Source organism: Teleopsis dalmanni, chromosome 1, assembly GCF_002237135.1.
Source record: "Teleopsis dalmanni isolate 2A chromosome 1, ASM223713v2, whole genome shotgun sequence".
Taxonomy (NCBI): domain Eukaryota; kingdom Metazoa; phylum Arthropoda; class Insecta; order Diptera; family Diopsidae; genus Teleopsis; species Teleopsis dalmanni.
The window spans coordinates 99,366,279-99,427,449 of NC_051846.1; the positions used below are offsets into that span (position 1 = coordinate 99,366,279).

General features: G+C 34.7%; 1 protein-coding gene across 1 annotated transcript; it reads left to right on the forward strand.

The window, feature by feature from the left end:
• Positions 1–35,538: 35,538 nt before the first annotated feature.
• LOC119662121 lies at positions 35,539–54,178 on the forward strand. Its single transcript, XM_038071679.1, has 4 exons — positions 35,539–35,872; positions 35,916–36,476; positions 36,523–40,262; positions 53,894–54,178. The coding sequence occupies exons 1-4, from the start codon at positions 35,539–35,541 to the stop codon at positions 54,176–54,178; spliced, it is 4,920 nt and encodes a 1,639-aa protein (XP_037927607.1).
• Positions 54,179–61,171: the final 6,993 nt, after the last annotated feature.

Here is a 61,171-nt window from a genome sequence, read left to right on the forward strand (position 1 = left end):
TATATATATATATATATAAGTGACATTAAGCTCTCTCCCAACATCATTAAAATTAAATTGAACAAAAAAAGAACTTGCTGCGCTAAGCAGGTAAAACCTTTTTTTAGTTAGTCATAATTAAGCTTGCATCATACAAGGTACAAAATAAAATTTTTGTACAAAAATCAAAAAAATCGTTTTTTATTAAAAATTGTCACTGGCGCAGTCGGTAGGATCAGTGAAAATTATCCTTTAAGAACCTATAAACAATTAAATATAAAAAAATTGTCTTCTTGTAAAATAAGAAAAAACAAACAAACGAAATTTTGCAAATGTTCGTGATATTTTAAGTGCCGTAGACACAAAAAAAAAAAAACACAAAAACAAAAAAAATTAATTTAAAATTTTAATTAAAATTTAATTTAATTTAATTTAAAAAAAAGAAAAATTTAAATATTGTAATTTGAATTATAATTGAATTCAATTTAATTCTCCAAACAAACAAAACTGTAACTTATAAAAAAGTTTCTTTTTTAAATAAAAAACAAACTGAAATTTTGCAATTGTTCGTGATATTTTAAGTGCTGTGGACACAAAACAAATACAAAAACAAAAATTATCAAAAAAAAATTTAATGCAACAGTTAAACCTTTAAACGAAATAACAGGAATTTAACTTTAACTGTAGAAGCTGATTAAGAACCTAGTAAAGAGAAAAAAATTATATTCAGAGAAGTAGAATATTAAACCTTTTTTTTTAAAAAAAAAATAATAATAAATAAAACGAACTTTGCGTTTCTAATTGTGAAGCTTTAAAATTTTAAATTTAAACTTGAAATTTATTAAAATAAAACAAAACAGCAGTAAAGACTTGGAATAACAATTTTTAAAACGAACTTTGCGTTTCTAATTCTGAAGCTTTAAAGTTTTAAATTTAAACTTAAAATTTATTAAAATAAAACAAACCAGCAGTAAAGACTTAGAATAACAATTTTTTTTTCTACATGTTTAAAAGTAATTAAGAAAAATTACACAAATCAAGAACAATTAATTAGTTATTATCTTTAATCAATTCTGTTTTTAATATTAATAACTGTTTTAAAAATATGGTTTATTATTATATAAATTGATGAATCCGACAAAACGATTATAAAAAAAAAAAATCAAATCAAAAAATTTTTAATCTCAAAAATTAGTCAAAGTTAGTCAACGTGTCATATATCAGCAGCAACAGTAAAAGAATAAAAAATTATTCTTATAAATAAGAATTCTTATAAATAAAGGAAATACAAAAAAAAATAAGATAAATCAAAAGTACAAAATATTCCTAATTTTTGTGCAATTACGGCAGAGTTTGCTACCAAAACTTTCCACAAAACGTATACAACAATTTTTAGAGGATCTAACATTGTCACCATCTAAAATCAGTTGTCCAAAATGACCAAAGAAAAAACGAGTATTAACACCATGATTGAAGGAAGAGAAAGAAGAGATAGAACGGTGGCAGGAGTAAAACTGATCGCTCCATTTGATGGCGACAATAAATACCTGGCACTGTATATCGATAGTATCAACGCAATCATACCAGAGTCTTCATCTCTTACGGGCGAAGAGAAACCATTCTACTTCCAGTGTGTCATTAGCACTCTTCGTGGAGAAGCCCTGAACTTAGTAAGAAGAGAACAACCAACTTGTTGGGAGGAGTTGAAGGCACATCGGATTGATGAGTTTACGGATTCCAGTCCACTCACAACGCAACTGGTATTAGTAAGTAATATCAAATTTAAAGGTAAAGTTAGAGAATTTTGCGAAGAAATTAATTCCGAAATATGTAAAGTTAGGGATAATATTAAATTAAAAGAAACCAACATAACAAATATTAACTTCTTGCTCAATGAACTAAAAATGTTAAGTGTAAAAACACTGAAAAAGGGACTACCCTACCACTTAACGGCTCTAATTAATGCGAACATGGCTGCAGACGTTAACTCTGCTATAAAAATTTTAAAGGAGAATGATGAATATAACAATATTGTAGTTGGGAAAAATATTCATTATAACCAACAATCAGGTTCTCAACTCAATAACGTTAGAAACTCGCATCAAAATGCATGCAATATTGATCATTATGGTAATAGTTCCTATAATATACCATATAAGAACCCTAATAAATATCACGGTTCGCGAAACCAAAACTTTAATAGAGCTTCGGAGGTTGATAACGAAAATTTTCGGTTAGAAGCCCCGGACTCTTACCAAAAATAGAACTAAAATTGCAAAATCAAACCTTTGAATTTCTTATTGATACAGGTTCATCAGTAAGCCTTGTTCAACCCAATATCTTAAAATCTCCAATATTAAAAGTAAAACCAATAACAGTAGCAACAATAACAGGGCAAATTACATTAACCAATATGCAAGAGGTTTATAATGATAAAGGAAAAAATTATTTGAAATTTTATGTGTGTGACCTCTCTAAAAATTATGATGGTCTTCTAGGTTTCGATGTACTTCAACAGCTTCAAGCGAAAATTGACGTTGTTCATAAAAATGTTATATTAAACAATATTACTTATAAATTTAAAAATAATTTCGATAATGAAATTAAAGAACTTCACTTCAATAGCAATGCTTATGAACCGAAATTTAGACTAAATCATTTAAATGATGAAGAATTAAGCGAAATAAATAAGATATTAAATAAGTTTGAAAATTTATGGTATAAAGTAGGCGATAAATTAACATTTACTAATAAAATCAAACATCGAATCAACACAACTCATAATGATCCTATATATGTTAAGTCCTACAGATACCCTGAAGTCCACAAATCAGAAGTCGATACACAAATAAAAGAAATGTTAGATCAGGGGATTATTTGTCACAGTAAATCGCCTTATTCTGCACCAATTTGGGTGGTGCCTAAGAAGTTAGATGCTTCAAAAATTCAGAAATGGCGAATCGTTATCGATTACCGTAAATTGAATGATATAACTATTAGTGATAAATATCCGATACCCCTAATGGATGAAATACTTAACAAACTTGGCAGGTGTTTATATTTTAGTACAATTGATCTTACAAAAGGATTCCATCAGATAGAAATGGATCCAAAGGATAGAATGAAAACAGCCTTTTCAACTAGAAATGGTCATTTTAAATTTTTGCGTATGCCATTTGGGCTAAAAAACGTTTCAAAGATTGATGAATACAATCTTGGATGGATTAATTGGGAAGGAATGTTTAGTATATTTAGATGACATAATTGTTTTCAGTACTTCACTCCAGGAGCACATTAAAGCTCTCGATAGAGTCTTTAGCAGATTAAGTGAAGCTAATTTAAAAATGCAATTGGATAAAAGCGAGTTTCTTAAGAAAGAAGCCGAATTTTTAGGGCATATTGTAACCCCAGAGGGAATCAGGCCAAATCCAAATAAAATCGAAGCTATTTTAAAATATCCACTACCGAAAAATGAAAAAGAAATAAAACAATTCTTGGGACTAGCTGGGTTCTATAGAAAATTTATAAATGATTTTTCTAAGATAACAAAACCCCTAACTCATTGCTTAAAAAAAGGCAACAAAGTCAATATAACTGATAGGGAATATAACAAAGCGTTTAATACAATCAAAATCTTAATAACAAAAGACCCTGTTTTGGTCTACCCAGATTATAAAAAAGATTTTACACTTACAACAGATGCTTCAAATACTGCACTGGGTGCAGTTTTAAGTCAACAAGTTCGCCCAGTTTGCTTTGCTAGTCGCACCCTGAATGAGCATGAATCACACTATTCTACCACAGAAAAAGAACTGCTCGCTGTTGTTTGGGCCACAAAGTACTTTCGTCCATACCTCTATGGCAGGAAGTTTGTTGTAAATAGTGATCATCGCCCACTTCAGTGGCTTCACAACTTAAAAGAACCCAACTCTAAACTGCAAAGGTGGAAATGGAAACTAAATGAATATGATTTCACTGTGAAGTATATTCCAGGGAGAGAAAATCATGTGGCAGATTCTCTGTCACGTATTCAAATTGAAGAATGTAATTTTGATGAAATTCCATCTGATATTGCCACCATTCATTCTACATCAGATAGTCAAAACTTTATCCCAATTGCGGAAAGACCACTCAATGTCTTTAAAAGACAGTTGAGATTAATAAGATCTAATGAAAATAGTACACATGTAGAGCATATATTCAAAAATTGTGTTACCACAATTAAATATATAGAATTAAATACTGAACAAACAAATGACATTATAAAGTCATTTTTACTAACTAATACCATGGCTATTTTTATGCCAAATAATGAAGACTTTTTAAGATTTCAAAATATTTTCAAAACCTTGGTTTGCAATAGACGTCATAAGATTCTGAGAGCAAGTAAGGAACTGGAAAATATTCCTAATTACACCGACTTTAAAACTAAAATTCTTGAAATCCACTTAGAAAGACTTCATCAAGGAATTGAAAAAATTATATATCAATTCAAGAAAAGATATTATTTTCCTAACTATTTTAAAGAAATTACTAAAATCATCAATGAATGTGATTTGTGCAATCGATGCAAATATGACCACGTTGCAAACAAAATGCCATTTAAAATCACTCCTCCAGTTTACGAAATTAGAGAAAAATATGTGATAGATTTCTGGGAATGGGAAAAAAAACATTTTCTAACATGTATGGATTTGTACTCAAAATTCAGTACAATTGAAGAAGTACAAGCATTAAATTGGCTAGAAACAAAGAGAGCTCTTATTAAAATATTTAACACAATGGGACCTCCTAAAGTATTGAAAATTGACCAACATCAATGCATTAATAACGTCAATATAAAAGAATGGTGTAATGAATTAAATATTAAAATAGAAGTTTGTACTGGAAAAACCGGTATAGCAGACATTGAACGTTTCCATAAAACCTTGAATGAAAAACTTAGAATAATTAACACCTCAGATGACAGGGAACTAAAATATATTCAATTCGAACAATCCGTTTTCACATATAATCACACCATAATACATTTTACTACTGGTCAAACTCCATATAACATATTTTTTAACCGATTACCTCCAGAATGTGACCCACAACTCATTAAAGAAAATAGAATTAACAATTTAAATAAAACACGAAAAGAAAATTCGATAAATATTGGTTTAATCAACGCTGAAAATGTGAGAAAACGTCTTGATAAAACAAAAAATCCATTTAAGCAAGTAGCATTAGTTCAAGCTGATAGTGACAATGAACACTTTTTAGTTAAATTCAAAAACAAGAATATAAGAAAATATAAAAGTCAATTTAAACGAAAAAAAAAATTTTAAAATAGTCACAAATGAAATTGTATTTTTTTTTATTATTTTATATATTGTATTGTATAAATTTATATCGATTAAAACGAATACTGTTATTATAATCATCTCTTATAAAATATATTTGTAAACTATTAAAATGGATTAAAAAAAAATTAATATAGATTATATTAATATAATTAACGTATATTTAAAAAAAAAAAAGAAGAAAATTTGAAGAAATTAATGTCATAAATGAAATTGTATTTTTTTTTATTATTTTTATACATTGTATTGTATAAATTTATATCAATTAAAACAGATATTATTATTACAACTATACTTTATAAAATATAATATAAAATATTATAAAATATATAAAATATTATGTGTATTTAACGCAATAGGAATATTGCTTATTTTTAAGGTGGGAGGAGTGACATTAAGCTCTCTCCCAACATCATTAAATTGAACAAAAAAAGAACTTGCTGCGCTAAGCAGGTAAAACCTTTTTTTAGTTAGTCGTAATTAAACTTGCATCATACAAGGTACAAAATAAAATTTTTATACAAAAATCAAAAAAATCGTTTTTTATTAAAAATTGTCACTTATATATATATATAAAGATTTGCCGTAATAGGAATTATCAAACATTCGACTCCTTCTAACATCGTCTTAAAGACTAACTCGACCAAGATTTTGTGTAGCGTATTGTTTTTGTATCTAGCAGTTCATTGTGGTGAACTCTGTGCTATTTTATGAATTAAACTTTCGAATGGTGAAGTTTTGTAAGTGTTTCAACACGCACATGTTTTTTTTTTTTTTTGTTATTCTATTAATATTATAACTATCTTAGATATCTAGTAATACTTTTAACAAATGAAAATTTGGAAGTTTCAGTTATCTTAAATCATCATTTAAGATAACATGTTAATGATAATGATATATTTCATAAAATTTCAAAATATTTCATAAATAATTAGATAAATAAATACATAAGTCAATAAATAAGTAAATAAAATAAATAAGTAAATAAAATAAATAAATAAATAGACAAATAATTACATAAGCAAATAAATAAGTAAATAAATTAAATAAATAAATAAATAATAAAAGTAAAAAGAGAATAAATAATAAATAAGTAAATAAAATAAATAAATAAATAATATATAAGTAAATAAAAAAGTTAAATAATAAATAATAATAATAAATTAATAAACATAAATTAGAGTAAGCTTAATTTAATACTTTATACTTAAGTATGTATGTTGGGAGTGTACGTTTAAGACGTTTTTTGTATCCTAGTTCCAGGGCAGGGAGTCTTCTCATTTCTAGGTTTGAATGCTGAAGCAATTTAGATAAGTGGTTAGCACTGCTTTTTTGAATTGTTTCGTGTACAGTAGGGATATTCAGGTCTTTGTGAATATCGTCGTTTCTGATGTACCATCTAGCATCTACTATCGTACGCAGGATTTTTGATTGGAGCCTTTGAATAGTATTTATATAAGTCTTGCAGGTGGTTCCCCATATTTCAATTCCATATTTCCAAATCGGAACAATAATACTTTTGTAAATTAGTAGTTTGTTATCTATTGACAGACTGGAAGTTTTACCAAGAAGCCAATATAGATCTGCAAATCTTTGATGAGCTTCCTTTTTCTTCTGAATTATGTGCTCCTTCCAAGTCAGCTTTTGGTCTAATAGCATACCCAAGTAATTGGCTTTCTTGCAGATTGGTATATCAATGTTAACAATTTTTAGTTTCTGTTCTTCAAATTTTCTGTTAGTGAAAATGACTTGGACAGTTTTTTCGGCGTTTATCTTTATCCCCTAGGTGTCAGACCAATGCATCACTTCGTTTAGATGATTTTGAAGATTTACAGTTGCTTTAGTGATATCATGGTTCGTTGATAAAAGTCCAGTATCGTCAGCAAACGTTACAGTTAGTATTTCTCCAGTTTTAGGCTTAGGAATGTCTGCAGTGAATAATAGATATAGGATCGGACCTAATACACTCCCTTGAGGGACACCGGCTTCTATTTTTGTCATGTGGGATGTGTCGTTTTGGTATTGTACAAAGAAGTATCTATCTTTAAGGTAGCTCTTCAGTAGTAAATAAAAATCGGCCGGCAATATTCTTGATAGTTTGTAAAGCAATCCTTCGTGCCAGACGCTATCGAATGCTTTAGCTACGTCTAAAAACACACCCACAGTGATGTTCTTAGAGTCTATATTCATTGCAATTTTACTAGCCACCCTATGAATTTGCTGAATACTTAGTAGAATGCTTTTTACGAAATCCAAATTGGTAGGTTCTGCAAATTAACCTCCAACACTCGAACTGCCTCGGCAGCCTTAATCCTCCGCCTGGCTGATAAAGGAGAGGACATCATTCTAATCCAGGAACCTTGGGTTGTTAATAATCGGGTTTGTGGTCTGTATGCAAACGGATACCGTATTGTATTCGTAGAAGGTCAAGGTAAACCCAGATCTTGTATTCTAGTAAAAAACAACATTAATGCCTTTTTACTTCCTAGATTTAGCAATAACGACAACATAGCCTTGGCCATCGAACACGAGGCAAAGGCTCTTTGGATTGTCTCAGCTTACATGGCACATGATCATGATGCCACTCCACCTCATGATTCTCTAAGGCTTCTGACATCAGAGGCGAATAGTAAAAGGATCCCGGTTATTATTGGAGCCGATGCCAATGCACATCACGAAATGTGGGGCAGCACCGACACCAACGAGCGAGGTGAGTGTCTTTTTGATTTCATTCTTGCAGGCAACTTTATGATCGCTAATAAAGGTAATGAACCAACATTCATGACTTCTAATCGAATGGAAGTACTCGACATTACCCTCATTAGCGAACACTTTTCTAATTTTCTCAAAAACTGGTCTGTATCACAGGACTGCTCCTTTTCGGACCACAGATACATAATGTTTGACCTGGACCTGTTGGTGAACTTTGAAAAAATTAGATCACCCAAGCCTGTCAATAGGAAACGCACCGAATGGTCCACTTTTCGATCAACTCTTGAGTCTAGCTTACAGCCGGACCCCCCCACTATTTTGAACTGCTCCGATATCGAACGGACAGTCGACCTTCTCACGGCAGCAATCAAAGGCGCTACAGATGCGGCTTGTAAGCCCTCAATATTTCGTGGAAAACCTAAACCACCATGGTGGAATCTAGATATTATAGATCTCCGAAAATGTTGTAGAAAACTTTTCAATGATGCTAAAGCAACCGGTAATTGGGCACTATATAAGGAAAAGCTTAGGGAATTTAAATATGCCATTCGGCGGGCCAAAAGAGCAGCTTGGAAAAATTTCTGTGGTAACATAGAAACTTCTTCTGAGTCTAGTCGACTGCGTAAAATTCTTAATTCCTCCCATAAGACCCTAGATTGTATCCGGGCCCCCAACGGTCAATGGACTAACTCTAGCAAGGAAACTTTAGATATTCTGCTAGACACTCATTTCCCAGGGAGTGTAGCCTCTGATGCGTATGCATCAGCACAGTTCGAGTCACCTACGCTGGCTACCTCCAATCCTTTTCAAGTGACCTACACGCAAATAAGGTGGGCCATCAAAACTTTTCAACCATATAAGTCTCCAGGTCTGGACGGCATCATTCCTGCCGACATCCAACAAGGTGAATTTGTCATTCTTCCCTGGCTTCTTAGTATATATAACAGCTGCCTTAAACTTATGTATATTCCCAGTCGTTGGAGAATCGCTCGAGTAGTATTCCTTCCCAAAGTAGGGAGAACGACACACTCCAGCGCCAAAGACTATAGGCCCATTAGTCTGTCCTCCTTCCTTCTAAAAGTACTGGAAAGGGTTCTTGATCTTCATATCAGAAACACTATAAACCCCGGACTTCTTTCTTCATCACAGCATGCATACACTAAAGGCAAGTCTGTCGACACGGCGCTTCATGCTCTCATTTCACAAGTTGATTATTCCATCTCTCTCAGGGAATATACACTTGCAACTTTTCTAGACATTGAAGGCGCTTTCAATAATGTGTGCCCAAATGGTATCGTTAAATCTCTTTCAAATCTAAACCTTGATGAAAGTCTGGTGAAGTTTGTAGAGGTCCTTCTCAAAACAAGAATTATCACCTCCGATATCGGTAGTTTTAAATCATGTAGAACAGTTTGTCGGGGAACACCACAGGGTGGGGTACTTTCCCCACTGTTGTGGAACATAGCGGTTAACACCTTGCTGAAACTTTTGGAACGATCAGGATGTAGCGTAATAGCTTATGCCGATGACATTGCTATCGCTTCATCGGGTAAATTTCCCCAGGTTTTATCGAACGTTATTAATTCCGCGCTCGTCACGATAACCGAATGGTGTAGAGAATTTGATCTTGATATTAACCCTGGTAAGACGGAGGTCATTCTCTTCACTAGAAAATACAAAATTCCTTCCTTCTCCCTTCCCAAGATAAAAAACATTACACTGAGCTTAAGCTCGAGCGTCAAATATCTGGGCCTCATAATGGATTCTAAACTCAACTGGAAGGCAAACTTGGTTGAGAGAGTCCGCAAAGCTACGTGTGCCACTTATTGTTGTAGAAGAGCTATAGGTCGTAGCTGGGGTCTTCAACCTCGTATTTTAAATTGGCTCTATACGGCAGTTATTGAACCTACTCTGCTTTATGGGGTTGCTTTCTGGTGGCAAGCCACTGAAAAGGCATGTCACTCTAAACTTATTGACAAAACTAGGAGAATATCCGCTCTTCAAATCACCGGTGCTTTGCGCTCCACTCCCACTAAGGCCCTTTTCACTCTGCTTCACTGGTTGCCATCGCGGCTTCTTGTGAAACAGCAAGCTAAGATTGTAGCAACGAGACTAAATGCTCTTTCACGCTGGTCTAGAATTGATACAGGACATGCGATCATACTGAATCAGGATCTTCCAGCCCCCTTATCAATCGACTACAAGTGTTCCTACTCAGACCTTAACCAGGGGTTTAAAGTTCTTATTCCTAGCAGAGAAGACTGGACCCTTGGAAGAGTATCTACCTCTAATACAATAGATATCTACACAGATGGCTCCAAAATAGACAATCGAGTCGGCTGTGGCATTTTCTCGGAAAGATTAGGTCTTAGTGTCTCGCTTCGACTTCCTAACTACTGTAGTGTTTTCCAAGCAGAAGTAATGGCTATCCATTATGTTGTAAAATGGATCCTTGACAATTGTACCTCTGTAGAAAGCTATTCGATTTTCTCGGACAGTCAGGCTGCCGTTAAATCACTGGTAAGCACCTCAGCCTCATCAATTATTACGCAAAATTGCCGTGTTTCTCTCAATGACCTAGCTATGTGTGCTAACGTTCAACTTATCTGGGTTCCTGGTCATAGGGATATTGCGGGTAACTGCAGGGCGGACGAGCTTGCCAAGATGGGGGCTCTTCTCCCTGATATTCATCTATTAGAAATTGGTGTTCCACTTGCAACAGTTAAACTGGCAATTAAACAAAAATATCTAAGCATTGCTCAGCAACAATGGGTAAGTGAGCCCAGTTGTCACATTTCTAGGACGATCTGGTCTAACTTGGATAAAAAGCGTACAAATCAGCTGCTCCAACTAAAGAGAGATCTGCTCAGTGCTACGGTATCGGTGCTGACTGGTCATTGTTTAATAGGGAGGCATGCTATGAGACTGGGTCTTCCTTATAATGACCTTTGTCGAGGTTGTGGCTCTGAGGACGAGGAGGAAACTGTGTTTCATCTCATGTGTCAGTGCCCATCTTTAGCCAGAAGAAGATCAAAAATCTTGGGGGCCCCTTTTCTGACTGATCTAAGTGATCTGTCATCCTACAATGTGAGGGACCTAGCTAGATTCATAGAACTGTCGGGCTGGTTTTCTTTCACCTAATGGGGGAGTCGTTGCCTCTCTGTTGGGCGTTGGTCGTATACAGATCGCCTTATCTATATACGAACTTCGCTCTTTCCTTGTGGTACCACAACGGGCCATTATTTGTGCTTAAGTGGGCTTTTTCTTGGTAAACAGGGCCGCCACTCCAACCAACCAACCAACCAAATTGGTGATTTGGCAATAGGTTGTTTTCTTGTATTATTGGTTCAAGTCGGGAGAAAAGAAGATTTTCAAATAGTTTGGATAAGATAGGTAATAAGCTGATCGGTCTGTAAGAGTTGACAATTGAAGCATTTTTGTTTGGTTTAGGTATTGCTACAACCTTCGCTACTTTCCAAACAGAAGGGAAAATCTTATTGCTGATCATGCAGTTAAAGATGTTTCTAATGTAAATTATAGCTATTACAGGTAATTCTAGAAGAAATTTACTAGATATCTCATCGTAGCCTGGTGATTTTTTTGGGTTGATGTTAACGGCAATGATGTTTTTTATTTCAGCAATTGTTGTCTTCTTAATTTTAAAATTCATCTGGGTCAAGTTCTGGGGTAATGCATGGTTTGTATCATTTTTAGGATTTGTAAATGTGCTCTTAAAATACTCAGCGAGAACAGTTGCTTTTTCTTGGTTTGTGCGCGCCCAAGTGTTATCTTCTTTTTTAAGCGGTGCGCAATGAAGTATGGCGCCATTACTACCCTTTGTAGCTTTCCATAAGGAGTAATTTGTAACTTTTGTAGCACTCAATCTTGAGATAAAATTTGATACATTTTTTTGTCTTTCAGCCTCTAATAAAACTTTCAGCTCTTTTGTTAATTTATTCAACTTTGTCTTTATTTGTGGAGCTCTAGATACTTGCCAGATTTTTCTCAACTTTCTTTTTTGTTCTATTTTATGTTTGATATGATTCGGGACAGGTATTACATTTTTGGTTTTTGTTATTGGTGTAGGTGCAGATGCTGCAGATAATAGTAGAGAATTAAAATTGATTATTGCATTATTTATTTCCTCTTCTGTTCTTAGAGCTACATTTATAACTAATTGTTTTTCTATTATCTCGCGATATGTATCCCAACATGTTTTATAATTGTAAGTATTAATGTTCGTATTGTTCATAGTAAGAGTTGCGCTGTAAACTAGTACTATCGGTGAGTGGTCAGAGGACAACTCAAGGCTGGAATGAATGGAAAGGTTACTTACATTTATGTTTTTTGTTATAAAGAAGTCAATTAAATCAGGTTGCTTTCTTGGGTCACTAGGCCAGTATGTTGGTTCACCAGTATTATAAATTTTGCTTTGTATTCATTCAGTGCGGTGTAGAGATTTTTGCCCTTTGCGTTTGTTAAACGCATAGCATATTTTTTGCGTTGAAGTCTCCTCCGACTATAAATCTTTGACCAAGAGATTTGAGGAAATTTAAGTACGTGTCTTTGGTATTTGAGAACTTAGGAGGACAATAAACAGCAGCCAATTTTAATAGACCATGGGAATCTTCAATCATTACTGTGATCGCTTGTATTTGTTCTGTACTATGATTTTCTGATTCAGAGCTAACTATACAGTTTTTTATGAAGATGGCAGTTCCACCGTATCCTTTTCCGTCGGGATGATTGGTTTGAAATATTATGTAATTTTTTATTTTAACATAGCTTTTTTCAGTGAGATGCGTTTCTGAGATTAATAGTATGCCGATCGAATTTGAGTACAGAAAAGTTTTCAATTCGTTGATATGTCTACTTATACCGTTTGCATTCCATGCTACTATTTTTAATTCATTGAACTTACTCATTCATTTTTGTGACCAACGCCGTTAAAATGTTCATCATTCCTGACATTTGTGTTATCAATGTTTTCATCATTTCTTTTAACTCTGCGAGTTCTGGGTTGTAAGAGTTAGATTCAACAGGTGTTTGACGCGTAACTTGGGCATATGATAATGTTTGTGGAATGTTGGCATTTGTGTTTTGAGCAGTTGCACTGTCTGTTGTGTTCAAAGATTGTTGCTGACTTGTTTGGACGGGTGTTACTTTTTCTCTCATGATAGGATATCGTTTAATTTTAAGTGATTTGTACACCTCACATCCCTTGTAGTTGGCTGTGTGCTTTTCTCCGCATAAGGCACAGCTTATGTTTTCAGAATTTCCTTTTGTTGGACAACTGGCGGTTTTATGATTTCCTGCACATTTAACACAAACCGGTGACTTGGTGCAGAAATTTTTTGTATGTCCATATTTTTGACAGTTAGAACATTGAGGTATGACTTTTTGAGAGCGAGGTGGCTCAAATTGGATTTTGCAGTGAAGTAAATATTTAATTGAGTAAATCTCTTTATTATTCACATTTTGTTTTAATTCTAAAGAGAATAAATTCAATGGCTTCTTAGTTCGTAGTTGTAATATGTTTTGGATATTTATGATTTCATGACCGTTTTCATGAAGGCTTTTTTTAATTTCATTTGTATCCACTGAGTAGTGTATGCCACGGAGAAAGACTTTAAAACCTCGTTCTTCCTTCGGTTTATATGTATAGTATTCGGTATTTTTTTCTTTAAGCAGCTTTATTATGCTGGTGTAATAAGTTGAGTCAAATGGTTGCAGTTTGACATCATTATTTGGTAATACTTTTATTTCATATTTGCAATTCGGTATTGAGTCAATTGCCTTTATTAAAATGTCTAGTCTTTCTACTTTTTGAATAAAGAGCGGTGGTGGTTTGGTTTTTTTAATTTGTTTTGTAGCATCATTTTCGATGCTGTCGCTCTTTTCACTATTCACTTCACCGTTATCATTTTCGTCCGATAAGCATGCGAACCTGTTTGCTGGTTTGGCAAGCCAATAGTTCGTCAGCGTTTGCTGATTAGACGATTGCTCTTTTTGCTTTTGTTTCTTGATCCTCTGCTTTTCTTTTTGATTATTAGGAGATGATCTATTTCTTTTTGTTGAAAGTGGAGTATTTAGAGTGGTACTCTGCAATTTTTGCAAAGGCGGTGAAATTGTTGACATTATTGGTTCATGCATTGATGATGTTGTTGTTATTATGCTAGTTGTTATTATACACGCACATGTAACGCGTTGTTTTTTTTTTAGTGAATAAAATTTATTTAAATTAAAAAATTATTTAATAAAATTATAAAATTTTAAAAATTATTAATTTAATAAAATCATTTCAATAAACAAAATTTAACACTTAGTTCAAACAACTTTTTGTGACGTGCGTGAAGAGGTGATACTAAGTTACTTATAACCTTTTCCAGTTTTACTAAATGATAATTGTATTTAATAAATTTATAGAAACATCCAACTATAACATCGTCTGCAGTAAGCGCGGGTTAAAGAATGATTCCCGATAATTATTTATATATATTATTTTTTGTGTAAATTTTAATGCACTTCTTTCTTTCAGGTAATTTACCAACGATAATTCAGTCATTCAGATTCAATGAACCTACATTGTTAGAAATTTGCACAAAAGTCGAACAGTTCAAAGCGTGGATTGTCTGTGACGGAGATCAGTCGAGTGAATTTGAACATAATATATTCATGCTTATCTCAGAAACCCATTTTAACGAAAAAAGCTACTTTAAGATACCTGGTTACATACTCTACGATTCGAAACACCCCAGTGGACGAGCAAGAGGCGGATCTGCTGTTCTCATGAAAAATAACATTAAACATTTCCCGACTCACAGTCTTGAAGCAGAATATATGCAGGCGACCAGCATATGCCTAGAGGAGTACATAAAAGGTCTGACTATAACCTCAATTTACTGTCCACCAAGGTATAAAATAACGGAACCCCAATTTGAAGAATATTTTACAAAGCTAGGACCCAAATTCATAGCGCCCGGCGACTTCAATGCCAAAAATACATTCTGGGGCTCAAGACTTATATCAAGACTCGACCTTGCCATAGTCTCCACTGGCACTCCCACCTACTGGCCCTCAGACCAAAAAAAAAACTCCAGACGCTATTGATTTTACGGTTACAAAGAATTTAAAAAGAGATCGAATTGCTACAGAGGCATCCTTATAACTTTCCTCTGATCACACGCCGACTTTTATTCTGATTAAAAACACAACATTAGTCTATCTAAAATCCGAAGGAAACCTTACAAACCAGCACAAATATTGGCTAAAATTTAAAAAATATATTACTTCACATATTAACACCGACACTTTCCTAAAATCAAATGATGAAATAGACAAGGCCGTCCAGGACTTCACAGCTTTACTTCAACGATCCGCTCGAATATCAATCGCAGTCCCAATACCCCACAAATCCATAAACTACCATACATCGAACGAAATTGCAACCCTTATACAGGAGAAACGACAAGTACTACGCCAATGGCAACAACAAAGATCTCCCCGAATTAAAAGACAACTTAAGAATCTGACGAGAGCACTCCAGAGATTACTTAAAGAAAAAAATCGCATAGAATACGAAAATTTTATGTCACAGTTGTCTCCAACGCAAATAACAAACTACTCCCTTTCGAAAGTCACCAAACTCAAGAAAAAGCCCGTTATACACAGAGCACCCCTCCGACTTACAGATGGAAACTGGGCTAAAAGCGATAAGGAAAAAGGTGCTGCTTTTGCAAATCATCTTAAATATGTATTTACCCCAATCTCTACTTTAACAAAACTTGACTCTGCTTTACTCCACACGAAACGACAATATGGCAATTTGCTTCAGTAAAAAACCACTAAAAAGCAAAATCAAAAATTTAAATACCAAAAAAGCCCCAGGCTACGACCTAATTACAGCGAAAATGTTGAAAGAGATCCCACAAATCGCCAAAGACCAACTACTTTTTATTTATCCAAGGTAGTGTACTAGGCCAATTGCTGTACCTGATTTTCAATACAGACATACCAACCATGTACAGAAGTTCAAAATCAAACTCGGAACCACCAAAATCCACTTGCAAGCAACCTTACCCAAAGCTTTGGTACTCAGCAGCTCAAAAGAAACTATACAAACCCGGCTATTCAAGAATAACGCCCGACATGGAAACTAAATTGGACGAAGCTTTGGCTAAGGACAATTGAGTATCTATTTTACTTTTTTTTCAAATATTTTAATACCGCAATTAGCAGCGACAATTTATTGTTAGTTCTAAGTTGATTTTTAGAAGATTCAATGAAAAGCAAAATAAAATTAAAAAAAAAAAAAATTTATTAACCAAATTTTCTCATGAAGTATTGCTTCAAGGGCCTTTTGACAATTGGTTAAGTGAAGAAACCGTAGATATATTTTGACAAAGTTTGAGTTTCTTGATAAAAGAAGTGGAAATTTAGACTTTTACGAAATCGGTGCGTTTAGAAGGCGACTTCCTACACGGAGCAGCCTGCAACTTCAACTTTGAGTTCCATTTATTCATGTAATTCAAACATGAATAAATAGAGTCCGGGTGATAACGTTTGAGATCGTTCAGTCTTTCAAATTTCGTCTGAAAAGTCACGCATTTGAATAAATTCAACAATTTTTAGGAACGACCCATTCGATTCCTCTACAGTTGGTACCATAGAAGCAATTTTTTCGCTTCCTTTGCAATTGTGCAGGAAATGGATTTAGCTTTGATGGAACGTGTATCCAAAAAATTTCGCTTGTCCATTCTTGGATCTCCTCAACCCTGTTTGCTACAAATGTTGTCGAGAGTGGATGGATGAGTTTTAATCTTTTAATCTTAATTTAAGAGTTCGTCCAGAAATAAATATCCCCAATTCCGCAAGTATTTAAAGACTGAATTCGAGACCATAGTTTGACCAATAAATGAGCTGCACGCAGCCCTAGTCTGGGTAATAATTTTGTGCTCAAAAGAGCAACGTTAGATTTAGAAGTTAACAACTCAGAATAAAATTTTTGCCTTGATCACTATTGGGCATACTAGTCCGAGAGAATCGAAGAGTCGAGCTGATACTGATAGTATATTTCTTTTTGTTGCTCACAAGTAGTGAAACTTTTCGTTCAAATGGAACTTAGTAATATTATTCTGGGTTATCCAATGTATACCTAGCGCCTTTGTGGTATTATTAACCTTTAGAAAAAAATCTGTAGAATCATATGTTAAATGGTTTAAAAACATTTCGCTAGTTGAAGTCTTGTCGAATCAAGAATTTGAGTACATTGGGTTAGAATTGTTTCCAGCTTTTCCAGATAATCAGCACCAGAAATAGGTCATCGACATAAAACTCATGTGGGTTAACCTTTGATCCAATTAGATGAGAGTTGTTGCACAGATTACTTAAGTAATTTAAGTAACGTGTTGCTAAGAATGGGGCTGGTGAAGTATCATATGTCACCGTATTCAATTTATAAACGTTAATCTGATCCGCAGGTTTTTCCCTGCAGAAAATAAAGAATAAACTGAAAGTTACGATCTGCCTCGTCAACTTCAATTTAACGGCATATTTTTTGTAACGTCAGCAGTAATAGCGTATTTATTCATACGAAAGCGAAGTAAAATTGAATACAACTCTTCTTGTATCTCTAGACCGACCATTAAAATATCGTTGAATGACACTTGTGAGGATGTTCAACAAGAAGCATCGAACATGACGCGAAGTTTTGTAGAGGTACTCTGAGGTCACAAAACGCACTGATGTTGTATATAAAGGTGAAAAAGTTGTCAGTGGTTAGCGTCATGTGACCTAAGTCACGATATTCTTTCATAAAATACATATAGAGTCTTTCGATAGTCTGCGTTTCAGTGACAGAAAACGATTTTTCGCTGTTTCATATGACAGACACAGAAGATTGAGGTGAGACTTGAAAGGAAGTTGCACCTTAATATTCCCTGAAGGTAAGCGTGGAATTGTGTTGAGAAACTTCGTCTCACAATGTTGTTGTCCTTTTGTATATTTTTTAACAGCGAGCTTCTTAAGAATTTCATCCAATTTCCAGAATTTTTTCACAAGAGAGTTTAGGCAGAAGTCACTTGTCGACTCGGCTTCTTGCAGGCCTATTAAATTGCATATCTCAGATGCATTATTTTACACATTTTTATATTTTCCTGATATAATCCATTCAAGTAAAATTTTTTGAATTTAGAAGGGCATTACCTAGAGTTATTTGTCCAACTTATAATTCAAAAGGCTTCTGCACCAAGGAGAAGATCAATTTTTTGAGATTTGTTGAAACGGCAAGTGGAACATTTGGAGGAATGATTCAATTGTTTATCAACAAAGTCTTAGCAGGTAAGTAGATGGATTGATGCATTATTCCGAAATCCGTCGAAAAATTATGAGAATTGATGCTAGATCTCACAGTAGCTTGAAATCTGTACTTTACTGTGGAATTTATCTTACAAATGCCAATTAAGTCTAATGTGTCAGAGTCCCTTCTTAATTGAAGTCTCGGCCCAAGCTCTTCTGTTATGAAAGTAGCCTGAGAACCAGATTTAAGCAGTGCTCTAGCTAGCTAGTACTCTCCAGATTTGCTTAAATAGTTACTACTGCGGTGGCCAAAATGATCTGGCCATCACTCGATGAAGTGTGGTTTACAAAGGCACGAAAAGTTGGTAGGTTAGTAGGTTGTTCATAATTAGGAACTGAACCTGACCGAGAGAAACTGGTAAAGTATTGGTGCAAAAGAGTATGATGCGATTGGTTGCATACACGGCAATGGAATGCCTTACATTTTAATACCGTATGTCCTTTTTTTAAACAATTTATGCATGCAGCAGATCCATTTATGGCTTTAAACCTTTGAGAAAATTGTAGAGCAGAGAAGGCGGAGCATGAATTTATTTCGTATTCTTTTGAATTACAGAACAAACATTTACTTTCTTCTTGCGAAATGTTTCATCGTCGCCTGCAATGGCTGAAATTTTGTACAAAAGGAAGCCGAATTCGTTTTATATAAAATACTAGGGACAATAATCAGAGCTCGGTTTAAGTTACCTGGACATATGATGGTTCGTCTATCTTTTGCTGACGTTCATCAGTTGGACAGTTGAGGTTGGATGAGCGAGGTGACATTGGTTAAGTTACCTTTCGTTTGGTCTATGCTGACGACCAGTCATCCGGACTACCATTTGGATAAAGCTGATAGAGGAATGGGTGACGAGTCACCAACACTGTTAGGAGACATGTAGATTATACGAGCGTTTGGCGATTGCTGACGAGTGTGTTCAGACGTAGCACCAGAGAATGAATCTTTGTCTGGCTATAGCTGACAAGGATCCCAACGGTCTTAACGCTTCCCAAAGGTCACAACGACTTCAACGGTTCCAACGATTTCAACGCGTTTAACGATTTCAACGCATACAACGACGAGTACAACGCTCTCAACGCTGACAACGAATTCAACGATTACAACCCTTCCAACGCTTACGCTCTTGGTTTTATTTCTACCTATAACTTTAAGGCTGTTCCAGACAATTAAGAAATGTTATCATAAAACACAAAACACAGTGTCTCATTCTTTATTATATTAAATTCTTATAACGTACCCCGGTACACTCGCTGAGTTATACTCCAGCTATAAAGAGAAAAGGTCGTTACACTATTTTGTTTAGTCAGAGCATGCATGTAACCTGGTACTACAATCTAATAATTTGCAGAGTCTAACCTGACAGTGACAGTGGTGTCGCAGTTACAGTCCATTGACATTAGCAAACCGAACAGCACACAATGTAGATTAAATAAATAGCAGCAGCACCGAACAGCAAAGCACATCGAACAGCACACAATGTAGATTAAAAATTAGCAGCAGCTCTGAAGAGCAAAGCAAATCGATTAGCACACAATATATAGTATAATATTCACTATTACAGTTTTTTTATTTATTTTTTATTGTTAATTATTTATTAAATTAGAGACTTATTTACTTTATTTTATGTCCCTGCTCGGGAGTCATTAAATGAAACAAGCGTTTTCGTTTCGCGAAAAAGATATAAACATATACCATATAATTGACACAAGAGTTTTATAGTAATATTAATTAAAGTTATAAAAGGGAGTTGAATCAAGAAGAAATCAAGCAAGTAAAAAAAGCTGTAATGAAGACAACGTTCTTTTGATATTTAAAAAGTATTGTATGCAATGAGCAAAGTTGACGAAAGTCAACATTGGGTTGCATATTAACAATAAAAACATGAGCAGCGTGCGTTTTAAGTGTAAAATATAATAATATTAAATTTCAATTAATAAAAGTCAATATTTTAGTAATGTAATAATCGCAATGTAAATTCACATACTAAAAAAATAGATAAACAAATCTCTCAGCACCATGTTTACTTTCGCCGCGAATAAAACACAAAACGGTACCGAAAGGAAAGATGAGAAAAGCTATTTTTTTCTTCCTCCAGCTAAATATTTTATTAAGTTCAGTCTTTTAGAGGGATTTTGAATAACAAAGAAAGAAATTAAGGACAAACACAAAAATTTATTTTTAATTTTATTGAAGTTTGGCTGATCATACAACGCTGTTTCGAGTATTGCCAAGTACTCTTCATCAGTGATCTTTGGAAATAATCGAATTTTATTTAATAAGTTTATAGTCCGTATATAATTTGTTTGGACTGCAAGTGCCAGGCTTAGAACTCGTGCCTGTCAAATAAGAAGCGATGACTAATCGTGTTTATCCACAAGAAGTCAAGGCTGCACAAACTTTCAATGCTCAAGTTCCAGGTTTTATTGTCACTTATTTTTTATTTAATTAGTGACACCAACTAAAGCACTTTCCGTGCTTTAAATTAGAACGAGCTTATAAACTACAGCTTTATTTTTGGAAACACAAGTTCAACGAATTGAAAGTTAACTTTTGGGTTCGCCTATTCTTTATTTTTTCAAAGCTACTCTTTTTGTAGAGACATTTTGTAATGCATATTGTTTTACTTACTATATGTAAAGCGACCATTCTGATGCTTTTTACAAAGAAGCTATGCTATGTTATTCTACAAATTCGGTCGGTATTTTATTAAGTTTGGAATTCGTTAAACACAGTGCTTTTCATCTCATTCTAATTCTTTACAGCAACAGCTTTTGAGTGTACTTGCGCGGTTTAACACATTTTGCCACGTGCTTGCATATATTTTAGTTTTTCACTTAGTTCATTAACAGCCGCGTTTTTTCTCGAAATTACCAAACTATATTTTAATTGAAATTGAGCCATCATCAAATTCTATACTTACTTTGCTAAAACTATCCGTAGCAATACATTTATTATAATTCGTTTCCTTATTTTTTGTATATGTGCATTTTTATTGTCAGAAAGGGTTTAGTGCCGGCGTAAAAATTGTTGTCTCACAGCCTCCACGTGGCACGCCTGAATAGTTACCTGTCAACCGGTGGCTAATGAACTAGTACTGCATATATTGAATCTTATCCCCAGGACTTTAAATTTCAGTTGTGTGCAGGCTTTGGCATCCTACACGTAAAATCAGTCACTAATGAAAGACGTAAAAAACCTTTGGAATCGAAAAATTCAGAACGTTGACGACTCAGGGATATCAACACATAGGTCGGAAGAGAGGATATCTTTGGTCCAACCGTCAGAGAATTCAGTTTCTTTGAATTCACCTCCACCAACTATCTGAGACTGAATGTTTTTACTGTGGCGTGAAACGTGGTAGTATTTAACATCAGGTTTCCGCTCCGCTATATTCGTAAGACAACGTGGCGATTAGTCAACACGAAACCAGATTGATCATTTCGTCACTGACACAAAACATGCTTCAAGTATGCTGGACATACGTTCATTCCGCAGTCCAAATATTGGCTCAGACCACTACAATGTCGTAGTCAAGCTACGTATACGGCTATGTACCGTCAACACCATATTCTCCCATACACAGAAAAAACTTGATGTCGGTAAGCTGCGATCTAGCTGATTAAACAATTAATTCTGGACGGTTTGTTCGAGCGGGCTCAACTCTTACGGCATTTGAAATTTTTTCGATTAAAGATTCAATTTAAGAAATAAACGTCAATGGAAACACAAGAAAGAAGTGTGTCTTTTATTTATAAAATCCATTTGACGAAGAATGGTATACCTACCTCTCTGAGTTATTCCGCAGTTAGGAATGACATCAGCGTCTTTACCGATGGACCCTTAACAGAGCTGGAGCTGTAGTTTACTCCAAAGTTTTAAAGGTAAAGTGCACTCTACACTTTCTTATGGAACTTATGGTGGTATACAGAAGACGTGCATAGTCAACAGCTTAGTACAAGATTATGACATGTATGTGTTCCATGAGTACAGCTCTTGGAATGTGCTCATTAAAATGAGATAACAGTCATTGTTAAACCACTAAATACATTTGACGCATTTATTATTATTTTCAATAAATTCAAATTAATTATTTAACATTTTATTAGCAATTATTCTTATATTAATACCCCTTGTGATCAAAAAAGAACGAGAATTTTAATTTTTAAATTTCCGCGCTTATCCAATCGGTAAATTTTTTATTTTCAGTCAACACTATTATACACATTCTATCAAAATTTTACGCATACCATACGATTAGTTTTTGTTTGGCGTCTATACAAAGAAGTCGAAAAATTTTCATGTGGCGATTTTGATTACTGCCAGCTGATTTCATTGATAACTGGACACGGAAATTTAAAGTATTACCTCAAAAATATAACTCTTGTTGAGGAAGACGCTGCAGCCTAGAAAGGTCGTTACATCGTTACACTATATATTAAATCTGTGAAAAATTTCATCTTTCGTAGCACCGCCATAACAAACATCAATGATTTCAGCTTGGAGATCAGATGAAGAATCACCATTGCTAATAGGTGCTACTTTGGGCTTAGTAGGCCATTGCGATGTAGAGCTCTCTTTCGACAAATAAAATTTATGCTCATTTTACTCATCTTTAATGTGTTTTCCACTTCTTGTAATTTTGTAATAACTTTAAATATTTAAAATATACGATATTGTGATGATATGATATTCCTGATGTTCTGGAATTATCACAAAGGTATGTTCAGTTAGTATCAAGGGAGTTTCACGGCAAGAATTTCGTTTAAAAATTATTAATGAAATGAAAATAAAAAACATTGGTTCAAATCTCAAATTTCAACTAAAACACTGTGTAAAGCTGGTACTCCTGTCTTATAAGTTATAGTAACGGGATATATATTTTGACTACTCTATCTGGAGTTGATAAATTTCTTTATTTCAATTGCATAGATATACTTCAAGTTCATTTCATTGTGTTACAAATGATCTAATTTAGCGATTTAGTCTAGCGCACCACAATTACTATCATACTCCTTGAAGTTTATTCGAAGAGGCTTCAATCTTTAATTACACCGAATTTGATTTATAAACTCGAAGTGCAGTTTTTAGGATGACAGAGATGCTGAACTAACAAATTGATGTCAAAACGTCTTTATAACTTTGCTTTTATCCTCTATGACTAATTAAACTAAATAATTGACAATAAATTGTTAATAATAATTAATTAATTGTTAATTGTCATTTTAGGTGTATCAAAACTTATCTGAATAATATACATACGTCAGAACGTTAGTTACATCAACGCATTTTCGAAGTGACTGTTGGACAAAAAGTGACTTTTCATTCAAAAATCTTCCGCTATTTATATGCATTATGTTCATATGCACATATCCATATATATATACAGTTTTTGACGTCATTTTAAAATTTATTATATACCTGCTGCCTGTTTATTTAAACCTAAATATTTGTTTGTTGTCTTAGTTTTAGTTATTTTGTGGATTCTTATTGTTGTGAACTTCTTAGTTGTTTGTACCTTATTAACTGGTTTATGGGGAATTAAGTGACTATGTTTTGAGCGCTTCTTAGCAAATTCAACGGAAGGTAAACAGATTATTTTAGAAATTGCTAAGTGGCCCAGTGTATTTCAAAATAAACCGTTGAATTGTCTAAAATTTTGTATAAAATTTCCTCACTATCGCTATTAATAGAAAATATAACGTAATTATTGGTTACGAAATACAAACGCAAAGAAATAAAATTTGTTTTTAATCATGTGTGTTAAAACTATTACTATAAAATCTATTATTATAGTATCTTTACAGATTCGATTGCAGATTTAAAACCGGTATTTGTAATTAGATTCTGGAAAACTTTCTATTATGTCTTGAAATGTAACAAAAAGGATTTAATATATTTCTTAAAGTTGTATCCAGTGAATGCAAAATAATTTTTGAGAAATTCCAAAGCCTCCAAATTTCACGGTTCATATGCTTTTAATATGTGAACTTCTATATATTTACTCTGATAACAAACATCTTTGAATATGTAGAGAATTGTTGTATCACTTGCTGTAATCAGTTGAAGTTATTCATTACTTGCAAAACATATGGTATATTGAAGTTTCTTCTTCTTTGAAGCTTCAAATGGAATGCTAAGTGAAAATGTTAAGTGTTGAATAATCGATTACTGTAAACAAAACTAATCAGTTAGCTAAATTTCGTATTTCGTATTTTGAATTTCAAATAAACTAAAACTTCTGAATAGCTTATATTTTTGATTGTAACGGAGGTGCGAGTGATAATGATTCGATCGTGCCAGTTAAAAAATTTCAGCACCAAAGTTAAGTTGTAGAACTTGAATAAAAAGACAAAAAGAATATACCATTAACCTAATATAAAAGAAAAGTGTGGTAATCATCTGGTTCTACACAATTTTGTCCAACATGTCCACATTATATTTTAAATTGTCATAGTAAATAATGGCTTCTCGTTTTCGTTCCACACAATAAATAGTTGCTGAAATTGCAACTGATTTGTTCAGTGAACTGACATGTACAATATGGTACATTCCTTGCATAAACAGTTAGTGTCGTACCTTTATTCACGTAAATTTGTAAATAAAGGAGTCCATAAGTTTTTGTATTTGTAATACTAGAAAAAAACCCATTTCGTTTGGTTAATGTTCTAATTAAAGTAATTCGTTTCTCCGTCAAAAGGGATGTTCCAAAAGTAACATCTTAATCTCTTGTGAGGAATTCATATTTAATACTCGGCACACTAGATAGTCTTGTTTCATTTTTGTCAGTATACGCGTCGCCTTTCAGGACAAATTCTGATTCTGAAACTGGGGCAATCCAATATGTAATACCAAGCTTATTATAGTGTAAATGGTCAAAAGAAATAACAGTTTGTTTGAGGTAATATTCAAGCCTGAATGAAAAAGGTTAGGAAAATATAGACCATTGTGTTATACAAAATAATATAGTCCAACTCCAAATTATATCTCAGTTCTGATCAGAAATAAAATTTTAATTTTATTTCTAAGAAAATAATGATGAATAGTTATATATTAAAAATGGTCATTTTGACCTTTTTGATACTAACACAGAATTTTTAGTTTAGAGCTGAACTTTAGCCTAGGTTTGCTTCAAAATAAATATGAAATTTATTCTCTTACTGCACTTATTACTAATATACATATATGTATTAATTATACACTATCTGGATAAACACTGAGTTATTTATAATATATGTTGTCCAAGCAACAACTTTACGGCCATATTTATGAAAGTTACTAAGTAGTCCATCCCTTGAATCACAAAAGCAGCCATTAAATTCAAAAACCACCCCACGCAATGCATTAACCTAATATCCATGGCCAATTATTCAAAAATTGTAGACATGTTATTTATTTACATACATATATTTGCAGATATATATTTATACATTAAACTACTGATATTTTAAAAAAATAATGCAAGTAGTTAAAATTACTTATGGTATAATATTTTATACTTTATTTCCAAAAATAGACATATGAATTTTAAATATCATTTACTAATGTATTTGAATCAAATAACACAAATTACAGAATGGTTCAATATACCATTGTACTCATATGTATTATTTTATTTTAAATTATCAGGAGATAGAATTATTTTGTAATAATTCAATAATTCATACTATGTTTAATAAATATCCTACAAAAACTCACTAACGTCTCTAGGTTATTGTTGTTCATATCATATGCACATATCGGTCTATTACTTTGGAAAAACCAAAATTTTTTACCGGCGAATGGGTACGTGCAAAAGTTTATTTGAGCGTATAGCAAGGTATTCTACTTAGATTCACATATTCATAGGTTTTGCAAATAATATGTAATAAAACATCGTTTAAACCCTAGTAATTTCTGTAATATTTTTTAGAGGCAATAATAAACATGTTAACACAAACAACATTGCATCACCCAGAAATATTATTACGTATATGGTCAAGAAACATGTATCTTAATTATTTGAAATGTTATCTAACATTAATGGTTAAATCAGTTTACTTTAGCGGTATTTATGGAAATTCCTATCTTAAACTGTCAAAAAATATTTAATTTGATAGATTATAATGCTATCCACGACAATGACAATTGTCATATCAAATATCAATTGATATTTTCGCAAACTTGTTTTCTTCAATTTTGAATGTTTAGAGGAAGCTGGCTGCAACAAATTCATGAACTTTTTAACCATCATGAAAACAAGAGGCTGAACTGCATTACTGTTCATATAATAGTAACAATACAAGTGGTCATTGTGGACTGTGGTGAACACTTCATTAGTTCGTTATTTTGTTACGCATAATACAATATATACAAGAATTATCCAGTATCACAAATAGATTTTGAAGCAAATGTTGTCACGAATCTGAGAAAATAGTATTTTAATCCAAATATATCAAAGCTCTCGGTACGCAATACCGCGTTTTCGAGACAGCGTACTACATATATCAAAACTTCGCAAAAAAGTTTCTTCTTTCGAAAATGAAAATGAACAAGAGAGACTTGTTAATTAGCTCCATTAATATATAAAAATTGGTCGTTTTGTATATGACTTTCATCTTACTATAGTAGCATTTAAATTTTTGGTTTAAGACAATGGAAGACAAAGACCTTTTTGATTTTTTTCTAACCGGCAACTTTTCTTAAATTCATGTGTTGAAAAAATGTGAATTTCTTAGCCGTTCGATTTACTTCCGACAGAAATACAAATTTCTCTGTCCATTGAATTTATCCAAGTTTCTCATTGTAAGTTTCTCAGTCATGCAATATATTTGCAATAGAATGTAAATTTCTACTCACTTTGAAATAAAGTACATTGTTTTTGTAGTTATGTATTACAATGTGAATTTCTTTGATTGATGTAAGTTATGCTTGGATCAGCTTGACTTAGATCAGCTTGTCTTATGCTTGGATCGATTACATTTAAGCGGCATTTTTTATACCTGAGAAATGCAATGTACCTTGATGAGTGTTCCGTGAATTTTTACAAAAATGGGAAAAAGTGAATTTCGACATTTCTTTAGATTTGGAAACAGAGAATAGTCGCAGGGCGCTAAATCTGGAGAATTTGCTGGATGGGGTAGCAGTTCGTATCCCAATTCATGGATTCACTGACTTATCAAACCACCCTCGTATCTTGCCCCAGTAATTTTGTTATTGTTTTTTATTATTGCGTTTTGTTGCGTTTCTTTTTTGATTCAAGTTATATGAATTGATATTTTACATTTATGAACAATTTTACATTACAATTTCCGTGTGATTTAAAATAATTGACGAATTTACCTCTCTTAAATTACGTTTAACTTGCCACTTCTTTTAGCCGGAACATTGTCTGTTGTCATTTCTTTTGGTTTTTGGTTCTGGTTATTGTTCTGTAGAAAAGTTAGATATGTTGTTTTTTTTTGATTCTTCTAATAACTGATTGCCTTTTGTTTGATGCCTTTTATTTTTTTATATTTTGTATAAGGTTAGACTTGGACAATAATAATACAAAAGCTATTATTGTTTGTTTGGTTTCATGTCTTAGAAATTTTTAGTAATTAATAGATAGTTTTACTAAGAAAACCTGTGCTGACCTACATAGCGAATGCTCTTTGATCCATACGAGTTGGTTTTTGTTCGGTTATCATCGTTGTCGTTGTAGTTTATACTATTTTACTGGGCTTAGTGATTGCGATAATTGATCAGATTGTGGCAAATACTTTCCGCATTTGAGATTGTTCAGGTTCTAACGTCTTTCTGACTAATCCAGTGCCGAGGGTGTATTCATTGAACACACACCTGATAGTGTCAGTTTTCTTTCTATAACAAAATATATGAGACAATAATCAGTACTATCTGATACGGGTAAAATATTTGTTAATTTTATTTTGGGTATAAAATCTTTTAATGTTATATTTAGATTTTTTTGTGTACTGCTAGTTATACTGGGTTTTCTTGTAGAGTGTGGGGTGTTATTTATTGAGGAGTTGTGACACATTTTCAGTGATTAATATTTCTGGGAACTTAAGGTTAGAAATGATATTCATAATTGAATTAAATTCTAATATATTAAGCCTTTCAACATTAGGAGGCTTAAAATGATAATGAGTACAACGAATAAACACAGCAACGGAAATGATTATTGGTGTAAGTTATTTATTTAATCTTATTAAAATCTTTCCAATATTAAAGAAACTAAAGTAGTACAAGTCATTGCTTTCCATTGTTGAAAACAAATTCTTAGTCCCATTTAAGTGTAGGACAGAACCTGGATCCGATGACTTGCACATCGGTTGAATAAAGGTTCGTTACAAACTTAGCGAAAGGTATCGACCACAAACTATGGATACTTACCAGCAAACCTGTAGAAATTATGTACCTACACATGATATTCAGTTAATTGAAAGAACTTAAAAAACCAAAAATATATATATATATTTATATAAAATATAAATATGTAGAAATGTATGTAAATCTAAATAATTGAATTAATCGATTTAATTCTAGAGAAAAGAAATATATTTAAATATAAGATAATATAAATAATTACGTAAATTAGGTGCTCTTATGCGGTTGGGACCTTGACGTGGTATATGGGGTTTAGCTACAACTCCAATTATACTAACGAATACTCATAGTCACCCGGCACCTATCTGATAAATGGAATATTCATCGTATTTCTAGAACGAAGTGTAGAACTAAGATCTACCTTGACGTTTAAGATAATTTGTGTTATCCATGTAGTTTATGTTACTACGTATTTCTGTAATTGTTTCAAGTAATTATTATTTTTTGTGTAATTTATGTTCAGTTTATGTGGGCTGACTGGCGTAATCCGAATAGCTACTTTAACACCTAAGTGTGTCGCAGAGTAGGTGGGCTTTTGCATGTTGATGCTACTAACTAACTTCGTCAGTCAATCGATAAGCCCTAAATAAAAGTATAGTTGTTCATAGGATCAATGGTCTCAAAATAGTAAGGTCATGCTGCTATGATATCTCCGGCAGCTGGACGGAGTGAAGGAAAATACTCTGGGTTTAATTAAAATTATGAAAAGTTTTCGTTCTTGTATTTGTCCTAGTATGATTCTTAAATAAAGATATATGATGAGGTATGTATTCATGTATGAATGAATCTCGAACAACCCCTTAATCTATGGTGGTACAGCTATGACTGTGGACACTCCGTCGCGGGGTTAGTGATGATCTTAACATGTTAAAGACCGCATGCCCACCGGTGGGTCACTCCGTAACAACATTACCGGTCCGCGTGCTTATGGGTGGGCACACGACATATTTTACCTGTGGACCGCTTGTACACCTGTTTGCATGATTTAAATTCAATTTATGTACAGTACTCCATTCGCCGGTTCCTTGGAGAGATACTGCATATAGCGGACTTAGTTAATTTGCCATAACCTCATTTTTTAATAAAACGATTTCTTTTTTAATAAAATCAATATTCGTAATTAACAATAAAAAAAAAAATGCCGGTCCCTATGTGTGAAACAAGACTTTTCAATGCGGTCTTCAACGTGTAAAACTGACCTAATTATAGAAGAGGAGATTTAAGGTCTAAATTAGTCAGCGACATTCTAGGGATGTGGTCCTAGACATGGTGTCAAAACTTCTATCTTGAGCACCAGCGAAAAGAGCTTTATCCCAAGCAAAACATTTCGATCCAGCTAGTCAGGCCAGATACCTAATCAGAGTTTGTTTCTTGACTTGTCTAAATGCCCCCTAAACCGGAACAAATTGCACAGGCGGCCATCATTGAGATCGCGATTGAGTTAGCCTCTGACGAGGTTAAAGCATGTTTTGAAAGTTGTTTTACTAGGAGTTTCCAAAGACCTGGTGCGGGGATAGTTCCCGCTTAGTTGTGTTCTAGCCACAATTGAGGCTCAGAACAGGCTAAATGCTATTATATTATGCACGGCTGAGGTAAACTCAGGGTATACCAGGGTTCGGTACAAAAAAAAGTGGCCTAGTGATTTTAGTAAATGAATACGGGTGATGCAAAATGTAGTTCGTAAAATTTTTTTATTCATTGCTTACAAGTTTCACGTGAAATTTCACAAATTTCAAGTTTTAAAAAACTACAGAGAAATATAATTTAAGTTCTATCATTTAACAAATTATCAAAAATATAACCAACTAAAAATTACTATAAATAAATAAAACAAAACTACAACTTACTATTAAATCATTTACATTATAAAGAAAGGGTTTTAAATTAAAAATAAACTATTAAAAATTTTTTTTTTTTTTGTTCCGTTCGTTCAATATTCACGAATAAAAAAACATTCTCACCGCAGTTGTTATAACAACGTCACCGCTCTACTGCTGTACCTAGCTATATTTGAAAAACCAAACAATTTTGAATTTCCTGGAATATGAATATTTACAAAAGGAGGGAAAAAAAACTAACATACTATCTATCTTGTTATAACTAAATAAACAAAAATATGTCAATTCGTATAATATAATTTAATTAATATACAAATTAAAAGTATTTCGAAAAAAGGACTTAGCTTGTTTAAGATATTAATGCTCTATTATAATGTGTATTTAATATGGGGAAAAGAAACACAATTCATATAATATATTCATATATATAATTTAATTAATTGTCTAAAAAAATAATAATATATAATATATATATAATGTAATATATGGTATATAAAATATATAATATATATATGATATAATATGTATAAACATATTAAAGACGTATAAAGATGTATAAACAAAAGAAGGAATATATATATCTTCATTACATTACACTACATTAAATTACGTTTGTTCTGGAATATTATTGATAGTCTTGAAATCATTAAGCCACTGCTACCACTTGCCGAAAAAGAAACAATTTTTCATTAATTTTACAAAAATCACACATCGCAGGTGCCATTCGTAGCAGTCAAAATCACAAGTTTAAAGAGAGCTCTTGTTTCCAAAACTGACGCTTTTATCCTCCTCTTTTATAACTGGTAAAATCAAATTTCCAGTTATCTGCTTTGTGGTCAATGAACCCAGCTTTCCTCTTATCAGATTTTAGATGTTTCATTTCTCTGCATTTCTATTTCTGCTGTAGCTCTTTTAATTATATGCGCGCGCATAATTTTTCGCAAAAAAAGTTATATGCGCAAAAACTTTTTGACATTCCTTGTTTTTGTTCATTTATTTTTATTTAAAATGTGTTTTCTTTAACTTTGTGTCTGTAGTGGTCGCGATAAATATTTATATTTATTTATTAAAATTAAAACAATTTTTTAAGTGTCAAAAATAATAAATATACAAGGTAGAGGTGTTATTTATTTTTTTAAATGAATTCCTTGTGAATTCATTTTCAATGTAAATTTTAAGTTTTAGTTATGCAGTGGATTTGCATGCTTACATGCAACTGGGGTTTTTTGGTATGTAAGCTTATAATATTCGTTAAATATTATTAAATCTTTAATTTCATATAATTTCATTTCTTGTTCATGTTTCACTGCATGACTATAACGACTTTTCCTTTTATACCATAACAGAGTTCCGTTGGAATCATTCTTGGGGGCCAAATTGATCTTTCTTATAATTAAAATATCAATTTTATTTGGACCGAAAAAATTGATCATTATAAATGTAACCCTTCACATTTAGATGCTTCTGAAAGAAAGCAATGCAACAAAGGAGGAGTAATCAGCACAACAGCCTGTGAAAAAAAGGGTGCCAAGTAAACACTAGAACACTAGGACTAAGATATAGAATATGGAGTATGTGGTCCCACACAGTTAATATCGACGTCTAATGTGACTCCAAGTGAGCCCTCAACCACCAGTAGAGCCGCCATCAAGCAGAGGCTTTTAATTCGCAGAGGCCACCTATAGGTAGTGCATCGGCTACTTTGTGCAGGACCTTTGGACCGAAAAAATTGATCATTATAAATGTAACCCTTCACATTAAGATGCTTCTGAAAGAAAGCAATGCAACAAAGGAGGAGTAATCAGCACAACAGCCTGTGAAAAAAAGGGTACCAAGTAAACACTAGAACACTAGGACTAAGATATAGAATATGGAGTATGTGGTCCCACACAGTTAATATCGACGTCTAATGTGACTCCAAGTGAGCCCTCAACCACCAGTAGAGCCGCCATCAAGCAGAGGCTTTTAATTCGCAGAGGCCACCTATAGGCAGTGCATCGTCTACTTTGTGCAGGACCTTTGCTATAAAAGGGTTGGCCATAGCGCTTATCCAGAGGACAGTCAGTGGGCATATTAAAGGCTTTCAGCGTCAATCAAGTAAGTTAAATTATAAACGTGACATAAAGTCATCTAGAACTGCTAAACAAGTAAACAAAAATGTTGACTGTAATCCAATTTCAGATTTCATCCAGAGGGGCTTCATCGGCCTACTTTCCAGGCAATGCAGATGAGGCACAACTTGAAGCAGTCACAAACCTTGTAAGTCATTGCAAATATAATAATTTACAATTTATAACTGGTTGAGACGCCAATGCGCACCACACCTTATGGGGAAGTAATAACATACATATTATTATTATTATCGAGTATGGGATCGTGCACTGCGACCTAAAAGATCTATTGTGCCCCTTTGTCAGGTTAGAGTATTTCTCCAAGTCCGATTTCTTTAATGAAGGACAGTATGGATCCTATCTTCCCCAGTCTTGCATCCTTATGATCCATGAAATACCCTCCTAGGTGTTTCTTTCGCTTATGCATCAGTGCCGGGCACTCCCCAAGCACATGGTATGCCGTTTCTCTCTCTTCCCTGCAGTATCTACAGTCTGAGTTGGATTGAATTCCTAACTTCGATAGGTGATTATTCAACCTGTAGTGACCGGTCAGTAATCCCGTAATAATTCTAATGTTAGTTTTTGATTGTACTATACAATCTTTAAAGCTCTTAAGGTTGTAAGTCCCTAAAAGCATTTTAGTTTGTGAGATTCTTGGTAGCATTACCCAATAGAGTTCTCTCTCTTTTTTCTCTGCATCATTCATAATAATGGATAGAGCTCCTTTGCCTAGACCACAGCATAATAACATACATAGAAATGAATACTTCTTTGAACACTTGAGTAGTAACAACATAAGCATGTTGAACAATGGTTCTAAACTCACTTTTAATAATGTCATTCGAAGAGAAGTTCTTGACCTTTCTTTCTAGCCAATTTATCTCCGATTATGTTGTATTTGACCAATTTATGCGGCCAAAACAATTTTTGTATTATGTTTATTTTAAAATGTAATGCAAAATTACTTCATTACTTTTAAAGTTGCTAAAACAAAAAAATAAACAGAATAATCAATGATGTCTAAAAAAATATACTGTATTTGATAAAATGTTGTAAATGTATGGCAAAGTGCTCGTCTCAATTCAGAATTCAATTAGGATATTAAAACAAATAAATATTATTTATTATACTATTATAAATACAACTATAAATATTATTATAATAATAAAAAGTATTTCAGTTTTTAATGTGACGTCTTGGCTAAACATATTCGTATACCTAACAACAGTAAAATTATGATTGAAAGCATAAAAAATTCAATTCGTCGCTATCTGAGATAAGTTCATCCTTCTCACTTAAGCACATTATAGTGTCTTCCAGTTCATTAGTAGGAAGGAGCATTTCTAACGCTTTCATTGTGAACGGCTTTGATGTTTTTTTTGGCTTTCCTCTCAATCCAATCAGGAAAGGATCTGATGTTAATAACAGTCTATTTAATATATCTGTATTGCAGTACTCCTGAGAAAATTTTCGTGCGTAGTTCTCACGATATAAACTGAAATGCTTATTACGTGCTTCTGTTGCTTTTTCTGATAGTTGTCCTATAGGCAGCAATGCATTTTTAATGACAATATCTCCATGAATAAGAATCTTATGCATAGTAGGTGTCATAGGATACCATGGGTACAACATTACGTACAGCTTCGCTGTATCGAAAGCATATTGATTAAATTTTTCAGTATCCATGTGACTATGTAATATCCAGTTGATATGACTTCCAAAATCACTTTTAAACGAAAGGTTTGGATCTATACTCGTGATTACTCCAAATAACAACATAAGGTTGTCCCATATCACTTTTTTAGTATTTGATAATACTAGTTGCAGTGGCACCATCGAACTTAGAAAAATACTCGTATCCAAATAGAACTCATTGTAAAATTTTGCTTGTATTGGGATTATGATCCATCACAACCCCACTTACAAACGAGTGCTAAGTTTTTTAAATCATTCTGTTCTAATAACTTAATCACTTTTTGAAGGTATTCCAATAGTCTTGTTGCTGTATTATTCAAAAAATCTTGTAAATTGATTACGGCAGAAGTAGCAGTGATTTTGTATGCTGAACTTAATGCTTACCAGCCTTTTTTAGCCTTTTGGATTAAAGTATAACATGAATAAAACTTTTTATCACTTTGTCTTACTATTTCATGTTGCCTACGAGACAAATTTGCTTTAATAAACATTGAAAGACTCTTTTTCAGAATACTTTTTGAAGTCAAGAAGATGTTTTCAGCAAATTTAACCTTCTTATCAATATTTTAATTTTTGCAGATTTACATTATGCTTAATATATATGCTCTACTTATTTCTGTGACTTCTGAAGTACCCAAATACAAAGTGTTAAAATTTAATTATGAAAAGATTACACGGAAACACATAGTATATAGAGATCACAAACGCTGCACTGAATACTGCTGGTGCGCTTGATTAGGATTTCAAATACTGTTTGAGATTTGGCACAGCAACTAGGCGATGTGGCAGCACACATTTAGCACTTTTTGACAATGGCATCCTAACATCTGGCAGCGATAATTTTGGCTTCGCTTTTTTGCTTTTTCCTTTTCCTTCTTCTTAATTGGCTACTGGCGGTGTGTGCACGTTTTTTGGCTTGACAAGATATTAATAATTTATCAGTAAAAAATTTGTATAAGAATGTAATAAAATTTAATTGACTAAATCCTTAACGAATAAATACATAAAGTTTTGCGTGTATGGAAATTCGTGTTTGTTTTTCATACATTTGTTGGTGCCGAAACCCGGGAGTTTCGGTTTTTATTTTAAATTAAATTGCGTTTTTGGCTTTTTTGGCGTTTTTATACGAAGAAAATATGGCTGCCCTAAATAGGCGTACGGCTGCGTGGTCATCATTAAAGCGGGTAGCTGCAAAAATAGTGGCGGATGACTACGTTGAGGATGGCTTTGGTATGCAGCAAGATCGTGCAACATTGCAGGCACATTTCGAAAAACTACAAACTGCACATGGTGAGTTGGTGGCGTTGGCAAGAGATGATACTGAATTATGGTCTCACATCAAGTTGTGGGACGAGGTGGAAGACTTATATAACGAGGCGTGCGTTGCATTGCGGCGTGAGTTGGCCCGTTGTGATGCACAAAATACGGATGCACCTTCCAATATGGCAGGCGGTGCTGTATCTTCCCAAGGCTTGGCAATTAAAATGGGATGCATTGGCGGTACCCATTATAGTGGCCAAGTTACCAACAATTACGCAACAGGCATGGGGCATGAGCCGCACAACTAATCAAATTCCTCCTTTGGCAGATTTGCTTGCATTTTTGGAGACACGACCTCACAGTCTAGTTGGCACTGTTTGGCGAGCAATGGAGAGCAAACCAAAATCTGATGGCAAGACCGCTACACTACAATATCGTGGCACATCTCAGGCTGATTATAAAAGGCCAGGCTCACGTTTAATGAGGACAAACCTAATAGCAACTACTTCAGGCCACTGCCAGTTTTGCAATGACGCATCGCACCAAATAGGCAAGTGCACCAGGCTATTGGCTTGCTCACCAGCGGAGCGCTTCACACTGCTTAAAGGCTCGAATCTTTGCTTCAATTGCTTGAAACCTGGACATTCTACTAAGGCATGTGGCTCAACTAATTATCGCATATGCAATGGCAGGCATCACACTCTACTATGCCGAAGTTCACCAGCGCAGGACTCCTTTGCAAGAGTCCAAACAGCAGGCACAACCTACACCTCAGGCACCAGCGAAACCGAACTAGGCTGGCATCCCACCACGTGTGCATCAGTGACTACACCATCCAATGCAGACATTCGCTACTATAGGCAATCGGGTTATACTCTTGGCAACAGCACAAATACGCATCTTAAATGGCTTTGGCGATATCGACTCGTGTCGAGCTCTATGCGATCCAGGCTCTCAGGTAAGTCTAATGAGTACGCGATATTTTAATCAACTGGCTCTGCGGAAGCAGAAAAGTGCATTGCAATTACAAGGCGTTGGCAGTGGCAATCGTTCATATACTAATGGCCGGGCAGTCTTGCGCATATTTTCGACTGTCAATGCTTCATTTGGCTTGGATGTTGAATTCTACATCATCAACAAAATTACCTCAGCAATCCCTGTGGCTCCAATCATGGAAAACTGTTGGCAGCATTTACGCAATTTGCCCTTGGCAGACCCGAAATTTGGCGAAACTGGTGTTATAGATGCATTGCTTGGCTCAGACGTATGGGGCCAATTGTTGGCAGATGGCATAGTTCGTGGCGAACTTGATGATCCTGTGGCACAAAATACGCAATTAGGCTGGGTTGTATTCGGACCAGCTGAAGCAACCGTGCATAACTACAAGGCGGAACAATCTATGGCATTGCGTGTGAAGGCGCCTGATGAGCGAGTTGATGACCTTCTACACAGGCTATTTGAATCCAAAGAAATTGACATGGCTAAAGGCGATACACTAGCAGCAGTTGATCTTTGCGAGTGCATTTTCATGAGCACACATAAGCGTTTTGATGATGGCAGTTATTGCGTGCAAATACCATTTACACCAGATGCTCCACCACTTGGCAATTCACATCAGATGGCACTCAGGCAATTTCACCAGTTGGAACGAAAATTGGCATCCAACTCAGAGCTGAGGCAAAGATATGTGGCTTTTATGCGCGAATACGAACAACTTGGTCACATGCACCCTATTCAGCATCACTCAGGCGACCCATCTCAGGCATACTACATTCCACATCATGCAGTCATGGCAAAATTCCGAGTCGTATTCAATGCTTCCGCAAAAACATCGAATGGCATATCATTAAATGATACACAACTCGCTGGCCCCCCAATACAGGATTTATTACTTAACCTTTTGCTTCGCTTCAGGCAGCATCGAATAGCATTCACAGCTGATGTGGAGAAAATGTTCAGGCAAGTCAAGGTTGACGAGAGGCACAGGCAGTGGCAACAGATCCTCTGGCGGGAATCATCCGATCAGCCCATTCGCACATATCAATTGGCTACCGTTACATATGGCACAACTAGTGGCACATATTTGGCTGTTCGCGCTATGCAGCAATGTGGCAGAGACAACTCTTATAAACTCTCAGATGAAGTACGAGCTAAAACTGCTTTGCACAGCATCCTGTATGATTTCTACGTAGATGACTACCTTAAGAGTACACCTTCTATTGGCATGGCGATTCAACTGGCGGCCGATGTCTCATCTGTTTTGGCAGACGGTCAGTTCCATCTCAGGAAATGGAAATCGAATAGCGCTGAAGTCTTGGCACATCTTCTTGGCGATGCTGATCCATGTCAACTTAATCCGCACTTGGCAGAAACTACTGTTCTTGGCTTACACTGGGATCCACTCACTGATGAACTCTTCTATCAGGTCAGCTCTTATGATGCACAACATCTTACGAAAAGGCAAGTGCTTAGCGATGCAGCAAAATTATATGATCCAATTGGCATGTTGGCACCAGTCATCATTACGGCTAAACTTTTCATACAGAAACTCTGGCAGGCAAAATTGGCATGGGACGACCCACTACCACTTGAACTGTTGCAAGAATGGCTCATATACCGAAGGCAGTTGTCCCAACTGGAGGCAGTACGAATACCGCGTTGGATAGGCATGCAACCCGGATATCAAATACAACTTCATGGCTTCTGCGATGCTAGTGTTAAGGCAATGGCTGCAGCACTCTATTTGGCAACAAACCACAATGGCAATATCACTAGTCACATTATCGCATCAAAAACTAAAGTGGCACCATTACATTCGGTAACAGTACCCCGATTGGAACTTTGTGCTGCGCAGTTGTTGGCTACTCTTTTACACGAAACAAGGCAGGCTTTGCATTTGGAGCATGTACCATACACTCTATACTCCGACTCGAATATTGCTCTATGTTGGCTACGCAAAAACACATCACAATTAAAGCAGTACGTTGCTAATCGCGTTGGCTGCATTCAATCGATGACAGATATCAGGCATTGGCATCACATTCCTACCAAACTCAACCCAGCTGATTGCGCCAGTCGTGGCATATCCCCTTTGGCGTTGCAAAACTACGCATTATGGTGGCACGGTCCTAATTCAACTGATTATTCAATCAATGAGCTGCACCACTGTGCACCAGCAGAGCTGGCAATAATGGAAGGCGAGTTAAAACCAGTTAAGGTAAAGGCATTGCAGGTAATAGGCCAACCCGCATTACAGACACACTACACTGCTGGCGACGAATTGGTCGTCATAGATCTGTTGGACCGGTTCAGTCATCTTGGCAAGCTATTGCGCACTACTGCATACATATTGCGTTGCAAAAAGGCACATCATCGTTTTCGTTCGCATACACACATCTGTACAGGCGAAATGGACATTGCGTTAAATCACCACATCAAGGCAGAACAAGCGAAATATTTCGCAGCGGAAATTAAGCAGCTGAAAAAGGCACAGTCCATATCCACATCCAGCAAGATCATTGCACTGAGTCCATTCATCAACTCCACAGCGGACAATATATTGCGAGTAGGCGGACGCCTACACAATGCGAGGGTGGCAGAGCCACAGCGTCATCCAATCATTCTTCCGAAGGATAGCACATTGGCCAGGCTTTTAATATGGCAGGTGCATCAGGACACACTTCATGGCGGTATACAAATCATGCTTCATACGATTCGACACAAATATTGGATTCTACAGGCACGCATTTTGGTTAAGCAATGCATACACTCATGCGCGATTTGCAGGCGGCATAAACACATAATGCTAAAACAACGTATGGCGACATTACCAAAGGCTCGGGTCACCCCATCTCCACCATTTGCTAGATCTGGCTTAGACTATTGCGGTCCATTCAACATACGCATTGGCTCCAAGGCTGTACGAACCGTGCGGAAGGCTTACGTGGCAATCTTTGTGTGCATGGCAACCAAGGCAGTGCACATCGAACTGGCTGAAGATCTCACTTCTGAGGCTTTCATAAATGCATACACCCGTTTCGTAAACCGGCGTGGTCCATGTAATCATTTATACAGTGACAATGGCACTACATTCATTGGCGCAGATCGCTTAATGGCCGCTGACTTACAGGCTTGGCATAATGAATATTCTCAACAGCAATTGGCGAATCGAGGCACAAAATGGCATTTTCTACCACCTGGCGCACCTCATCAAGGCGGACTATGGGAAGCTGCCGTTAAGTCTGCGAAGAAGCACTTACTACGCATTGTTGGCACCCATTCCATTTACTATGATCAGCTACATACTCTACTTGTACATATCGAGGCTTGCTTGAATTCGCGTCCACTTATACCATTGCATGACACTTGTGACGACAAGATGGCTATATCACCTGCAGATTTCCTGATTGGCAGATCTCTATTGGCAGTACCAGACGCACCTATTGGCAAGGTACCTAGCAACAAATTATCATACTGGCGACAATTAAGGCAAATGCAACAGCATTTTTGGCGACAATGGCATGACGAATATCTTTCAACTTTGCAACCACGTTCCAAATGGCATCAGAATGGCGACAACATTAACATAGGCGATGTCGAGGTAATCCGGCACGAGAATCTACCAGCCACACATTGGCGGCTTGGGAGGGTGATAAAACTTCACCCAGGCGAAGATGGTTTGGTCCGAGTAGTCACGATCAAGCATTCAGCAGGCGAATGCATGCGACCTATCCAAAAAATATGCAGGCTTGTGGAGCATCCTGAACGTACCCGTCCAGCCGGGGAGGATGTTTGAGATTTGGCACAGCAACTAGGCGATGTGGCAGCACACATTTAGCACTTTTTGACAATGGCATCCTAACATCTGGCAGCGATAATTTTGGCTTCGCTTTTTTGCTTTTTCCTTTTCCTTCTTCTTAATTGGCTACTGGCGGTGTGTGCACGTTTTTTGGCTTGACAAGATATTAATAATTTATCAGTAAAAAATTTGTATAAGAATGTAATAAAATTTAATTGACTAAATCCTTAACGAATAAATACATAAAGTTTTGCGTGTATGGAAATTCGTGTTTGTTTTTCATACAAATACTCACAAAAATTAGTAAATATTAACTTTAACTTTAATGTTAACTTAACTTTAATGTACATTATCTAAATATTATGATTACTCGTGTTCTATACGAAGCAATGCAAAATATTGTTTCAAATATGCATGACTCTACTCCACTTTTTTGCTGCTTACAAAGCCAACCGCAAAAATCCGCAACCAAACTTTTTTTTCTTAAATAAAGAAACTTCGATTTGATCAAAAAAATTCATTCAAACATCAACTATTAGATTAAAGCCTCAATAGCACTAAAACACAGAATATCTACAATAAATTTCGTAAGTAAGTAGATTTCTAATTACTTGCTTTAAAAGATGTCATAATTTATATCTTTCAGAAATGTTGTCAGTATTAATAATATTACTTTTTATTAACTACTAGCTTAAGTTGCAATTCAAACAAAAATTTTCGTTTCAAAATGCTCCACCTCAAATCAGCTGTGCATGCGAGAGACAGCACAAAGAAGAAAAAAAAACTATCATCTTGTAGCGTATTCTATTTTGTAAAGTTCCCATTTAAAAATTTTTATGAAAAATTAATTTCAAAAATTGGATTTTTGGCCGCTTAAATTGAGCAAATACCCCTATGTATGCCGTCTCAGATATTACTTCATAATTGTTGTGTCCACCTTGTTATTAACATCGTGTCTTCTATTGCCCTCCATGGCACGGTGGCAAGCTCGGAATTCCCGCTGGTATTGGCGGTGGGTCTTGGCACCAGTATTACACAGTCGACATCAACAAAAAATCCTCATGTCATGTATTTGGTTTTTGTCAGTCCTGAAATCTCTCTCCCAATGTCACTGTATTTTGTTCGTTATCTAGTCCATTTGGGTTAAGTTATTTCTTGCACATTAGGACCCATTACCTGTTCGTACCACCCCTTTAGCAATTTATAATTCAAGCATATTGATTATAACAAAACCTTCAGTATTCATAATAGATGTATCTTATTTTATTTCAATTAAAGTATAAAAGTAAATTAAAGTATAATATAAAAAATAGAATTTATAAAATTTTTTTTTTGTTTTTTCCATTACACATTATTTCCAGGTACAAAATCAGCAAAACATTAACTTAAAAAATTAATTCTTATTCAACAATATAGCTTATCTACAAACAATATATATATTATAGATTTAAGTATAATAATAATAAAAGAATCAACAGCAAAAAATATATATTCAAAACTATACAACTGCTTGTCTGTTATTTAATTCAGCTTTCTTATAAGTAGTATAAGTTATAAGTTATAAGTTATAAGTTATAAGTAGTGTAAAGGTTGAAATTGCTACAAAGTAATTTCAACCATACATATACTTTTGTACAAATCTGACGTCAGTTCGTCAGCAGAAAACGTAACACCAACACCATTTCGGACAACACCAGAAGCAAACTAACCCACAACAAAGTTCAACGTACAACCTAGGAAGGATAAAATTTATTTAAATATTTATCGAGATCATAATGCAACAACATTACCTACATTCCGCCGCGGGCATGACTTGTAAACAAACCTGAAGAAAATAAAAAAATAATAAAACAACAAAACTAAAACATAACTTGAAATATGTTAAGGAATAAAACAAATGAATTTTTAATTACAAATTATAATATAAGACATACATTGAACATTAATAAACAATAAAACACATTTTATATATTTAATTAATAAACATGAATTTCAAGAAATAAATTACCAACAATGAAAAAACACTCCTTGTTTACATCTTTTTTACAACATAAAAACAAAATAGAAAAAAACAATAAAACATAAAAATATAACACATCGAAAACCCACTTCTGCTGTAAATTCTTTGTTTGGGTTATTTTTCTTTTATATATTAAACCACGAAAACAATGAACACTGCATTAATTAAAATTATATTTTTCTATTTAACAAACAAAACCAAACTACTATCCAAGACAATAAATTATAATAATGCACTTGCACTGATTGTACTTAACAGCGTTAAAAATTCTATCACCACAATGTCACTCACTTGTAGTTTGGCACATAACTTCTTCAAAAATTAAATAATATAAATTAAAACTTTAATATTATTTTTGACTTTCTGATTTAAATCAGAAAGACGCGGAATATGTCAAACGTAAAAGTAGGGCGAAAACAAAAACAGGCATATTACACAAAGTACACAAAAAATGCACAAAAGCATGCAAAATATACAATATACACAAGAAAGGCTTGCGAAAAGCACAAAAGTTAACACGAACAACGAAGTTTACCGATACGCTACACCGAAAAGCTCCGGTCAAACAAGTATATAAGAACGCGCATTTTACAGAACTAGGAACTTGTCTCTTGGATATCAAACGATAAACAAGTTCAACTGGTCAATTCGATCAATATTAGTTTACAGGCTAATTCAGTCTACACTGGTCAGATCGATCAAAGCAGGCAACTGGTCAATTCGATCAAATCCTAGTTTACAGGCTAATTCAGTATACACTGGTCAGTTCGATCAAAGCAGGCAACTGGTCACTTCGATCAAATCCTAGTTTATAGGCTTAATCAACCTACACTGGTCCATTCGATCATTTTCTTTTCTTTTTTTTGTTAATTATTCTTTTTTTTATTTGGCTCATTCAGCCAACCTATAGGTTTTCGTAACACAGAGCATCCGTAAGGAGAGAAGAAACCCAGGAGAGAACGCGGTCCTATCAGAAACCTTCTCAACATCAGAGTCAACCACATAAACCTGTACAACGATTCAACAAAGTCACGACTGTATACTATTGTATACCTTAATTCACCCGGACGCCACAACGAGGAGAGTCAGAATTATAAGAGAATTTATTTAACAAAATAATATTTTGAATACCTGCAACTATTGTTTTATACTGAAATAAATAAAGTAACTATTAAATTATTGTATAAAAGTACACTTTTATTTATGGAACAGAATTTAGTCCCGCAAGTATAAATTTTATTGCAACGAACCTGGACAACCGCTTTGCTACCTCAGCAAAACGAAACGATAGAAACCCGGTCGTTACAAGTATGATACGTAAAAGAAATAATGTAAAAACAAATTGTAATAAAAAAGAAGTAGTTCTTAATATAATTAAAAAAAAAAACAGAAAGCGGAAGAGAAGAAAAATAAAATATGCACGAAGCAATAAAAACAAATTTTGTTGGCCTAGCCAGGCACTTACTACAACTGTTCCAATGACGTCACTAGCGCGGTGGGTGTACCAAGATAAAATTTTAAGTCAAAAAGAAATACTATCGATAGACCAAAAAATATAATAATAACAGAAAAAAGTCCTTTTTTTTCTCTACTTCTCTAATTCTTGAGCAATGTTAATTTTAAAACTTAAATTACTGATCTTATTATTTAATATACATTATTCTACCGTAGTGACCACGTTTTTGCCGCCACTGCTGTCCACCTTGCTGTTGCTGCTATTGTTGTATGCTAGTTTTCACATCGTATTATTTCCTTACTATATCCGATGCACCATATAACATATACTTTAATTTAAATAAAATAGTTTTTCATGAATTATTTGTTTATTTAACATTCTAATTTCAATTTTTTTGTTTAAATAGAATAGTTTTCAAGAATTTGCAGTTTTAGTTACTAGGTATTTTAACTATTACTTCAATTTTGGTTTAGTTAATATTTTTAACTTCGATTTTAATTTAAGTAATATAATTTTTCCAAAAGAAAACTCAGTTGAGGATATCACGCATCATGAAGTAAATATGACCGACACTATTGACAGTTTATATTTGACTAAATTTTGTTAACATTTCATTATCTAAGATTGCTTAAACTAATACAAAAAATACTAGATTATAACACTTCTCCGTCCTTAATTTTTGACAATGAAATGTAATAGTATGTAAATTGAAATTAATAAATGCAAAATGAAAAAACTATGTGTGAAAAGTTATAAGAAAATGGACTTAAGTTTTCCTAAAATTGTCAGGTGCATATCGATTTACATCCTTCCGAATACGTCCACTTTTCCGAAGTTAAACTATTAGGAAGAAGGTTTCTTCACTAGACATTAATGTTGATTGGCTAGATGAAGGCAGTGTTGCATTGACGATTTTGGGAGCGAATTCAAAAATTGGTTGTGAAGAGATTTGGTCAGAGCTACTTCTAGTTTGAAGCTGATTAGCGTGACGTTTGATGTAGCCCAAAGATGTGTTACTCGGTTAACCATTTTACCAATTTATTCCACAATTACTCTTTTTATCCATTTTTCCCCTTTTTCGTAGTTTCGAGCGAAGACAGGTTGCTTTAGACTGAATTTAATTTTTCGCTTCGAAATTTCAATGTGCTTCCTATGCGATTCAAACAGTTGACTCAACAGCGTACGAACAGGAATTCCATGTAAAAGTTCAGCAAGTGATTTACCTTCAGCATTCGGCATTGCACGATATGTTGCAAGGTATTTTGATAAAGCGAATTTTAGGGACAATCCATCATCACTGTTTTTTTTAACAGCAGTTTTAAAAGATCTGATGAATCGTTCGGCTAACCCGTTTGAAGCTAAAACGGCGCTGTTGTTATATGTTTTATGTCAAGTTTGGAGGAAAAATGTTTGAAACCTTCAGCTGTCAATTATGGACCATTGTCACGATGGTTTCTGGTATACCTTTCAGGGAAAATATAGAAGACAATGCTGATATGGTGCCAACCGTTGTTGTTGTAGATAGTTATACGATGAACTGAAATTCCGAGAAAGCATCGATACATATTAGCAACATTGAATTACAGAATGGGCCAAAAAAGTCGATATATACTCTCTCCCCAGGTTGATCAGTTTCAGGCCAGCTTATGTATTCACGTGCGTGAACAGGATTTTAATTTTTGCACACATCACAATTTTCAGTTAATTGTGCGATGTTTTTGTCAATATTAGTCCACCAGACTTGTTGTCGAGCTAGCTGTTTCATTTTCGATATTCCCCAATGACCATCATAAAGAAGTTGAAGAACTTTCTGCTTAAGAGAGGCTGGAATGACAACCTGGTTGTATTCCGTCTGGATGCAAAGGAAACTGTTGTATGGCATTAAAGCAAACCGATGATTGAAAAATGATCGAAGATCAGGATCCAACCGTTTATAACGCAAAAATAAGCATTTCTAAATTTGCAGTTTTCTCTTGCATGAGAGTTTCTACAGCCATAACATGATTTCAATTTTACTTTATTATTGTTATTGATGAAAATATCCGGTTTTTTTATAATTGTACCAACTGAATTAATAGGCATTGAGTTTTTGATCGTTTGTTCTTTAATTGTTACCACAGTTTTAGTGGTTATTTCGTACAATTCTACAATCAGCAAGTGTCGGCTGGGGCTTTTGAAAAGCAGCCACGAATTATATCATCTAAAAATTTGTGCAAACAATTCTGGGCAAAGCACAAGAAATTACACTCTCTTGCCAATCCGCGGAGATCGGCTACCCACTCTCTGTACGATTGATGCGGCTTCATTTCCCTTTTGAAAAAATCGTAATGCGCAGCGACCACATGTCGTTTCGACTGGAAATGATCCGTTAGCTTTTCTGTTAAATTTTTGAACGATTGTTCTTGTAATTTCGTGTTGCCGAAAAGATTTTTTAGCAGCTCAAAATTTTTTGTGTCAATCCATGACAAAAAAAATGATTTTTGTTTTTCACTGCACTGGACTGAATATGCTAAAACATGTTGGTTAAGTTGCTCTAAGTACGATTCCCAGGTTTGCTGCTCTTTTGAAAATTTGTGAAATACTCGAAAAGCAAGGCAGTACCTTGGTTTAGGAAAATTGACTCCATCCACTCACGTTGTTGTTTCAGCAAATTTTTCGAGAACTCTTGCTGTTCTTTAATCATTTGCTTTTAAATTTCACTGCATGACGCCCGGCATGATTGTTTATTAAATATCGAACGACACGAAAAAAGCGTGAAAGCGGTTGATAAATTGCAATTTTTTATTCTAATCGCCAACTGAAATATATATGACCGACACGATTGACGGTTTATATTTGACTAAATTTTGTTTACATTTTATTATCTAAGATTGCTTGAAGTAATACAAAACATACTTGATTATAACACATCACGTTCAAAACTCACTCGCCGAAGAAGAAAGTTCAACTGTGCACTACCCTTTTTATATCTCATATCTTTTCGTAACCATTCCGTTGATCACCGAATCCCGCACAATTCTCGAGGTCGTTTTTTGAACCCGCAGTTAATACGGTTTTCCTTTTCTTTTACTTTTCTTTTCTTTCTTTGCACATTCCGAACATCCTACAATACTTGCATTAGTCGCTTTAATGTAGACAGCATTTCCATCATTTCTGGGCTTGACTTTGGCAGCATTGTTATTCCTAATTTCTAACTTGCTTAACTTTTCGCTGCAGCTCCACACCAAAACAAAAAATACATAAAAACCTTTTTATATATTTTTTTACTTTTTTCATGTCCGAGCAATGCACATAACAAATTAATATTAGTAATCAACAAAAAGGCAATCATAAAAAAAAATAAAAAACGTGAATAAAATGTATATACGTGAATAATAATATGAATGTGAAAGTGAATAATAATATATATAATATATATTGAAAAATGCAAGCGTTTTTACATTTATTAAAATTTACTTTAGATTTTATAATTCAATTTATTGAAATTTAATTTAGATTTTTTAATTCAAATAAAACAAAATACAAAGCTATGAAGAATGCGTGCTGCTGCCTTGGGACTTGAAAAGTAAGAGAGAGTTCAAAAATAAAAAAGTAAGGTATAAAGATAAAACTGTCTGAAGAACAGTACTTTCGTTACCAGGTTAAAGAAAGTCGTTATTGGGTTGCATATTAATAAATAAAGGGGAGCAGCATGCGTTATTTTAGCCACTTAAAATTTAAATATAACTGTAAACATAGAATGCAACAATAAATGTAAATATAATACAAAATATAAAAAATTTATATATAATGTAAATATAAAAATGTAGTTGTAAAACATTCAACTTATGTAATAACAAAAATTACTTATACATATATACCAAAAAACGTAAACAAAATGTAAAAGTGCGACAAGGTGCACACTTAAATAGTGGGCAAGTTCATCAAAAAATACAGACACAAGCAGCGTACATGGGCGCTGCGTAGAGTGGTACTGGACATAGCGGGTAAACTGCGGTAATGTCATGCCTGTACATTTATTTCGTGTTAAGCTAATATCTTTCTTTTTACGCAGACCTAAGTAACAAATTTCAACAGGTTCACGTAAGCATATCAGCTGGAAAATGTTCAGACTTCCTTGGTAAGGATGTCATATTGATGAACTCGTATTAGTAGCAGACCAAAAAAACTCTGTTATCTCTCCAGGGAATAAAGGTGCATGCAAGGTTGAACCTCGTACATTCAGACAGGATGTACCATGGTGGAACAACAGGCTTGAAGTAATGCGCAGGGAGGTTAGGAAGCTTTTTAATTTAACTACGCGGTCAACGGCGACAACCTTTGCCATAAAAAATTGTTTATGATCAAAGAGATAACAGACAGGTTTGCAATCAAGGGCTCTTAGTATATTGCAATTCATGGATTGTGAGTTGGTAGTTTTTAAAATGTTTTTGAATTTTAGATATCTTTGATAGCGTTCAAGGGCCATAGTTCGGTTATCAATCCAAGTTGCTGCAGTCGGTGTTTTCCACAAGTTTGTCATATTCACAACTTTAAGAAAGTCATTAAATTGTGTAACCCAATTAAATTCACTTGTAGAAGAATTATTTATGTGTTAGTAAATGAGACAAAGGGGACATTGTTTGGGGTACCTTGATTGGTCCATTTAAAGAACTCGTATAATGAAATCGATTGCGCGTATGAAAACTCAATATTAAATTTTCACAAGGCCCAGTTCAAGTCAAAGAGCTGCATTATTTGTATTCAATCTACATTTATCTATACTTGTATATATTTATATTGAATCTACGGCTGCACTTAGTGCGCTTCGATTAAAACTCCTGATTAGTGAAGTCTAGAGGTTTCGGAATTGCTGTTTATTTCCAGACAGTGTGACATCCAACTAGTTCTCTTGGACCTATGTAATTTTTTTATATTCTTATATTTTTACAGAAAGATCTTGTATTCTAGTCAGTCGCGCTAACAATTGCTTAATTTTGCCATATTGAATAGCCTTCTACACTCCTTTTGTGAAAGACCTAAGCCTTTGTTCCACCACGGTCGGTTGCATTTTCTACTAGGTCGGGTAGGCGGACAGGCATAATTATAAGCTTCATTGAGCACTAAGGTGAGATCTTGCATTTGATTGTCTAGATCAACAGTGTTCCCTGGGGGAACGGAGAAAATGCTTGATAATAGCTCACTTAACGCTGCTTTATATTTCGTCCAGTTTGTATTTACAATATTTCTGAACGTTTTCTGTTTGTAGATGCTCGATTCACCCAGGGTTAAAGTAAATTCTAGAATTATATGGTCTGAGAAAAAGTGTTAAGTGGACACTTTCCAGTTCCTGACTGATTCATGAAGCTTGGTAGTAGCAAGAGCAACCTTATTATATATTATATATACATATATATTTCAAAAATGATTGTTTTTACTCCACGCTGAGTCTCTTGGCGCTGCTTGTTAGCTGTATCAGGATATTCGATGATATTGTATAGAGGTCGTGTGCCAGATATGGAGATACTGCCCATATTTGGCCCCAGGATCCCTCAATAATTACTGCGGTTTTGTCACCGTTACAGTATTGCGAAAGTAAAAAAGCATTCAACTTTTTATTACCCAATATGCAGAACCTAGGCTTACCCTTATTTACCGCATATAAGTTATCCTGATTCCGCATTCAAGATCCTTATAAATCTAGGGTTCTTGTATCAGGATCATATCAACCTCGTTGTTGCTGAAGCGTTGCAGCAGACTGGCGGATGCAGCTTTGCTATGATGTAGGTTAATTTGTTCTACTCGCATCTTTAGTTTGTGTAGGTTCAGTGCTCTTCACCATAGTGACATCTAGAGCGTTATCCTTCTCGGAGTCATCACTTGATTTTAGGAGCTCCTCTTTATCGAAATAATAGCGCATACTTATGCTCTCCTCTGATGAAGTTGCGGGAGCCGGCAAGGGAGCAGACACCGAAGTTTCATACACACAGGTGAGTCTTCAGATAATATGACGACCGCATTCACTTCGGTCATGGAAACAGGCTTAATGCTGCCCATTTTTAATGTGGTGGTCAGCAGCATATTGAGAAGTCGCCACTGAGTCCCTTACGTCACACGAGGGTTGCTCCTCATATTTTTTATAAACCCTCATATTTATGGGGAAAGAACCGTAATTTAGTACGCTACCAGATCGCGCCAAAATGGCCAGGGAGTATTTTTCGATCACAAAAAAAACAAAACCTATACTTGTGTTTGGCTCTTCCTGCTTAGTGACCCTCCACGTAGTCGTGTTTAATCAATGTTTTCCATCATAATTAGCACCAGAATCCGGTGAGGATCCTGGCTAGAATTCAGGAACGCACTCTGGGTCGGATTCCTTAGCAACGACTTTGAGTTTTGCGCCTGGCCAATCCTAATCCATTCTGGAGATTTCGAAAAAGATCAACATAACGTTGATCTACGCAAGCAACTAGCTTCACATGGCTCTGAAACCATCCACTGTCGCAACATTTGGGAGTTGTGCCTCCCAAATTTTCATCAATGACCGCCTTCATGATGGAGCCCTTCGGCATGTCACTAAAGGACTTGGTAGTGGTGTCGTTGCCTTTTTGCCCTTTTGGCATCAAGCTTTGAAGCTGACAAATCTAATCGGCTCTGACACTTGAGGACTTGCTTTGCCCAGGCTAATCTTGCCTTAAGTGACTCGGACGTGACCGAGACATTATTAAATCTCTCGAGCAGTCTAGTCGCCGTCCGCCATTCTTTATAAATTTTTCTGGAAGGAAGACACGATCTTGCGAAGGGGCCAGAACGCGTAGGAATTGTTGTTTTATTTGAAGGTACCGTATTATTACCGCTAGAAGTTGCGGTAGATGCATTGGAAGTTGTAGCTCGAGAGGGTTTAGTTTAACCGAGCTTGTTTTATTTAATTTGTTTTTATTATTTTGGTTCATGTTTGAAACCCACAAGTTGCGGAGAAAGCAACGTCGATCCGGGCAGAGATCCGCTATACCCAGACAAGACTATTTCACAACCGGATTGTGCCAGTAACGTAGTGCCATTCATTTTATCGGCTCGGGTCAAATAATACCGGAGATTACGGGTTTTATCGAGATTTGCTCTCTAGATCCATGGTGTTCTGTTATGTCAATAGACATGTCAACATTAAAACAGGTTCACCTCGGGAAGGGTGTGATAAAGTATCACTCACCAAAGTCTTGGTGTGGCATAGACTGATATTTTGCGCATCACTATATCCTGTTTATTAAGAACCCGAACTCATGTGCATAATAAAAACACAATAAATATAGGCATATAGTTAAATATCTATAGGACTCACCGCAAGTATATCTAATATATTGATGTATATTAGCAACGGGTAAAAACAGGACCTCATGAAAGTGCTGCAGGACCTTATATATATAATTTTAAACTTCGCTGCTCTTTCCTTTATAAAAATTAAACACCGTTTTTTATAAACGAACATAAAGCGGTCAATTCCAGAAGGTACACAATCATTGGTTTACCGAAAGTCTTCAGTGAAATACGGAAAAGAAACAAGCGCCATCAGATGATTTTCCATTAGGACAATGCGAGTGCTCACACATCTCGTCTAACAACCGAAAAGTCGAATTAATGGGTGATCCGCCTGATTTACATACAGTCTTGATTTGGCAACCCATGAGTTTTATCGGCGGAGGAAGCTATTGTTGCATTTAAAAACCATGTTTTGAAGGTGTCTGAAGAACATTGAAAAAAATGCTTTAACGAATGACATGAACGTATGGAAATCAGTATTAATCATGAAGGAGAATACTTCGAAAAACAATAAAGCAATTTTCAACAAGTAAGTATTTTTTCATTATTAGGCTCAATAATAGGGAGACGGACTGGATCCTCAAAAAGAAAAGACCAACTAAAAAACGTAGGGTTAAATCCTTTCGTGAAGTAGCTAATCAACCTAGACCTAGTGTTGAAACAAATACTTGCCCAAAAGGACAAGCTGCCCCTAATAAAATTCCTCGACCTCCTCCTATTGTTATTAACGGCATAAATGATTTTAAAAAATTGCACGCGCAACTTATTGAAACTATAAAAAACAAGTTTTTTGTGAGACTTATATATAATGGTTTATATAGAGTATCTATTTTTGACTCTTTTGACTACAGATTTGTAACAAATCTTGTTACAAATTTGTCACAAATCTGTATGTCCCGGATAATATGTCCTGGTTCAGCTACGAAGATAAGCAAACTAGATCAATAAAAGTTATAGTAAAAAATCTTCACCACTCGTGTGATGAAGAATCGATTATAAATGACAACCAAGGTTTAAAAGCAATCGGTGAGATAAACAAACTTAAATGGAAGTCTAAAGAACCACTTGATATGTTATTTTGCCATTTGACTCAACCGAAGATGCGAAGAAAATCTATGAGATAAAAAGTATCCTTAACAGAATTGTAAAGAATAAACCCATCAAACGGTCAAACTTAATTCCTCAATGCAAAAAATTTCAATCGTTCGGTCACACAAAAAATTACTGTGGAAAACCTCCACGATGTGTTAAATGCGCTGGCAAATATTTAACTCCTGAGTGCCAAAAGACATTGTCTGATAAGCTTAAAAGCTGCAACTGTGGCGAACCGCATCCAGCGAACTTTTGTAATTGTATCGTTGCTAAAGAATTAGGAAAAATAAAATTGAAAAATAAAGCTGACAAAACTAAGGCTGACTAAAATAATCAAGTTGCTGTAACAAAACGTAAATCCAAAATTGCTGAGCCAACTAGTGTTAGAACAGTTACTTACATTCAATCAGTAAAGGGACCAATTCAAAGTACTAACTTACGAAGCAACAACGCGTTGCCAATTATCTTAACAAAACTTAATTTACAAGAAGAGGTATTTAAAACCCTAAAACAAAGTCTAAGCGCGCTAGAGCACAATATGCAATTTTTAGACTATGACTAATTGTTTCAAATTATTCTTATAGAATGCGAATGGCTTAACAAAAAATAAAAATGAGCTCGAAGTCATATGTTTTCGTAATAGCGAAAACACTAATATCGGTCTAATCGCTTAAACTCATTTTACTAAGCAATCGCAAGTAACGTTTAAAAACTATACTCTATACCATACAGCGCTGTCAAAATTAATAACTCGATAAAACAGCACTTAATAGAACAATTTACCACAATTGAATTTTAAGCTACTTCTGTTTCCGTGGAAATCTTTAATCAGCCGTTGGTCGTAACTTATATAGTCCTCCCAGGCATCAGTTAAAGTGCGCAGACTACTTATCTCTTTTTAACCGGTTTCAAGGCCGTTAGATAATTGGAGGAAACTTCAACGTAAAAAATGTACAAAGTAATGCAACTCGCAGCTTGCAATTCGCTTTCAACCGATAAACTAACGCACTTTACCGTCGGATACTAGCAAAGTTCCAGATATCATCGACTTCTTTGTCTACAAAAACATTCCAGCATCTCACCTAACCATCTCAGAAGGCTTCGACTTTAGCTCTGATCACTCACTAGTGCTGCTGATAGTTTCACAAAATCCAACAATAAACCAGAACACACCTAAGTAAAGAAATACCTTTACCGACTGGAAATATTTTCAGCTGCAGCTTATAAATTTGGGCAAGATTGATCATATTGTTAACAGCGAGCAACTAGATGACGCAGTACTTCACTCAGCAGCGAGGAACAGTACACCAACACCAAAACTCCAAACTCTACATGGAAAAAAATACTCGCCCTTCATCACAAACAAGATAACGGAGAAGTGAAAACTACAAAAACGTTGGCTAGCAACTAGATGACCGTTCATTAAGTCGCAACTAAACCGAACAACTAAAATATTATGCACAGCCATCAAATCATACAAAAATAATACTTTTAATAGTTTTCTGATGGGCCTCACGCAGACAAAAATAATGAATACTCTCTGTGGAAAACTGCTAAATCTTTTAACAGACCAATGCAGCAGTTGCCCCAGTAAAAATCACCGAAACTCAGTGGGCTAAAACAAATACTCAAAAGGCGAACCTGTTTGCTGAACATCTAGAAAAAACCTTCAGGCCAAATGAAGTCCAAGATGTTATTGGGTCAAGTACAAATTGTCCCGAAGGCGAACTTACAATTGTTCCAGTCACAACAGAAGAAGTAAGTGAACAAATTTTAAAAATGAAACTCAAAAAATCTCCTGGATTTGACTTGATAATAGCTGAAGTTCTTCCTCTACCTTTGCGATTTAATTAATTCGTTTGAAACATGTACCCATATTCTGGAAATTAGCTGAGGTAATGATGATACCCAAACCGGGGAAGTCTCCCAATGACATATCTTCATATAGGCCAATATCTCTATTGCCAATCTTGTCGAAGCTTTTTGAAAACTACTACTAGCGCGTTTATTACCAATAATCGAGAGGAGACATTTAATTCCTCATCATCAATACGGCTTCAGAAAAAACCACTCAACCATCGACCAAATACACATAGTTGTAAATGCCATTGAATCGGCGATGCAAGAGAAGAAAGTGTGTTGTGCCGTCTTCTTAGATGTATGGCTTAAAGGTGTGCCATTGCTCACAAATAGCATTTGAAAACACATGTCAACGTTTCAGAGTGAAAGTTAAAGTAGCTTCCTTCTGCATAACTACATCTTTTGTTTTTGTAAGCAGTTCATTTAACTTGAGGTTGCCTAGCAAGTCATCACCAACCCAGTGGTGTCCCAAGACAGTTATTCTCCTGCTTGCCAGTGCTAGACATTAGCACAATATATGCACCGCTGCCTCCTTTTTTTTACTGGACATAGTCGGCAAGCGCCTTCTTCAACAAGAGTTATATTTTTGAGGTGATACTTGAAGTTTCCAAGTCCCGTAATCAATGAGGTCAGCTAGATTAGGGTTCTCCGCGGGTAGCTAAGTACTTTTATCGGTTCCCTGGCCAGTGGTTTCGGCATCATAAATTTAGTCTGTCTACAAGTGCTCATCTCTCACTATCTGTTAAGGAGAACTAAAGTTATCCACTTATCGACATAGGCTGCAGTCATGTTGTAGCCCAAAGGTATTCTCGGCTCTGGGCCGCAAAATTTAAGCTTGATCCTTGCTTTACAAGTTCATTTGCCTCTTCGTTTTGCTCAATACTGATGTGACCTCTAACCCACATGACTGCTACCTCCTTTCCAGGGGCTAAGCTATTAATATACACGTCTTTTACATCGTTTTGATAACTGCTGGATTGTCCAGTGCTATCAGAATCTTTTTCTGATACACCTGATGGACCACCATAAGTTTCACCTGATAGACGAAAACATATTTTCCTAGATATATAGTGCACATTGGCCTTAGCTCTTTCGCGTAAACTTCAGCTCTAGCTCTGTCATCCATCAAGGAGCCATCGGTAAAGATGTAGATGTCATTCCTTTCACATTTATCAAGGCCATCTACTATCAGTATTTTATAAGACACATCTGTCTCATAAACTTTCCTCAAAGTTTCCAATAACATCTGCGTTTCCTTGACCAACGTCTGGACGAGGTCAAGAATTTTCCGATGGTTCACTAAGGTTCCGAAGTTATTCCACGTGGAGCTCCGGTTCATACGAATTGCTGTTAGTACTGCCGTTTTCTTTATATATAAATTTAACGGAATCAAACCTAGCATTGCTTCTAATGTCGGTGTTGGCGTGGTGCGCATAGCACCGGTTATTTCAGCATAAGCTAGTTGCTGAACCCTATCAAACTTCGCTTTTATTGCCTTTTGGATGGCTTTTGGTTTTAATAGGTCTAACCACCACCGTGTAGATCCCGTGCATTGATTTTGGCGATAACCCCCATCGTCTTCCGCATACTCTCTTACACTGAGATTTAGAAGGGTGACTGCTGAAATTCTTCACGTATTTCTGCAAGTCTAGCGATCAACAAAATGAGGACAGTAAATGGCAAGCTGAAGTTTTACTATAAAGAAATATCAGTGTTAAATTTGACTTGCTTCAACCATCGCTCGTCTCTTTACCAGATTCATTTGCCAAACATGACTGTATATCCGGTCACGAGAAACCAGAAACCCTGTTGATCAATAAGACCCTATTAAATTGCCGCCGTTTTTGATTCAATCTCAAAATATGAGGTGTTGGCAACCGTATAAATGGGAATGACAGATGACATTTCTTATAATGGAAACTGAATTTAAATTTAAATGTAGATATTGCGAAAAAACAGACAAAATAATTTTGAGATGTGTTTTTTGCTTTTGTTTTATAACTTTTTATATTTGGAATTTACATTTTTTTTATTAAAAATGTATTTGTTTTTAACCTCGAAGATTAATATGGTAAATATTTTTTTAAACTACATAAATAATGTCAGTAATAAAAGTGTCGATAATTAATGTAAAATAATGCTATTTTTTTATAAACATTTGAGATAATTTAGGCGTAAAAGTGTAATTACGCACACATAGAAGAAAAAAAGGCTTAGAAGAAGGTACTAATACTGGCGAGTCATAGAACAGATGATGATGCCAAAAGTTTACTGATGATATCAAATGGCATTAGATGAAGCATTAGATCCAACTCAATGGATGGTGTGGTATACAGAGCACCACTTATTCAGAGTTCAGGTATGCGGTGAACCCTGTTAAGTACAGTACGACGATTTGTCAATTTTCGTCCACCATACAGTGATGCCATGCAAAAGTATTGCTTTACGAATACCCGCGTATAATATGCTTTTGTATAATACGTTGTTGTAGTCCCCACCATTTTCCAATAGCTTTCTGACATAAGAGTAACTCATTATTGGTTTTCTTAGCGCCGTCTAAAATATTTTCCATCCAGTTAGGTTATCTATCAAAAACAATACCAAAAATTTTGCAATCATAACATACAAAGAAGTTATTACTGAAAATAAAATCAGAAAGTACCTCACCACGTTCGTTTGTGATGGAGCTGTCCCATATTTCATAATGAGCATTGGCGTCGATTGCTTCGTTTTTATAGACCCTCGTGATGGTTGATAAACCCCAGTTTATAATACCACTAGATCTCATCAAAATAGCTAAGGGTTTGTCAATCACAAAGCTGAGCTATTTGTACTTGCTTTTGGCTTACTCCAGCTTCGTGATCTTCCATAATGCTTTCGTAAGCTGAAGGTTTCCTAATTGAATAAACTCCAGAATCTGCTGAACCCGGACGGTTCGGCTGGAATCCATGAATGCGTTCTGAGTTGGCTGAGGATTTTTTACTTAGCAACAACCTTTATTTTGAGCCTGACCATACCTCACCATACCAACTTTGTAGAATAGATCAATAAGCTACTGATCTGTGCAAGCGATTAGCTTTACATAAACTTGATGCCATTCACCGTCGAGACATGTGGAACCATCTTCGAAAAAGTTCTTTAAAAGATCAACGTAAACGTTGAAGAGATTAAGCTCAATTATGTCCCATCAGGATGATTGTGCCATCAAGGTTACTTTCATCAATGACCCCTATTATTATACAAGACCTCAGCATATTGTTTAAGGATTTTCAGTGGTGGCGCTGTCATGAAGTTTTGCTTTTTGGGCATTCGGTTTTGAAGTTAAATCATCTAATGAGCGCTGTCGTTGTCGCTTCGGCATAGGTTCCTGTTTGTCCTTTGAGGCACTGATAACCTACTTTGCCTATGTAATCCCGAACTTCATTGATTCCGATGTCACCGAAACATTACCGTTCCTTTGAGCAATATTCGCCGCTTGGCGTTCCCTGTAACTCTTCCTCGAGAGAAAGCCTGACCGAATTAGTGGTCCAGAACGCGTGGTTAAGTTAGGTTATTTATTAATGGGCACCTCTTTATTACCCCTAGAAGACGCGGTGTGTACCTTGCTTAGATACGTAGTATGCGAAACTTTTGCGTTCTATATAGCCCAGTTCCCCGGTTTCAAAGTGATTTGTTTATTTTTGTTATTTAGTTCAGGATTAAACCCACGAAAAAAGAAAGTCAATCTGGTTAGGGATCCGCTATACTCGGTCAAATATAAGTAACATCCGGGAGCGCCGTTTAAAGACACACTAACGTAGTTCCATTCACCTAGAGAAAAATGTGATAAGTATCACACATCATGGTTTTGAAAGATATTTACATGCTGTGTTACGCATGACCATATCCTGTGAAATGAGAAACACAAGCTTTCTTATAAACTTGCGATTTCAAATTAGACCGGATGAGTATAAACCATTGCGGAATTAATGCTTCGTTAAAGGATTTAAATAGCTAATCCAATGATTCGCTGACTGTTGCTATAGACTTTTGATCATAGTCGTGAGGCGGAACGATTGAAAAACCGGAATCAACGTCACTTTCAGTTATATTACTAGTGCCCTCTTTTAATAGGTTCGACAAGTTATCCTAATCGACTGATTTCTATTTTTATTTTTCACGTAATTCGTTCAAGGTTATAATCATTTATTAGATTTTAGATTTCTAATAGAATTTTCGAACCATGTTCTAACAGCCCAGCATCGCAAACATTTTATACTCATGACATTTTGACGATTGCGACACTCCTGATTATACCAGTGGTGATAGTCAATTCCTCTTCTGGGCCGGTACGCATTGCGCAGAATATATGGTTCCCCTGTGCGCATATATTGGTTCCTTCGGATTCAGTTGGGGAATATTGGGAGAGTCGCATAGCCAATTCGATATTATCTATTATTCGATATTATCTAGCTTTTGCTGTTTTTGTTGAAGCAGTTTTTTTTATCGAGTAAATATATAACTTGATTTGATTACGATGAAGTATTAATCCGAGTCAATTTTGACTCTTCGAATAGTATATATATCTAAGACACTAAAAGAATATATTTTGTCTTCTCAATATGATTCAATTGGGATCTTGTTTCTTGATCTGGGGATAGCCTATTACCCGTGTGACCTAAAATATGACCTTTCAAACACATGTACCTACACCATCTAGTGACAAAAATTGCGGAAAGTTTTTGTGTTTTCTAATATTCGTTTAAGTGACAAAATAAGGCCAAAACAATAAAATTAATTTTAAAAAACACATTACAGTGGGATTACTTTAGTTCAGTATTTTCTTTAACAAACACTTCCATTAAGCTTTTAGGATGTTTTTAATGTTGCTCTACTGTAAATGAAAGCAACGTTTACTATAAAATATCACAGCTCACTTCATATATTTTTTCTTATATTAATTCAAAACACGACGTTTGTAGTTTTTAATAAATTTTTATTCAATACCATATTACCAATATTTCAGATTTTTTAACTTCTTCAGCAAGGCATATGATATTTATATACGGTACAATTTTTTACCTACACATGTGTTCTTAAGAACTTAGCAGTAATTAACAAACAATAAAAGAAATTAACTAAATGATAATAAATAAAAACTTAATACAAGACCGCAATATAAGAAAATTATCGAACCGGTGCTTAGTGGAGCAAGACCTGGTAGTTTGGGTTAGTATTGTAACAATCTTCGTTTCTGTTCATTGTTATCCTAATATTTTTCTGGATGCGTAAGTGTAAGTGTTCTGCTATATATCCTTTCTTTGTCTATTATATGAACCGTATCAAACTCTGGAGTAAGTTTGATGCTAATTATATATTGTGCTAGTGCTGTGGTTTCTCTGCCTGTTTAGGTGTCATGTTTTTGTTCAATTATTCTGATTTGAACAGTACATTTTGTTGTACTCACATAGATTTGGTTGCACCTTTCTTCATTGCAATTTATTTTGTAAACCACATTTGAATGCTGCTTGATGGTTGTGAATAATGTACTCAGGGTACTTCCTACTTTGTTTGCCAATCTCAATTTCCTTTATTCTTGGTTAGGTTGGGAACGAGAAAATTTGTAAATATAAAGAAACTCGTGAACTTAAACAATAAATTCATATATTCAAAATTGTCGATGGATTCCGATTGAACATAAAGTTCAGTTAATAATATAAAATATATTCATAATAATCTCTTACTCTACTAGTTAGTTAAATTTAAGTCAAAATGCCCATTTTCAAGTTAAGTATGCGAATGTGAAAAGAAGACAAAAATGAAAAAATGTTAGTGTGTCTACGTGAAAGAAAATTTATTTCATATTTCTACGAAAACGCGAAAAATTCATTTTTTGATTTATATTAAACTCCCATCATCATAAGCACTAAAAAGACCTGCTACCTTCCTAATTGATCGACTTCTTTTTGAATAAACCAGATTAGATAAAAGTATAGGTTAGTGTAAATCAATCAGAAACTGCTTACAGCGTATGATTTTCCACACACTTCGTTTTCAGAAAACAACCTAACTTAAATGTTTTAAATAACAAATAAACTACCGGAAGTACTATTAAATTACTGTCAATTGCTTTTTGATATTGTAATTAATGCAACGACATCTCCTTCTAAGACCGCTTGGTACCACATATTATCACTACCTTTAAATGAAAGATATGAATTATTAAAGATATGTGGAAAACATTTCTTCCATGTTATCAAGCAGTAATTTCATTCTGATTAGATTACTAATCAAATAGTCAACAAATTCAGTTTTATCACGTTATGATTTTGATAAATTGTTAAGTATGTAATTAAAATTTTTTGTCAAAAAACACGGTTTTTACTTCATGCAATTTTATTTTACAAAATACATTATGCATTTGCTTAAATACATTATGCTGATTATGCATTTGCTTTTACTGAGCTCGTTTACGGAGATCATACAAACCCTTCATATTTATTGAGTACCTCACACGGATGCTAAATAGTCCAGTAAAAAAAGCCACGAATCTCAATGAATATAGATTGTGTAACGGTTTGATGCAACTAAAATTATTTAAATGATTTTTAAAACTTCAGCTTACTTGACCTTTTTCAAATAACATTCAAAAGAATCTATTGCAGTTTTAATACAAATGTTACTTTTAAGTTTCTGTTTAACCCTTATTCTTATATCATCGGTGTAATAGCTACCCTAAAAACTGTTCGCTATATACACACTACTACAGAATTTGAAATGCTGAGTCATTTTTGAAACACTGTTTCTACCTGTTTTTACAACCTTCATAAACTGCTATATATATTTATGTACCAATTTTTTTTGAGCTTAATCATTATGCATATTTTGGCATATTCTAGTGTTACTGAGATACTTATACTTTAACGAGGTAAAGTAGAGACATATAATATAATATAATATAATATAATATAATATAATATAATATAATATAATATAATATAATATAAT

Excerpts from the sequence above, each read along its gene's own strand:
- LOC119662121 (XM_038071679.1), top strand. The coding sequence starts at position 35,539 with ATGGCTGCCCTAAATAGGCGTACGGCTGCGTGGTCATCATTAAAGCGG. Across the intron at positions 35,873-35,915 it reads CGGTGCTGTATCTTCCCAAG|TGGCCAAGTTACCAACAATT; the intron begins GCTTGGCAATTA and ends TACCCATTATAG. Across the intron at positions 36,477-36,522 it reads AGGCTGGCATCCCACCACGT|GCAATCGGGTTATACTCTTG; the intron begins GTGCATCAGTGA and ends TCGCTACTATAG.